Raw genomic sequence first — 72,089 nt, 5'->3', positions numbered from 1 at the left:
AGCAGAAATAACCAACAATGAAATGTACCAGGAAAAAAAGGACAACATTCATCACATGCAGAGGAGGGAAACCTTTAAAATACCTAGTATAATGTTTCTAAGAAAAAAATTTTAAATTTACTTGGAGGATATGAAAGAAAACTAACAGAGAGGTGCATCATGTTTATAGCTGTATAGTCTCAAAATCATAAATATGTCTATTCTTACAAAATCAGTACTAGTTTTTAAATTACCAAAGGTCAACAACAGACATGTGAAGGTAGAATTTTATAATGAGTGCATTTGAAGATAAAGTAGAAATTATCTAATCCAAAGGAAAGCGAGGGAAAAAAGATGAAAGAAACATGGAAAAAACACAGAAATCAGTGGACAAACCTCCAACAACCAATCAAGTTCCAGAAGAATAAAGCAGAGACAAAGAGGTAGACAAATATTTTGAAGAAATAATGGCTGAAACTTACCAAATGTGATGAAAACCATTAATTCACAGATCCAAGAATATCCAAAAATCTGAAATAGGGTAAACATAAAGAAAACCACACCTAGATTATAACGAAATTTCTAGAGCCAAAAAGAAAAAGAAAATCATCTAAGAAACCAGTTAAAAAAAAAAAAAGACCCAACATACACAGGGAACAATGATATAGTCAGCAGTTGACATCATATCAGAAACAATAGAGGCCAAAAAAAAAAAAAAAAGTTTGGAATAATTATTCAAAGTGATAAAAAAAAAGTGTTAACAATTTTACATGAAGTAAAACTATCCATCAAAAACGTTTTCAGATAAATAAAAACAGAGAATTTATTTTTGGGAAGGGAGGGAGGGAGGAAAGGAAAGAAAGAAGAAAGAAAAAAAGAAAGAAAAGAGAAGAAAAGAAAAGAAAGAAAGAAATGCTCCAGGCTGAATAGAAATGCCAGCAGAAGGTGACCTGGATATACAGAAGGATTCAAGAGCCCCAGAAATGGAAAATGTATAGGATAAATTTTAAAAACTATATTTTTTCTTTTCTTTTCTAAATGCTTAAAGTAAAATTTATAATGCTGCATTTTTGGATAGATATAATACGTGATGCCATTGCAAGATGCTTATATTTTATTTATTTTTTTAAGATTCTTATATTTTAACAGAAGTAATTCCATTTTAACTTTTAAAATATTTGAATAAGTTAAAGAAGCTCACTTAATCTCTAGAGAAATCTCCAAAAACAATGCAAAGAAACATAGCTAAAAAGCCAATAAATATAGTTTGCTCGACACAAAAAATGACAGTAAAGAAGGAAATGCAGAGAAAACAGATGAGACAAATAGGAAACAAATAGCAAAATGGCAGACCTAGGTTTGTACACATCATGCAGTTAGATGTATGATTAAGTTCATATACAATTATGTAAACATGTAATCAAATGTAAATGAACTAAGCATTCCAGTCAAAACCCAGAGAGCTTTGGACTAGATTAAAAAGCAAGACCTCTCAAGAGATGAGCTTTAAGTATAGAAACATGAAATATGGTTAAAAGTAAAGACATACAAAAGTGTATATCATGTAAACACATAACACAAAAAAACTGACAAGGTTCTATTCATATCAAACATAATAGACAAGGAAAAACAATAAGAAAAAATAGGAAAGCAAGAATTTCCACAAACACAGGGAGATACTGCATAATGATAAAAGAGCTAATACAACAGTACAACATCACCATTAGAAATATGTACAGATATTCTAATAACATAGCACCAGGACACATGGAATAAGAGCTAACAAACTGAAAAGAGAAGAAAACACCCAACAAGTTATAAATATATATGTGTATTTTAAATGATATATGTATATATTATATGGTATATATTATATATGTGTGTTTATATATTTAATTAAATATTATAAATTAAATATTTATAATATAGTTATACATTAATTTGTAAATAAAAATTTTATATTTCTACAAATATATATATTCTATAAATATAAATTTTAATTGGATATTTCAGTACTCTCTCAGTAACTGACAAAATAAGTAGAAAAAAACAACATCAGTAAGGATACAGAAGATCTGAACAACACTCTGAACCAACTTAACCTAATTGACATGTAGAGAACACTTCACCCAACAGCAAAATACATCTACTTTCCAGTTGGACATTCACCAAGATGGACCATACATGAAGCCATAAAACAAGAATGAATAAACTTAACAGAAATGAAGGCACATAGAGTGTGTTTTGTGATCACCACGTGATTAAATAAGAAACCAATAATTGAAATATATCTGAAAAAACCCCAAATAACTAATGGATCAAAGGGGAAGTCCCAACATAAATTAGAAAATAGCAATCATAACTAAATATAAATGGCACATGTCAAATGTGTGGGATGCAGATAAGACAGTACCTAGGGGACAATTTTAACCACCTCTATCAGAAAATAAGGAAGTTGTACAATTTATAGTTTAAGCTTCCATCTTAAAAAAAAAATGGAAAAAGAACAAATGAAAGAAAAAAATGTAAGGAAAGAAATAATTACATTAAGAACAGAAAGCAATAAAATGGTAAAGAATTTTTAAAGAAAGACCAAAAGCTGATGGACAGACATCATTCCAGATTTTACAGATATTAAAAGGATAATAAGTTTATAAATATTATGGACAAATGTTGGTCAATAAATTTCACGACTTAAATAAAATGGAAAAAAAATTTCATGAAAGACATATATTGCAAAAACAGACTAAAAATAAAATTTTTAAAAAATAGAACGGCCCTGTGACAATTAAGAAAATAGAATTCATATTTGGAAACTTTCCCACAAAGAAAACTCCAGGCCAGGCACATTCGCTGATGAATTCTGGCCAAAATTTCAAAATACCAATCCTTAACAAACCCTTTTAGAAAATAGAGGACGACGTACTTCTCAACTCATTTGATAAGGTCAGTATGACTCTGATTCTCAAATCATCAAGAACATAACAAGGAAAGGAAGTTAAAGAAAGATACCCCTCATGAACAAACACACGGAAATTCTTTTTTTTTCTTAAGATTTTATTTATTAGAGAGAGAGAGCGCAAACGGGGGTGGGGGAGAGGTCAGGAGCAGAAGAAGCAGTCTCCCCGCTGAGCAGGGAGCCCGATGTGGGGCTGGATCCCAGGATCCTGGGATCATGACCCAAGCCAAAGGCAGATGCCCAACCAACTGAGCCACTCAGGTGCCCCAATACACGTAAATTCTTAACAAAATATTTGCAAATAGAATCAACAGTATGCTAAAAGGAAAAAAACAAAATCCACCATGACGGAGTGGGTCCTCTTCCACACAGGCCGTTGGTGCTGGCCACACTCGGAGCTGGTGAAGGAGCCCCAGGATGCTAGGACAGGGTAGTAGTGCAGGGCATGAAACTGACTGATACACACACGGTGAGCCCAGCAGACGCAGGAGGGGCTCACAGAGAAAATGCAGGAAGTTCCTGAACTTTCTAGGGTTTTCTCCAGGGAAGATAAAACCTAACTGAAGCCAGTTTACTGGCTGTCGAGGAGAGTTGATGGCAAGCTTTTTGCTTCATTGTGTTTCTCATGGCACCTTGCATGTCGCAGTTACTGACCTAGGTCTGGGTGTCTAATAAGCCAGGCTGGTTGTTCCTGCCACCTTTGAAGTTCATTACTGATAACAGAGTGGTCGCTGGATGAACACCAACTGGGGGCCATGGTGCTATGAGAAGGGAGAGGCGATGAACATCCAGAGACCTGGGGGGAGTAAGGGCTGGAAAGCTGGCCAGAGAAACAAGCGTTAGAATGTTCCCACTGCAGGAGGAAGGAGAATACAATCACTGATTATGGGTGGGAAAGCCTGGGAGTCAGACACCAGAGGGAAAGGATTTCATTTCCAATGATTCCTCGGTGCTAAGTCGAGAATCAGTCGAGATAAGGAGGACTGGCCTCATTCAATCAGTGGTAAGCCCTACAAGAAGAGCAAGTATGCCCCGAAGCAGGGGGAAGTCAGTGGGTGACCAGCCATGGTGCCCAGACTCTCAGCTGCCCTTCCTCACCATCCACCGCGGCAGGTCACACCTGCAGAGCCCACCCCGCCACGGTGTGAGCTGATCCCTTCCAGTATGTCTCATGCTGTCTCCTAGGGCGCTGCTTCTCCACCTGAACCCTGCCTGCCTCCCCAGCACCTCTCCCTCAGCACCACACACAGACGTCTGTCCTGCGTGGCAGGGGACATCTGCAGAGATTCAGAGCACAGTTGGGACAGCAGACATGTGACTCCTTAAGTCCACAGGGTCCGAGGGAAAGTTACGCAGAACTCAACCTTTCTCAGGTCCCCAGCTTGTCCCTTCTCAATATACCTTTTTCAAGTGTCCACCATTTGCACCTCTACTGGCTTTTGAAATACACACGCACGCACGCACGCACACACTCCCGAAGACAAACATTAGTTCCCTGAGGCAGCACAGGTGAAACTCAGAGAAACATTATCCTAATTGCTTCATAAATTACAGGCTCATTTCAGCTGCCCTGGAATAGGCGTTAATTTGCATTGTAGGGTTTGTTTCTTTCCTTCATCCCCACTTCTGGTCACCATTCAGATTGTGTGCCCTCTTACCTGCTAGGAATAAAATGGCCATAAGCCTCATATGGGCTATTTCCCTAGCTGTCAGAAGACTGGCCAACATTGGAATCACCATGACGAATGCCTGATTGAGGGTGTAACCATGGGCCAGGCTCTCTCAGAGCCTGCCATGGCTGGGATCCTGTGAAGAAAGGGAATTCCATCTCTTTATTGGACACATGCTGTCCTAGAGACTCTGTTCACAGCCATGACACATAAATTCAATTTTCTTACTCCCGCACTAAGAAAAGTGGTTACTGTGGCCACAACTAACAGTCTCTCCTTTCTCTTGCTATTGGAGTCTGAGCTCCTTGTGATACCATAAGAGCATGCCCAGGTGGTTCTAGGAGCCCCATGAAGGGGGCTTCATGCCCCTGTGAATCAGTCCTTTGTGAGTCCCCTTGGCCTCCACGCATGTCCTCTCCCCTGTGAAGTCTGTCTGCAAAGCACTGGAGTGGCCTGCATTGCTTGGAGTCCTGGATGCCCACGTGGCCCACGGTTTCTGGGTGGATATGCAGTGAGGCCCCTTTGACCTGAGGAGTCTTCTTTGTCATGTCTGAACCACTGAAGTGCTACCTTGAGACCCAGTGTCAACAAACACAGAAGCCACAGAGCAGACTTCTCATTCCTTTCCGTTCGCTGGTTGGCTTGTGTTTATCCTCTCCCTAGGACTCAGATACAGTGCTGCCCTCCATCTTTTGATATAGCCAACCAGGCTTCTGCCAGGAAAGCCTGTCTGCAGGTAACTGCTATAAACCACTGGGTAAAATACAAAGAAGAAGAGGAGGAGGAAGGAAAGGAGAGGAAAACAAACAAACAAAAATAGCCCAGAGGCAATAGCAAAAGAATAAAAGCAGGTTGGCACCTGGAAGCATGGGAAGGCCATGAGTGCGCTCTGGTTTTAATGACTTCTAGTCTGATGTTAGAGCACGGGCAGGGCTGCTCAGGGGCCCCTGAGATACCTCACGTCAGTCTCTGGCCTGAAGAAACAGAGAACAGGGTTCAGAGCACTAGTGAGGGAAGTGAGGAAAATTGTCCTGGAAAGGAGAGAATCAGAAAATTGAATTCTCTGGCCACTCTGAACTAAGCATGGGCAGAGGTGGCAAGCAGCCCAGTTAAAAAGCAAAGAACTGGGGGCATCGAGGTGGCTCAGTCGGTTAAGTGTCTGCCTTCGGCTCGGGTCATGATCTCAGGGTCCTGGGATCGAGCCCTGTGTCCCTGTCCGGGCTCCTTGCTCTGTGGGGAGTCTGCTTCTCCCTCCCCCCACCCCGCTCATGCACTCTCACTCTCTCTCTCTCCCAAATAAATAAAAAAATATTAAAGAAATAATAAAAAAATAAAAAGCAAAGAACTAAACTGAGATAGAATTGCTGTTCAAGAGACAGAGTTTGATGTCTGCAACCAACCAAGTTAATTTTGATGAAACAAAATATCACGCATGCTCATCAGAGGAAGATGCCCGAACCTAAAGTCTCAACAGCAGAGCATTCACAATGATCAGGGCACAAACTACAATCATCTGGCATCTAGAGAAACTAGGAAGTGTGACACATTCTCAAGAGAAAAGACAAACAATGGAGACCACTCAGATATGACCCAGATGTCAAAATTAGCAGACAAGGATTTTCAAGCAGTTATGACAACTCTGTTCGATGAATGACAAGCTCTTAATGAATAAAGAGATAACAATTCTCCAAAGAGGAATAGAAAATAGAGAGATCCAAGTGGTAGTTCTGAAACTCAAAAGTATCATACCTAAAGTGAAAATATTTATCAGCTTAAATGGAAGTGACAGAGGAAGCAGCCAGTGAACTTGAAAGATTAGTAGAAACTATTTAATCTTCAGAAGAGAGAAAATGGAAATGGAAATACCTTGGCAATTAAGATAAAATGGACAAATTCCTTGAAAAATAAAACTTAGGAAAACTGGCACAGTATGAAAGAGAAAATTTGGAAAGCCAGCTGTATGTTAAAGAAATTGAGTTTTTTATTAACATTTTTCCACAGAAGAAGCTCCAGGCACAGAGGATTTTGACTGGGTAATTTATCAAACATTTAAGGAAGAAATAACACTAATCTTACACAAACTCTTTCAGAAAGTAGGAAAAGAAAGGAAACTTCCTAACTTATTTTATGAGGCAAGTATAACCCTAAGATCAAAATGTAACAAAGTAACTCTAGAAAAGAAAAATGCAGACCAATATCCCCATGAAGTAGACACAAAATTCCTCAAGAAAATATTACCAAATTGAATCAAGTAATATATTAAGAGGATAATACATTACAACCAAATAGGGCTTATCCCAGGATTGCAGGATTGAAATTACATTTAAAGATCAATTATTATAATCCAACAATTTAAAAAAATAAAGGAGAAAAACAATATTACTACTTCACTAGATGCAGTAAAGGTTTTTATCAGTGTGATAAAAACTCTTGGCAAAGCAGGAATAAAAGGGAATTTTCTGGGTGTGATGAAGAACATTTATGAAAAACTTATAGTACTGAATTGTGAACAACTTGAGTGCTTTCTGCCTACAGCCGGGAACAAGGTAAAGATGCCTATTCTCTGCATTTCTAATTCAATATCATACCAGAGGTATAAACAAAGCAATAAGAGAAGAAAAAGAAAGAAGAGTCAGAAAGATCAGAAAGGAAGAAGAAAACTGTCTCTAATAGCCCTAGTGATCATGAGTAGAAGGTCAGCTGAACAAGATGTGGGGTAATCATACAACAGATATGATTCAGCAATAAAACATGAACTACTGACATACATAGCAGCATGGATGACTCTTAAAAACACTGGGGCACTCAGTCAGTTAAGCAGCTGCCTTTGGCTCAGGTCATGAACCCAGGGTCCTGGGATCAAGTCCCACATCAGGCTCCATGCTCAGTGGGGAGCCTGCTTCTGCCTCTGCCTCTACTTTTCCCCCTGCTCGTGCTCTCTCACTCTCTCTGTCAAATAAATAAATAAAATCTTAAAAAAAAAAACCAACATTATGCTCTGTGGGGGGAAAAAAGCCTTATGTGAAAGAGTACATATTGTGTGTTTCCATTCATATGACATTCTAAAACAGGTAAAACTATGGCAGCGTCTGGATGAGTGGGAAAGGGGATTCAAGAAAAGGGGCCCTGAGAACTTTCTTGGGTGATGGTAATAGCGTACTGTATCTTGATAGGTTTTGTGAATTCAGATTTTACATTAAAAAAAAAAAGAACAAAACAAAACTGTAAACAAATACTGAGATTTAGTTACTCATGTGTGCAATTTACCTTGTAATGCATCCAAAAACTAAGATGGATTGATACATAAAGGGATGGATAGATATGTGACAAAGCATGTATATAGTATATGTATATTCTATACATATAGATGGTGAATATATGGTGTTCAATGTAAAATTCTTTCAACTTTGCTATTTTTTGAAATTTTTCATAATTAAATGTAAGAATTATTCCTCTTCTGACAAAGTATTATTATTAAGAATTATTATTAGCAGTAGTTATTGTTATTGTAATATTATTATTATTATTATTGAAAAGCATGCCCCTTTATCTCTCTCGTCCCCAGTATTCATTCATTCAAAAAATATTCGGCATCTAATGTGTGTCAAGTACTGTGGCAGATGTTCAAGATATAAAAATGAGCAGGACACCCACCATCTGTGCCCTTAGGAAGTGTAAATTCTAGTGGGGCTGGTGGTCAATCTCAAAAGGCTGGAAATAACCTTAATGTATCATTTCAAAAGATAATTTATGGTATATCCATATAAAGAAATACTCTGCAGGCATTAAATTTTCTGTTTCCTAAATTTTTTGATGAATATGTTTGCACCTGTAAGATTTTGAATTGTTTATAAAGCAAAATGTTAGCAAACACCCATTTACATAAGGGGGAAATGTATTACAAATCCACAAAAAATACATATTCCCAACCAACCATGGATATCATCACCTTAAGTATTCAGTGGTTAAAGATTTTTTTTAAGATACTATTTATTTATTTGACAGAGAGAGAGACAGCTACAGAGGGAACACAAGCAGGGGAGTGGGAGAGGGAGAAGCAGGCTTCCCGCCAAGCAGGGAGCCCGATGTGGGGCTCAATCCCAGGACCCCGGGATCATGACCCGAGCTGAAGGCAGACGCTTAACGACTGAGCCACCCAGGCGCCCAAGTATTCGGTGGTTAAACAATGACTGACAAGGTCAGGTTTTCTACTCCCCAGAGAACTTTTCACACACCTTTTTGAGGCAATTGGTACAAGAAAGTTGAAATACCTTATTCAAGGAAAGGCCAAAGCATGATTTAAACAGAAGGCCATAGCTAAGAGCCAGCCTAGGTGAAGAGATTGCAACATGAAATACAAGAAGGAAGGACCTGAGGATGTCTGGGTGGCTCAGTCAGTAAAACGTCTGCTTTCGGCTCAGGTCATCCCACATCGGGTTCCTTGCTCAGCGAGGAGTCTGCTTCTCCCTCTGCCTGCTGCTCCCCCTGCTTGCACTCTCTCTCACTATCTCTTTCTCTATATATGTGTCAAATGAATAAATAAAATCTTTTTAAAAAAAAAAAGAAGAAGGAAGGAAGGACCTGGGTCTCCGACAAGAGACAAAAGCAAAGGCCAGGGTCAAAGATATCATCTGAGCCCTTTTAGTGCAGGTTGTAATGAAGGAGGTGTCTTGTTTGCCTTTGCTGGCCAGGGAACAGGACAGTTGGCTTCTAAGACTCAGGCTGGGGGCACTGGGGTGGTTCAGTCAGTTAAGAGTCTGACTCTTGGTTTCGGCTCAGTTCATGATCTCAGGGTCCTGGGACCGAGCCCTGAGTCAGGCTCCACACTCAGCCAGGAGTCTGCTTGAGATTCTTTCTCTCCCTCTCCCTCTGCCCCAGCCCGCTTCCCTCTCTCTCTCTCATACTCAAATAAATTAATAAATCTTAAAAAAAAAAAGACTCAGGCTGAAGCCAACCCAAGAGAACTTTCCCTAAAATTCCAAAGGCAGGATTCCCTGCCCCTCTGAGCTCTCCAAATAGCCCTGGCTCCCACGGCGACATGTGTAATGTTCACAACCCTAGATATTTCCCTTCCAATGTTTTCCACTCCATTTATCAAGTGTGTCCTCTACCTTCCTCAAGATGTCTGGGTCCATCATCAATTGAGATTATGCTTTTCTGAGAACAAAGTTAGGTTAACTCACTGGAGATAAACTTATGGGGTGAATGTGCAAAATCTGTGAACTTCCATTGCCTTGTGTAAAAAATATATGGATAGTGAATATGTCCCTCTGATCTCTCTAGCCTGTTGTGAGCATTAAGTCAGATGATATGGGTGTCCATACTTTGTATGCTGTCGTGTCCCAGCAAACTTTTGGTATAATATCCTGTAGGAGGACAATGGTCCAGCATGAATACACTTATGATCCCCTCCCAATAGAAGGACGCTCACCCACTCATATATATGTAAGTACTGTGTGTGCAGAAAACAGGAATATTTTGTTTATTTTTAAATGAGAAAATATCCTAGGGAATATGAAACCTTTGTGGAGACCTTGTCCTCTCTGTACCCCCAAAGACATAGTTTTATATTCGGACCCACTGAAAGCCTTCAGTAAATGTCTGTTGCTGTATTTACTCTTTCCTGGATTCACCCTACAACTGTGTCTCCCCCTCTGCATTCGTTCATTTGGCACATATACATTGAACACCTGCTCTATGCCGGGTGCAGTGTTAGCTGAGCTCACAGTGTAATATGGTGGTGGCGAACAGACAGACAGACAGACAGGTCGTAACGTGGTGGTCCATGAGGGTTACAGATATGCGCACAAGGCTTCTAGGGGATATCGGGGGTTCAGCAGCTCAAGCCATTTCTCCCACTTGAATCCCTCTCCTCCTGCTGCCTTACTACCCATGAGGCTTTTCTGTTCACAGCTTCATTCTTTTTTTTCTTTAAGATTTTATTTATTTATTTTTGACAGAGAGAGAGAGAGAGAAAGAAAGCACAAGCAGTGGGGAGGGGGAAGAGGCAGAGGGAGAAGCAGGCTCCCCACTGAGCAGGGAGCCCGGCGTGGAGCTCAGTCCCAGGACCCTGGGATCATGACCCGAGCTGAAGGTCAGACGCTCGACTGAGCCACCCAGGCGCTCCACTTCTGCATTCGTAAGGCTTAGTCCAAATGATTCTTAAGGCACGAGGCCTTCTCTGATAATGCTGTTTTATCATCTTTTTGAACTCTAGGCTCTTTTTTCTAACTTATTTACAGTATGGATGAGGTATGGGTGAATGAAAACCTACCATCTCACAACTCAGTGTAAGCTTCAAAATAAAAACAGAGCCCTCTAGAGAAATCAAACTCTCCCTGTAACTCTTTTTTTAATATATCTTTATAATCCATTTCACTGACTGTGTGAGCTAACTCTGTAGGTTGTGCTGGTAACTCTGTAGGTTGTGTTGATAACTCTACAGGCTGTGATGGTAACTGGGTTGAAGTGGTAAGGCACATGAAGGAAAAACAAAATAATGACCAAACCTCTTAGCTCATTACTCCACACTTTCCCTTTGCAGAACATGCAGAGCTCCTGCACTTCTGAGTTCCCACAGTGCTCTGCTCACCCTTGCTCCAAGGACCTGAGCCAGTGAATACTTTTGTGCACAGCCTCTCAGCTGCCAAACCATGCACATGACTATCTCTTCATTTCCAGAAGGAATGCCAGTGGGCTGGTGTGTTGATTTAAACTTATCAAATATTCTTTATTCTCAGAGGTAGAGGTGCATTCCCAGCATTTTGGGACCACATGCCCCCCTCTGATGAAATGCAAATGTAATTAATGCTCGACCCCTTTAGTTTGAGGTTGTACAGTTATATGTATTTCTGTTTCTGTTGATCTGGTTTTGTTAGTTCACTAGACAGTTTTCCACCGATAAACCAGAGTATTAGTTGCCAACACAGAGAGGGAGAAAGAGAGAGAGGTAGGAGAGGAGGGGGAAAGGAAAGAAGAAGGAAGGAAGGAACGAAGGGAGGAATGAAAGGATGGATGGATACAGGGTGGATGGAGGGAGAGAGGAAAAAAGGAAGGACAAAGAGAGAGAGAAAAGAAATAAAGCTTGATCGATGGTTATGGCCCCTGGCCTCCAATCCCTGCCTGGCCCCGGATTCTCATTCATATCTCCGCCATGCAGCAAGGCATCTATAGACCGCAGTGACTTTGATTCCACTGGGGAATGAAAGTTCTGGAGAGTGATGGTATGCCATGCCTCCATCTAAAAGTAGAATCTAATTCCTCTCCCGTCCAGTCTGGGCTGGCCCTAGCGATTTGCTTGACTAACAGAGTGAGGAGGAAATGGCATGTGGAGACTTCTGAGCTTGGGCCATAATAAGCCTTTCAGGTCCCACTTGGGTTCCCTGGAATGTTTTTGCTTGGGATGCTCTCATGCTGCCATGATCTAGAAAGCCCAGCCACACAAGAAGGCCCTGTGGAGGGTCCAGCTGACAACTGCAGCTGAGCTCCAAGCCAACAGCCAGCATCGACCACCAGCCCCAGAGGGAGGGCGCCATGTTTGATAACCAGCCAGCTCAGTCTTTTTTTTTTTTTTTTTTTAATTTTATTTATTTATTCGACAGAGAGCGTGAGAGAGTACCAGATTGGGAGCAGTAGAGGGAGACGGAGAAGTAGCCTTCCCGCTGAGCAGGGAGCCCGACGCAGGGCTGGATCCCAGGACCCTGAGATTATGACCTGAGCAGAAGGCAGATGCTTAACCATCTGAGCCACCCAGCTTTATATGACTCCAACCTCCACCTCCTTCTAGCAGCAACCCAGGCCCCAAATAAGACTGCCTCGTTGAATCCAGTCAATCCACAGAACAGGAGAGATAACAATAAAGTGCTGGCTTAAGCCTCTAAGCTTGGAGATGGTTTGTTATGCAGCGATAGATGATCAAACCATGAATTTGCCACCAGCATTGTTGCCTCATTGAGTCTGGCTGGGTCAGCAGGAGCACATTCTGACTCACCAAAGATCTTTTCCTGCCACAGTGCCCCCTTTCTGTTGGCTCACAGGTCAGAGAATCTTACTTCTCTTCCAATTCTATTCTGAATTAGAAGTCACTCAGCTAGCTTACTCTGGCCTGCAGCCAGAGGACCCATGCAGGGGCTAAACCACACCAGGGGTGAATCCCCCAAAGGTCATCTAGGATGGCTGAAGCAGCCTTCTGCAGAGTTCACACATTCGCTCTCTCCTGTAAGCCCCTCTCTGGGCTCCATTTCTTTGGAAAAGGCCCCACCTGAAGAAGGAGGGGGTGAGGCCCCCAGGCCACGGGCAGGTCAGCCAGTCTGCTTCAATGACATTGCCTCCTCTTGCTGACATTTGCACATACGGTATTTTGTAAGATTTTCTCACCAAAGTTCAAGGACGATGAGTCAAATCCCTGAGACAGCTCTGGAAATACTGACAGCCAAGTAACACCAAGCCAATGGAATAAATCACCCGCAGTGTTCAAGGAGGTGGCTGGCAGCAGAACTCAGAGAACAGGTGTTGGGTGTTTGCACACCTCAGAGCACAGAAGAAACACCAGCTTCTCTGCTTCACATACCAAAGCCTTGTTCAGGAGCAAACAGTAGGTCTTGAAAGGTGATACCAGCCAACCCATGGAAGTTTTGAGTAATACTTAAAGATGAGTAATGATCAAAAAGGATCATGCATAGAGTCTATACCTAGATATTTTTTATTAAAGATTTTATTTATTAATTTGTCAGAGAAAGAGAGAGAAAGAACATGAGCATGGGGAGTGGGAGAGGGAGAAGCAGGCTCCCTGCTGAGCAAGGAGCCCAATGTGGGGATCATGACCTGAGCCGAAGGCAGACACTTAATGACTGAGCCACCCAGCGCCCCTATACCTAAATATATTTAAGTAGGAAATTAAAAGAAGTGAAAGGCAGAAGACAAATGTGTATCACAATAGGTGCTGCCTAATAAGGACTTAGTATTGTAATAGCATTGTATGGTGACCGCTGGTAGCGACACTTGGGGTGCCAAGATGGCATGGTTTAGAACTCCGTTGGAGACCAGGCAGGCGGGGCAGGGCCCTACAAAGACCGTTCTCAAGGTGGTCACTAGGAGGCGAGAGCCAGCCACCCCACAGGCCCGCGGGGAAGTCTGGCGGGCGGGATGGCAGCAATCAGAGAAGGGAGGTAAAGGCTGGAAACAGGGAAATGGGTCCAAATCTGGGCGCGGAGCAGTTAGCTCCTCATGTCCCCCGCCTGAGGTGCTCCCTGGGTGAGAGTCTCTCCACCCCTAGAGGGATCAGAGGTAGTGCAGCCAGGCCTGAAGGGCTGTCTTGGAAGTCCAAGTGAATGTCCACGGGCTGCTGAGAGACCCCGGCCTCCTCTTCTACCTGCTCACAGAACACTGGAGGTGTCTTCTCTGGAAAACCAGATAGATCCGGAGAAGAGACCTTAGGTTCCCGAAGATCTGAGGATGCTCGGAAGAGACTTGTGAACCCCGGTACACAGCACCCTGCAGCTCCGCGCAGCACCGCCCCTTCGTCCGTAAGGCCCGCCCACAAATGGCTCCTCCCACTGGCCCTTAGGGCCTTCAGCGCCCTCTGAGAGTCACAGAGAGACTGGGGAGGGCCTTCAGCGCGAAGGACAGCGGCCAAACACACCCAAAGATGGAACTCAGGGGCAGAATTTCAAAAGCACAATAACATGTTCCAAAAGGTAATATATGATATTGCATTCTAGAAATAAGAACAGTTCTGTTAGGAGGGAGAAAAAGACAATTAGAAAACAAGGTAAGAAGAGAGGGCTCAGTGGAAATTAAACATATGGGAGCTTAAATGAAACATGCATGAAAGATTTGAAAGATAAGATCCTCAATTATAAGAAGGAAAACGGGAGAGAAAAGATAATAAAATCAGAGAATTAAATCAGGGTGTGCAACGCCCCACTACTAGGAATCTAAAAAGAGAAAACAGAAGAGTGGAAATTATTTTTCAAAATAAAAGAAATGAAGATCGTGATTTTCCCAGTGTAATCAATGAAAAGAATCCCTCAAGGCACCTCATCATGACATTTCAGAACACCAGAGTTATACAGAACATCCTAATTAATTTCAGAGAGAGAAAAAGAGGAAAAGCTACCATAATGGACTTCTCAACAACAACATGGGAACTAGAAGATAATGGAGAAGTCTCTCCAAATTTCTAAGGGTTTCCAACCCAGAATGTTAGTTTCAGCCAAATCACAAATATTAGAGCGAAACAGTTCAAACATGCAGTAGCTCAAAACAGTACCGCTGCCCCCATTTTGGGGGGAGTTACTGGAAGACGTGCTCCACTCTAATGAGGGAGCAAACCAAGAAGAGGAATCAGGAGGCAGGGACCCAGAAGGGTACCCTGGGTGCAGAAGGGCGTCCTGGGCACACAGCCGTGGTGGTCTGGACACCAGGGGCTTGGGGGTTGGGGATAGAGAAACAGTATTTGGGGGTGTGTGTGGGGGTTACAATTTCTTTGGAAATTTTGGAAAGGATCAATTATAGTTATGTAAAAATATAAGCAAGTAAAATGTGAGGCAATGATTAATTCAAGGCAATTAATTTAGGGGAAAATCAAAAGATGCACAAAATAGAATATATAATCACAGCACTTAATTTTTTCAGCACTTATTTACTTAACAAAGATTTAATGAGTAACAATTACAAGGCAGGCTTTGTTCTAAGCCCTGGGGATAAAGCAGGAACAAAACAGATTAATCCTTGGGTTGCCTTCTTGAGGGGAAGAAGGACAGGAGAAGGTTCTGGGAAAAAACCTCAGGGTAAGGAAGATGAGAAAAGCCTCCAAGTGTTCAGGGAAAACCTCTGTGTTAGTTATGGCAACATCAGATAGGCAATAAACATTATTTATATACTGAAAATGATGAAATCATAGGGCATTCATCAATCAAACTATGTTAGCAGAGAAAGGGGAAAAGAGTAAGAGGAAAAATCTCAACTTTCACTAAAGGAAGTTATTAAATAACTTCTAAAATCTAAAAATCAAGAAAGAGTATTATAAGGGTGTTATTTAGAAATACAGAAGGACATATAAAAAGAAACAGAAAATTTGAATTCAGTCGGCTCTGGAAAATAGGATTGGGGCTTGGGGAAGTGTGGGACAGCATGTCTTTGACTCATAGGTTTTGTGCATATATTACTTGATGAAAATAATAAATTCATTTAGTAGAATTTAAATATCCCTGAGATAATGACATATTTAATTCTACAGCTTAAAAGAACACAACCTGTACTATAAATATTGTAGATAGATGGATACAAACAGATGATAGATAATTAGATAGATATAGATGATAGAGATAGATAGATAGATTATAGATAGGTAGTGATGGAAGGTAGAATTATCAACACCAAACTTAATCCAGACTACTTACTGAACGCCAAAGGTACAGAAAGATTCACATGCTCATTCAGGCAGAAAATCCACCTTACATACAAGGGAAAAGATTGGGTTGGGCTCAGATTCCAATATTCAATGCCAGAAGTCAGGGAAGCCATATTTATAAGGTTCTGAGTGGGAAAAGTGTCACCCAGGAGGTTGCCCCTTAGCTATGTTACACATAAAGTAAAAAGACAAAACGCAGATGCTGTCAAGTAGGCAATAATTCAAGAAATCTATGAGCCTTTCTTGGGGAAAGAAAAAGGATGACATTTAGCCAACCAAGGGATAAATCAGAACTATTTTTTTTAAATTTTTTAAAATATTTTATTTATTTGTTAGAGAGTGTGTGTGTGAGCAGGGGCAGAGGGAGAGGGAGAAGCAGACTCCCCGCCGAGCAGAGAGCACAATGTGGGGCTCGATCCCAGGACCCTGGGATCATGACCTGAGCCAAAGGCAGATGGCCACCCAGGTGCCCCAGAACTATTTCTGAAAAAAAAGGGCAAACAGTGGTTAAAAACGGGTGGTGAGCTCTGAACCTATTTAAATAAAAAACTAAGACTAAAAAACTGAGGAAATTGTCATTAAAGAACACAATGTAAATATTCTAAACCTTGAAAATGGAAAATACTATAACTTAAAAAAAATCAGGACAAGGGCACCTGGGTGGCTCAGTTGGTTAAGCGACTGCCTTCGGCTCAGGTCATGATCCTGGAGTCCCGGGATCGAGTCCCACATTGGGCTCCCTGCTCGGCGGGGAGTCTGCTTCTCCCTCTGACCTTCCCCCCTCTCGTGCTCTCTCTCTCTCATTCTCTCTCTCAAATAAGTAAATAAAATCTTTAAAAAAAAATCAGGACATATTTTTTTAAAAAATGGTGCAAGGCCCTCAGGTGTGCTAATGTCCCCATATTTCTGAGCAAGGAATCAACAGAAAATGTCTCAAGTTGAAATAGGCATAAAAGCATAAACAAACTAACCCTTTTTAAATTTGAGAGGAATTGGGGCACCTGGGTGGCTCAGTCGGTTAAGCGTCATGGCTTCAGCTCATGATCCCAGCGTCCTGGGATTGAGTCCCACGTCGGGCTCCTTGCTCAGCGGGGAGCCTTCTTCTCCCTCTCCCTCTGCCTGCTGCTCCCCCTGCTTGTGATCTCTCTCTCTCTCTCTCTCTGACAAATAAATAAATAAAATATTTAAAAAAAATTTGAGAGGAATCTTCTAGAAATGAATCTCTCTTGTGAAGAAACATTTATCTGAATTTCAAAATTCCTTTCCCTTTCTTCTCTTTCACTAATTTCATCACATGAAGATTGTTACAATTTTATTTTAACATAGTAAATAAGATCCCATCCTGTAAAATAATGTGTATATTTTTGTACTTTCACCAGTTTGTACAGAGAGGACTGGCCTGATCATCACAAAAGAAACATCTGTTTCTGAGTAAGATTAAGAATTTGGTTTTGTTTTTTCCTTGTACTTTTGGGTTGCTTGCTGTGCTTTGTTTTTTTCAATAAACAAAACGTTATGTCCATAAAACAAAACCCAAAAGGAAATATTTACTGACTAGTAGTTATTTTGTGTATGACCTTGGCCACACGTAAGCACCGTGGAAAATAGAGAAGGTACCTGGAGTCCTTCTGTGCAGTCTGGTTAGAGACAGAATTGGTGGTGGTGATGATGATGGGATCATATACAGAGACAAATAGATGAGAAATAATATAGATGCATGATGCACACACACATCAATAGTCAGCCCAATGGATATAGAAATACAGCACAGCACAGCAATGCATAGCCCAAACACCTTCCTTTTGCATAGATTTGCTTAGTAAGGAAAATAAAAGCAGAAAGGTTTTCTGGATGTTACCATATTGTCTAACTCAGGGAGAGAGAAATCCTCCTGCATGGGGGCTGTGGTTTGTGAAGATACCACTCTAGATCCTTCATTCATAAACCCCATGTCCTATTTGAATAAAATGTAAGATTCAAATTGGATATACTGGGTAGTTTTGATAAAGATTTTTTTTTTTAAAGATTTTATTTATTTATTTGAGAGAGAGAGAATGAGAGCACATGAGAGCGGGGAGGGTCAGAGGGAGAAGCCGACTCCCCGCCGAGCAGGGAGCCCGACGCGGGACTCGATCCAGGGACTCCAAGATCATGACCTGAGCTGAAGGCAGTTGCTTAACCAACTGAGCCACCCAGGAGCCTTGATAAAGATTCTTAAAAGATTGTTAGACCTGCAAATTGAAGGGGAAATGGCCATTGTTCTTTGTAGCTAAGTTAACGCATGTGTAAAGCCTACTTTTTCAGACTGAGGGGCCATTACAACTGATCGCCACCCTTCACCTATGAGAGACAGAGCCAGGACCTAAGGGCTGCGGGCAGGTGCTGAGGAGGCCACTGTGCTAAGGTCCCAGCCATACACCCAGGTGTTCTTGACCTTGGCTCAGAAGGCAGAGAGCATGGCTTTCACGGTCACCCAGTGGTCACCCAGGCCAGCCCAGCTTCACTGTGGGAGGGGACCATGCAAGGGCGTGAGTACCGAAGGGCAAGGGCCTTGGCGAGGCACCTGGGAGGCTGCATTCCCAGTGTTAAAAGCAGAACTTCTCTGGGAGCTCTGAGAGGGGCAGGGAGAAGTGATTGGAGAAAAGCCTAAGATTTTGCAGTTGTGCAGGCCCCTGTAAGAAGTCGTGGTGCTTGGCCACTGTTGCTAATATGAGGACATTTGCACCCCAAAGCCGGAGAGGACTGGGGATGGTCAGTCACCCTCAAGGTGAAGGCCACATGTCATTCATCTCTGTACTCCCTGCACGGAGCACGTTGCCCAGAACATGGGAAGTATTTCTAGGGTGTTTGTGAAATGAACCATTGAGTGAGTTGAAGGAAGCATTTCTGGACATTTGACAAGGACTCTTTATTACCAGGCTTGGAGAGAAATGGGGCTGGAGTGGGGCGGGGGAGGAAGGCACACCACTCCAAAGCTCACAGCCTGATGGGAGCAAGAATGGGGAGCCTCCGGGGGCTGCCTCACCATCGTCTGTGCTCTGCCAGCCACCAGGGAAGCCAAAGCCAAACGCTACTGCACACCCACTTCTGGGGCCCTTACACTTGCTCCTGACCTTGCCAACCCGGACAGTGAGGAGACAGGGATGAGGCTGATCCCTGGGTGAACACTGCGGTGAACCGTAGTACCCACGTGATATAGAGGCATGAGGCCTGACTCCTGTGTTTCAGCCGTGTCACTGCACAGTCAGCCTGTGAGTGGGGGGCAGCCTCTTGGAGATCACCTGTTGTCAGAGAGGGGGATCCTGGAACACTCCCAGCAGGAAGGGAGATCAGCATCAAAGTGAGTCTGTGTACCTCTGATTGAGGACAAGAAAGCTCAATATTATATTTAAAAAGTTACCTAATAGCAGAGTAAAGCATGAAGTGGCTTAAGTTGCATCAAGCTCTATGCTTGGCCATTGTTTATTTCCCAGCCCGCTGGGCGTCTGGAGCCACATCCTTGGCTTGAAATGTGCAGCCAGCAACACACATCCTGATCCGCCCCCATGCAAGGACCCTGAGCATCTGCACCTCCAATCCATCTGCCGCTCCAGCAGGGTCGATAGAAAATGGTGCTGCCCCTTCACGGAGCAGGGACTGATTTGTAGCAGGGACTAATTCTGACTCTAGCAGAGGCAGGTCAGTGGCTTGGGCAAGAGCGTGGCCAGTGGTGACTGAAGACAGAACTATGGCGCCTTCCTGAACCTGCAGAAATTTCCCTCCATCCTCAGTGCTGGCTTCCTAGGAAATCTGTGTGGAGGGCTGTGTGCTCCCAGGAGAGCTGGGGAGGCTCTCCTGCCCCCACTGGCACCCACATTCTCCTAGATGTAGACACACCCTGCGCCTTCCAGCTCCCCACAGCCAGTTTCAACAAAGTAATCAGTTTGGACCCAGTGAAGCTGAATTCTTTAGCTCAGAGGTAAAACGAACCCAGATTTTCCTGGTGACCGCATGAGCCTGGATACGCTGGGAACACACATTATTCTGGCCTCTGCCCAGCCTGGGGGTCACAGGTCCAGCTTTTCTTTCCCTGGTGAGGGGGTAGGAACAAAACGGCCCCCAAATGACCCAAAGTTGGATCAAGGTCAGGTTTTTCCTAAAACAATAACCAAGCAGTAAGTAATGAATTAGGTAATGGAAACGGTATGGTGACTCAGTTTCCCCATCTCCAAGTCAGAAGCAGTGATAGTATCTACTTCATAAAATTGTTCTGAAAGTTAAATGCAGCAATATTTGTAAACAACTTAAAACAGTGCCCAGCACAGAGGAAGGGCTGTATGAGCATTTGTAAATTAATTAATTAAAACTGCACTGGTTAAATTTTGTTACTGTTGCCTTTCAGATAAATGTGGATGGAAACAGATACAGATACGTACACATGTATACACATATGCACATATGCACATACCTACAGACACACGGACTTGATGAGAAAACTGTGTAAGGAATGTATATAAGAAGATTTAAGCAGGGGCGCCTGGGTGGCTCACTCGGTTAAGCGTCCGCCTTTGGCTCAGGTCATGATCTCAGGGTCCTGGGATCAAGCCCTGCATCGAGCTCCCTGCTCAACAGGAAGTCTCCTTTTCTGTCTGCCCCTCCACCCTGCTCATGTTCTCTCTCTGTCTCTCTCTCTCTTAAATAAATGGAGGATGCAAGAGCCCAGTGGACTCTGGAGTCTGGCCTTGCATGGCCTGTCCTGACCCCTGGAGTTTGCAGCTTTGCCACAGAGGAATGATCACCACAAGTGCCTGATAACAGCCTCCGGTGTCCTGGGAGCGTGAGAATGGGGCCTCGGAGTGGGGAAACCAGCTATCCTGAAGAAGGGCTCGCTATCAGGACCCAGAAGCCACACCTATGAGCCTGTCTCCAGGGACGAGATCCTGGAGGGTTCCCTGGATGCTACAGGACAAAAGGCAAACACCTGAGTCTGAGCCAGGATAACCGTGCACCTTGGGAGTATGGAAGCGAATCAGGACACACCCGAGGACCAGTGGGGACAAGTCAGATCTGGAGCAGCACGTATTGGGCTAAAGAAAACATTTTATTAGCGTTAATTTCACTTGTTTCTTTTTACTTTTTAATATGACTATTAGAGCACTGAAAATTACATGTATGACTTACGTTTTTTATCAGACAGCGCTGGTCTAGATTGTTTTCTTAATCAGGCTGAACAGGGCAGCAAAGTTAGGAAAATTCTATAACATAGAAAGTGTCAGCGCTGCACCCTGGGAGCGAGGCCTGTGGAATTCAAACTCACAACACATGCCTTATTCAGCTCATCTGACAAAGTCTCTCCAGAGGGACTTGACTCACCTGGGTCCACATGGACTTGACTTCTGAAAGCAGTTGGCACAAAACGAGGCCGGAGACATGGACACCCCCTGTAAAGCATATTAAGAAGACAAATTTTCTTCCAAGTGCAGGGAGAGGTTATCATAAGGCTTTAAGGAAGAACAAGGCACGTCACTTACATTTCCAGAAACCTGTTTTCGCTGGTGAGCTGGTACTGTGTAACCACAGCTCTTTGGAGAAAAGAAAAAGTCAAGAGTGAAGAAAAAGCCCTGATTGGTCACCTTGGCCAATTTCCCTGGTGGACCTCCTCCCACCATGGCTGGTCCCAAGCTACCAAGGTGAAGTTACTGATGACGAAGTTGGGGAGAAGTCAATGCTAACAATCAGCTCTCAGGAAGGAGAACTAGCTACTGCCGTGCACCACTGCCTGGACCAGGAGGGAGTGGGTGGATGGGGTCTGGAGACAGGGTCAATGGAACTTGCTGGTGGGCTGGGCATGGGAACGTGACATGTCGAGGATAAATCCTCCATCTCTGCCTCCACCGGGACTGGACGCTGTTTCCCAGACGGGGCGGTGGGGGAACGCGTGGAGGTGGGAACTCCAGGTTTCTCTGATGGACATGGTGAGTTTGAAATGTGGAAATGAGAGGCACCGAGTAGGCAACTGGGTATGAAAGACTGGAACTCAGAAGAAAGGCCGTTGGCCTGGGGCCTGAGATCCAGGAATGATCAGAAAAATCAGGTTTCTTCATCTGCAGGGAAGGATGTGCTCCCAGTAGAGAAAAGAGAGAAAGGAAAAGCCCTCCGGCATGGGGAGCAGGGGTGAGCAGAGGTGAGGGGGGCAGGGAGCACCCCAAGGGGCTGGCATCCTCCTGCATTCTGGTGTCCTTCGGAGGTGACAGTGGAGCCTCCTGCCCCCCTATGATGGGCCCCGGTGGGTTCCCTGTGCTCAGCCGTCCCCACCCGGCCCCTCAGGCAAGCACAGCTCCTTCCTCACTGTGGAAAAGCAATCACTTTGCACGACGCAGGGAGGTGATCCTAAGATGCAGATGCTTGGCCCAAGCATGCAAATGGGGACATTTCAGCTCTGGGGAAGGCCAAGCTCAGTCCAGAAGGAAAAATTAAGATTCCTGGGCACAGGATCAGCATGGATCAGACCTGAGATGTTCACTCTGCCACCCTCCTTTGGGGTTGACACCAGCTGTTTCTTCCTTGTCTGTCCCTTTGAGGGGCCAGCTGTATTCCTTTGGAAATTAGGAATTTGAAATGTGAAACTGAAAGAAGTCTTAGCCTCTCCATAAACTTTCTGCCTCCTGCAGTCCTCTACCTGCCAAGCTATACCCCCAGCTCCGCCTCGCCAGCCAATTTGGAAATGCCAAGGTTCTATTCATGTCTGTGTCCTTCCCCTAATTGGCCCCTCACCCTAGTGCTCCCACTCACTGAAATATGCTGGAATCATCCCAAGTGGTTTGCACATATTCCTGTTGCGGTCCTCATGGCTTCTCTGGCACTGGGGACTTGTTTGAATGCCACATATAGATGAGGAAATTGAGACCCGGAGAGATTGAGTTCCCTGACCAGTGGAGCTGGGATTTGACCCCAGCAGAGTGGCCCCAGGATCTCACCGGGAACCACCACGCTATTCTGCCTGCTGATGGGACATTAGTCTCACTCCCGTTTGGGCTTTTAAGCTCCTTGAAGTGTGACTATGTCATACCTTCTTCCATTTTACCACATCCTTACCACAACCATCCGAAGTAGGAATACCCATGAGAAAGTTGAGGCTCGGAGGGGTTTAGTAACTTTTCCAAGATCACACAGCTCTTAAATCCTTATCTCTTTAATTCTGAAGCCTGTCTTTTTAACCACAGCAATAGAAACAGACTTTACCCCATCAATCTAGAGAGCAGAACTAGAGTGTAGGAATAGAAGAAACATCAAAGCAAATGCCATTCCTGTAAACAATAGTTTGGAAAAGAGGAAAGTGGCCACGACTTGGAAGCAAAAGATTCGGGTTTGAATGTCTACTCCCCTGACTCTACTCCACTCTAGGGAAAACTGTTTAATGTTTTGGACCCCCTTTCCCCTCATTGTAAAATGTCCTTCCTGCCCCTCAGGACTGTTAGACATTAAAGAAACACCAAAGAAGCCCCTTGTGATTGTAACGTGTCCTGTCATTGCTGTTGCAGTCATGCTCGTCAGTGGCAGGAAGATGCCTGGCCTGTGAGGCTCTCCTTGGCTCTTCCTGTCTCCGGGGAAACTTGCTTCTGTGGGCAGCTCTCCGGCAGGCTGGCACTCAGCGCTGTCACCCGGAAAGGGGAAGCCTGAGCTCAGAAGTACATCACAGACTTGTGTTTGTGGGCTCAGGCTGGACCCGGCCACCTGCAGATAGCCTTGCACCTCACTCTCTCTAATAGTTCGTGGATCATCATCACTTGCTCGAGCAACTTAGAAGCCCACCTGCACAGGCAGTGTTTGGGGGGTGGGTTTTCTGAAGCCCACGCTCACGGCCCTCACTGGGGAAGGGTCCATGCTTCCTGCTCCCTCACCACCACCGCGGGGTGCTTCCTGTGTAACCGACCCCCCCCCGCTCTCTGCTGGGGAACAGGGCATTTCTGTCAGAAACCTTTAAATGTCTCTGGGTTGCTAACGTGGGAAACCTTCCTCTAATCCAGGAATCCAGCCTGAAAGGAAAAGAGAAAGAGCCAAGGACCTTGCATTTAGGCAACGTTGTGACTCTCAGGAGAAAGAATAAACCCAGCGAGGTCTGACAGAAAAAACTGGTTTCTTGGGGCCCCGGATACTATGTCTCCTGCATCAGGCAAGAGACTCAAGGGGTCCGACAGAAGGAGCCAAATGAAAGGCAGTCAGAAGGACCTGACTCTAGAGCTGCAGAATCTCTCTACCTGTACCTGTGCCTGTACCTGTGCCTGCGCCTGTGCCTGTACCTGTACCTTCACCTGCGCCTGTACCTGTACCTGTGCCTGTGCTTGTACCTGTGCCTGTGCATCTGCCCGCACCTATACCTATACCTGTGCCTGTACACGTACCTCTGCTTGCACCTGTGCCTGTACCTGTACCTGCACCTGTACTGTGTCTGTACCTCTGCCTGTACCTGTGCCTCTGCCTTCACCTATGCCTGTACCTGTGCCTGTACGTGCACATCTGCTTGCACCTGTGCCTGTATCTGTACCTGTGCCTGTGCCTGTACTGTGCCTGTACCTGCACCTGTGCTTGCACCTATGCCTGTACCAACACCTGTGCCTGTACCTGCACCTGTACCTGTGCCTGTACCTGCGCCTGCGCCTGTACCTACACCTGTGCCTGCACCTGTGCCTGTACCTGTGCCTGTGCCTGCGCCTGTACCTACACCTGCGCCTGCACCTGTGCCTGTACCTGTACCTGTGCCTGTGCCTGTACCTGCGCCTGTACTGTGCCTGTACCTGCACCTGTGCTTGCACCTATGCCTGTACCAACACCTGTGCCTGTACCTGCACCTGTACCTGTGCCTGTACCTGCGCCTGTACCTGTACCTGTGCCTGTGCTTGTACCTGTGCCTGTGCATCTGCCCGCACCTATACCTATACCTGTGCCTGTACATGTGCCTCTGCTTGCACCTGTGCCTGTACCTGTACCTGCACCTGTACTGTGTCTGTACCTCTGCCTGTACCTGTGCCTCTGCCTTCACCTATGCCTGTACCTGTGCCTGTACGTGCACCTCTGCTTGCACCTGTGCCTGTATCTGTACCTGTGCCTGCGCCTGTACCTGTGCCTGTACCTGTACCTGCGCCTGCGCCTGTACCTGTACCTGCGCCTGTACCTGCACCTGTACCTGCGCCTGTGCCTGTGCCTGTGCCTGCACCTGTGCCTGTACCTGTGCCTGTACCTGTGCCTGTGCCTGTACCTGCGCCTGTACTGTGCCTGTACCTGCACCTGTGCTTGCACCTATGCCTGTACCAACACCTGTGCCTGTACCTGCACCTGTACCTGTGCCTGTACCTGCGCCTGTACCTGTACCTGCGCCTGTACCTACACCTGTGCCTGCACCTGTGCCTGTACCTGCACCTGTACCTGCACCTGCGCCTGTACCTGTGCCTGTGCCTGCGCCTGTACCTACACCTGTGCCTGCACCTGCGCCTGTACCTGTGCCTGTGCCTGTACCTGCGCCTGTACTGTGCCTGTACCTGCACCTGTGCTTGCACCTATGCCTGTACCAACACCTGTGCCTGTACCTGCACCTGTACCTGTGCCTGTGCCTGTACCTGCGCCTGCACCTGTACCTGTACCTGTGCCTGTACCTACACCTGTGCCTGCACCTGTGCCTGTACCTGCCCCTGTACCTGCACCTGCGCCTGTACCTGCACCTGTGCCTGCGCCTGTACCTGTGCCTGCGCCTGTACCTGCACCTGCGCTTGCACCTGTGCCTGTACCTGCACCTGTACCTGTGCCTGCGCCTGTGCCTGTACCTGTAATTGTGCCTGTACCTGTACCTGTTCCTGTGCCTGTACCTGAACCTATACCTATACCTGTACCTGTACCAAAACAGTGCTCAGCTGCACTTTGAAAGAATGATCCATGGCAGCAGTGTCCAGCAGAACTTTCCAGGAGGACAGAAATGCTGTATTGTGTGTGCCCAGTCTGGTAACCACTAGACACATGGGGCTATCGAGCATTTGAGATGTGACTAGTGTGACCAAAGAAATGAATTTTACATTTACATCGTTTTAATTTACTTGAATTTTGACAGCTCCGTGTGGGTATTATATAGGGCAGCATGGTCTGGAGCCACATTGCTGATGGTCTGTTGTCAGTAAGTGTTTAGAAGGTAGGCCAGAGAGAGAGCATATTCTTTTTTTTTTTATTATTATTATGTTGTGTTAATCACCATACATTACATCATTAGTTTTTGATGTAGTGTTCCATGATTCATTGTTTGCGTATGACACCCAGTGTTCCATTCAGTATGTGCCCTCTTTAATACCCATCACCAGGCTAACCCATCCTCCCACCCCCCTCCCCTCTAGAACCCTCAGTTTGCTTTTCAGAGTCCATTGTCTCTCATGGTTCATCTCCCCCTCCGATTTCCCCCCTTCATTCTTCCCCTCCTGCTATCTTCTTCTTCTTTTTTTCTTTCTTAACATATATTGCATTATTTGTTTCAGAGGTACACATCTGAGATTCAACAGTCTTGCACAATTCACAGCGCTCACCATAGCACATACCCTCCCCAGTGTCTATCACCCAGTCACCCCATTCCTCCCAACCCCCACCACTCCAGCAACCCTCAGTTTGTTTCCTGAGATTAAGAATTCCTCATATTCTCAAAGCTCTCTTGGTTCCCAACAAAGGACATTAGCCCAACCCTGAGTGGGGCACCTGCAGACGTGTGAGGACATTGCTGGTTTGTCACAATGCTTGGGGGACACAACTAGCATTTAGAGGGCAAGAGCCAAGGAAGTTAAATGACCTCTGACAAGGGGGGCAGGTCCATTCAAAGAATGGCCCTGACCAAATGCTCTTAACACCCCCTTATTCCTCCCCTTTTCCCACTCTCCACTCCCCCCAGCCACCCACTCCTTTGCGGGAAGAAGTAGCCCAGGACAGAGCCTTCACGAAGGCCCAGGCTGGTTCACGTCCACTACATAATTTTATGCCATAATTTGGTGCTAAGAGAGTAATAACAGGTAAATAAATATAACCAAGGGTTTGCATAGGAGCGCACACAAGCTTATGTGCATGATTCAGAGAGACAGACACACAGCTGCATGTTTTTGTCTGATGGGTAACTTTGAGTCCTATTCACCCATGCTATCGTTTGTTTGCAGTCTGTCTGAATAGTAACTTTGGAGTCAGAGACCCAGGCACTGTGCACCTGCGGGCTTCGGCCCGGCGCTCTCCGCTTGCTCTGTGACGCCACCTGGTGGCTGGAAAATTCTAACACTGGAGCCGTGAAGAAACTGTCGTGATAAACCTAAATAATCAGGCCCCAAAAAGGGAGGAGAGAAATACGCAACAAATAAGGGTTCCATTCCAGAAATGTTTTGTGGTGGAAAAAATAGCATGAGGTGTGTGTCTTCAGGGCTCTGTCCCAAGGTGAGATCTGGAGAGGGTCTGAGAGGAGGGGCTCCATGCGAGCGCTAACCCTGCGGCAGGCCTTCCCCAGGTGGACACGCCTCACCTCCAGCTCACCCCTGGACCGGAGAAAAGCCGTGCCTTGGTCTGACTTAGTTCCACCGGCTTCCTGCCTCCCACGTGGGCAGGCGGCTTCCCTTGGCCTTGGTCTGAGGTCTCCTTCACTCTCTGCTTCTCCACGCATTCTCCAAGATCCCCCATGCCTTACCCTCGGGTCTCCTTGCAGATGGACAGGCCATGAGCTCTCCCTGCCCTGCTTCCCTCCTCGCATCTCTAAGGAGGGAGGCCTCTGTTTCCTGTGTGGGCCTGGGGACATGTGTTCCCTGCACTTGAGAACGCAAAGGAGAAACAAATCGAAACATCACAAAACCCATGGACACAGGCAGGCTAAAATCACAGCTGGGAAGGAAGCACCCGAGGATCGGTTGGTAAATACAGGAATCCCCTTTTCAGCAGCCTTTCCCTGGCATTTCCTTAAACCTCCTTGCCCCTCCCCTCACCCCCAGGGGTGTCTCTTAGCTTAATCATTCAAGGAAGCCGGATCATGAGAAGGGATCAATATTAGCGTGAGGAGTGCTATTTGTGTTTATTTTACTCCGCAGTAAAGAGCCTGGAAGGCCTTGGCCCGCTCCTGCTAATGACTGTGAGGACGTCCGGATTGGCTGGATCCATCTTCACCCACCTTCCAAAACTAAGATGCCCAGGATGGAGTAACAGCTGGAGTGGGGGTAAAAGGGACTCCCAGGTGCTCAGCTGCAGGCCAGGAGCGAGAAATGTGGACCTGACCTGAGCCCCTGCTTCCCAGCGGCCACATGCTGGGGTTGGGCTCAGGCCCCTTTGGCCTTTGGCAGGGGGCCAGTGCACTTGCACAGGGTCCATGTTCACAGGGGCCCACACCCGGGGTTGTCTTGAATTTCTCAATAATCTTGTCTTTGGGTCTGTGTTTTGTAAGCAACATGTGATGGGTCAGTGGAGGGTGTGCCAGGGCCTTGGAGCCTTGGCTCATGTGGGGTCCACCTCCCCATCTTCACAGGATGGGCTCTCAGCAGCCGGCTCCCTGCCCCTGCTCAGCAGCCTGCGGCCGCCTGGGCTGACACAGTGACCTGGGTGCGCGAGGGGTTGACGTGAAGTGTGAGCCCGGTGCCGGGTTGCGCACCAGGGCCCCCCAGCCCCCACAAGGGCCTGCTCCTGAAGGACCCACATTGAACAGCAAAGGCAAACACTGTGACAGGCAAAGAGAGATGCAGAGGAAATATACCTTTTTTTGAAGAAAAGGGCCTGTACTTCCATTTTGCACGGGGCCCAGAAAATCATCCCCCTGACCCTGGCTAGACAGGACCTCCAAAGCCTGGACTCACTGAAGACCAGGCTGGGGTCTCTGGCAGCTGCAGAGCACCTCTTGGCAGCCCTAGCTCTAGGTCATCTGGGAACCTTGCGTTTTCTCCCTTGTGCAGCTGTCCGCGGGCACATACCTGGTGCAAGGGGGTGCGGGAAGTGGGGAGCAGGGCCGTCGCTCACCATCCCGTGTAGCCACACGCTAACATGCCAGTCCATAGTCACCGGATGAATTCGCACCGGTGGGGTAAGAAGTCTCCAGGGTCTCAACAGCAGTCAGGTCCTGATAAATCCTAATACTTCCATCACATTCATCTTTTCTTCTCGTGCCTTCTACGCCTTGTACACCCTTCTCTGATAACACAGATATATAAACCCACCGTGTTTGCCAAGAGAATTGGTTAGGATTATTGCATTAGAATGTTTAAGCCAATGTTCAGCTCTGAACGTAAGCCTGGCTATCCCTCTCAAACATGTCTGCCAGGTGACGACAGTCTGGCTTCCGGGGGGCTGTTCAGCTGTCTGTATGCACACAAAAGCCATGGAGGTGGACCTTGAGCTATGAGGCCTCTGTAGAGGTGACGGGGGGACAAAGACATTCAGAGAACGAAGAAGCTGTTGAGGATGTTGGAAAGTGCAACTCAGCTACAAAACCACTTTCCAAATCTGGGAATGTATCAAAACACGTGTGGCCAATTCTACAATGCTCTAAACATTACAGTTCGATTGTTGAGTTCACTGAGCATGCTTGATTTTGGCCCTGAAGTTAAAATTATTTATCTGCATGGTTCTGGGAGGTATCCCTCTGCCCAGGGACATTTATACAGGCTCAGTTAAAATCCTATTCCATCAAACCCCAAGAAACGTTGGCTAACACCACAGTTAAAAGGAGCTACTGGCATCAGGATTGAACCTAAGCACACTGAAGGTGAAACACTAGTTCGTTTTGAACGGAAATCCTCTGCAAGCTGTCTATGCACTAAGCTATGGCAATGCTGACTGTTCTCACCGTCAAGGTCTTCAGGGCAGATGTAAGCTGGAGGATGTTCCCCCTCTTGAACTGGGAAGCCCAGTTTCTAGAAGGAGCTTATGAAGGGCTTCAAGAGGAAAGGCAAGGTTTCTGTGTATGAGTCCTAAGATTTGAACAGTGCAGCTCAAACCACTTTTGTTTCAGATTTGTTTCTTTCCCAATCACCATCCCTCCGATGGATCACCCCCGGGAAATCAAAGCCAAACTGTACCTCAGCTTCAAGCAATAAAACGTTATGGTTTGGCTCTGGTATCTGGAGTAGTTGTAGCCTGAAAATCACCCAAGATACCCTGGAAGGCAGGTAGCTGAACTGATCTCCATGTGCTCACATAGTTCTCAGAGCACATTATTATTTATTATTTTAAGATTTTTACTTGAGAGAGCGAACAAGCTAGAACAGACAAGCAGGGGGAGCAGCAGGCAGAGGGAGAAGTAGGCTCCCCGCTGAGCAGGGAGCCCGACATGGGACTTGATCCCAGCACCCTGGGATCATGACCTGAGCTGAAGGCTGACGCTTAAGTGATTGAGCCACCAGGCGCCCCCTCAGAGCACATCTGTAAGTCTTTCATGTGCTTTGGCCTAATAATATCTAGCAGGCTATGTTCCATCCCTCTAAATTAGGCATGGAGGGAGGGGGAAAACAAGCCCGTAATTAAAAGTTTTCATGAACTTAGTAGTATTTTTTTTTTAAATCAGAGAAGTTTCTTTTTTTTTTTTTTTTAAAGATTTTATTTATTTGAGAGAGAGAGCACATGAGAGGGGGGAGGGTCAGAGGGAGAAGCAGACTCCCTGCCGAGCAGGGAGCCTGATGCGGGACTCGATCCAGGGACTCCAGGATCACAACCTAAGCCGAAGGCAGTCGCTTAACCAACTGAGCCACCCAGGCGCCCATGAACTTTTAGTGATATTACGCTTGTTCGGTTTGAAAAGCACTGGGTAAGTACTGGCTAATACACATTAAGAGTGACAAAGAGCAGGACCGAAAACCAGCCAATTTCAGTAAAAGCAAACAGTAACATTTGTTGAGTGCTTTTGTTCATGCTATCTATTAATATTTATTTAATGCCTACTATGAGCCAAAAACTGTTCCAGAAGACTCACGGGTGACGAAGGAGAATGAAGGCCCTGCTCTCATGGAGGCCGTATTTTAATTTGAGTTCACATTTTATTCACCGTTTGTAGACAATAAACTCATAAATACATAGCATAATTTCAAGTACTGAGAAGTGCTAGGAAGTAAAGCAGGATGAAGAGAGAGCAATCGGGATAGTGAGAGCAAATCCCACCCTCTCTGGGAGGGAATGAACCCTCATTTGCTCAGCTTAAGTCAGAAGCCAACTTTGGGACTAAACCACTGTGGCCAGGTGTGGACACAGTGTTTCAACATGACCGCCAAGGGCCCACCACAGGGCTGAAAGGTAGCACAGCTTCCAAAGGGAGGAAGGAGATGTTGGGCTGTCACCCCACTACACCCCCAGGTTCAGAGTCCCCGGTCGTGGTCTGAAGGCAGGCAGAGGTCGGCCTCCCAGAGATCATGGAGCAATGAAGGATCCAAACAAAACTTGGGGAGAGGCAGGTCAGGCAGCACCCTGGATGTTCAGAGCCTGAGAGCTGTAGCCCATCAGTCAGTGTAACTGGGAGGTGCCAACAGGCACAGACGTGAGTCCCTAACAAAGGCTTAGGTCCTCAGTTATAATCGGGCCACGAGGAAAATAAAATGAGGTCTTAGATAAAATGAATTAAACTGTAATCTGAAATGTGTAAGTTCCCCACAAAGTTTGGCTGTCAAAATTGTAACTATTAACTGACTTTTTCTCTGCCAGAGTTCATGACCTCATTCATCACTGAGAACCTACTATTTGTCAATTACTCTCTTAAGTGCTTTGCATTTGTGAACTCATTTAATCCTCAAAGCCACCCTTTAAGTGGGCGCCGTGATGCTCCTGTGGTTAAGTGAGGAAACTAGCTTGCCCAAGATCCACAGCAGTCAGCTGGGACCACGCAGGCAGGCTGGACCAGGAGCCGGGCTTGCCCGTGCTGCACGATACGGCTTCCTTCAACTCTTAACAGTAAGGTTCTTCTTAAAGACCAACTAATTACACTTTATAGCAAAATGTGCCTTACTCCAGGTTTATATGCTTAAGTATAATGAATATAAATTATAAATAAATACAATAAAAATTTCTTGAATAATTAGTAATAGTCAACTTATGTCCAAATCCTGAGACATTCCTTACGTATTAAGATGCACTGGAAACCAATTTCATTCCTGCTCCAGGTGCATCGCAGGTGACCTGAGGGCTCTGCTCCATGGCTCCCGCTATCAGGGATGGACAAGGGACCATTATGGTTCCGAGTGGCAGGGGAAAGGGAACTCAAGAGTGTCCTCCACAATAAGTGGTCCATCCCGGAAGCGATGCACTTGACTTTCCATCATCTCCCTTAATGAAAGAATGATCCTCTTGAAAGATGTATAAAATCTTCCATCTCACCAAGTAGCAGGTAGTACAGTAATATAGCAACTGGGTGATCAGTATCTTAAAAAGCTCAGATAGTTTAAACTCCTAGAGGTACTTAACTGACTCCCAGAGAACAGAACATACAACTTAAGAGAACAAAATATCATTCTTGTGTAATATAGCTGGAATCACATAAATAATTAAGAATGTGTCCTTGGAAAAAAGGAAATAAGCAAAGCAAAATGAGCAATAGTAATAAATCATACTTATATAGTTTCAGGTTTTATTTTCATAATTATCTTCCCATAAAAGCAATAATCTACATTTCCATAACAACACATTTAATATTTACTCATCAAAGAACTGGAAAAAATAGGAAGCACAGATTCCATACACAAATACCATAATATTCTGCGTATGTACAAATAAATTCAATATATTAAATATATTTCTAGATTGACTTCACTTACAATATAATAGAACACTGAGTATTCGATTCTGAGCATATTCATGCAGGCTTCCACTTTGGTAAAAGTGATGACACAAGTTCTGGAAAAGTTTTTCCTGTTGTAAACACACGTTTCCCACTTCTGACCACATTCTCAGGATAAAGACTTCTGTATGTGGAAAAATAAAATGCATGAAGATGGAACGAGGGCTCTTTCCTGGACACCACACAGAATAACCCTGACATCAAAGAAATATCCCCAAGTCCTGGCTCGTTAGTTCCTAAGTGTGGGCGGGGGGGGGGGGGGGAAGAGGCTGCACTTGAAAGAAATAGAGCCTTTCATGTTGTTAAGGGTCAGCTGCCCTGCTGATACAGAATGCACTGAATTACTCATTTTTAATATGTAAAACTTAACTTTTCCAAGGCTGCAGTGGGTAATGTAATCTATAAACAAATGGTCCAAAATACCTTTTAAGAGCTGCCGAATCTGTTTAGACAGATGGTTGCTTAGCTCACATGAGCATGAACACGAGACTCCCGAAGTTTCCGACTGGATCTAAAGGGCCCAGCAGCAGTGGTGGGCTCTCGGAAGTATTACTATGCCATTCAGTACAAATGTCTAAATACAGCCTCGCTGAGATTGTTCAAAAGTTCGTCTCCACACAATTATTGAAAATGAGCTCCTGCCGCAGAACTATGCAAGTAACTTGAAGAATCAAAGCATTAAATTTGTTACTGTTTTAAATCAGATCTTCAGTAACAACTTCTACCCCCCCACCCCCAGCCAAGCGCACCGGCCACAGAAGATGCCATCCTGGCTCAGTCCTCTCGCTCAGAACCAGCTGTGGCTAAAACCAGACATCAGGATGGATCTTGGCGTCTTCAGGGAGCAGCAAACTGTGCACCTGCACTGGGAGAAGGCCGGCTCTGGGAAGAGGCAGATGGGCTGTGTGAACGGGGACCACTCTGGGTGGCATCTGCCTGCAGAACGCACGCTGCTGCTGACGGGTGCCTCTCTTCAGTGAATAGATTTGGAGATGGGGCCAAGTCGCATGGGTGAAAAAGGAATGCTTCACAAATAGCTTTCTAGGACTACCTACAAGAACTGACATATTGACGGCTCAGTCCTCTCAACAGAAGCACCTCCGAAACAGTTCTTCCCCTTCAGCTACACGCCTGCGGTATACAGTGTCCCCGTGCCACATTAACTGTCCTGCCACAGCTCTAGGTGAATCAGAAATTATTTCGGAGGGAACAAAGGTCTATATTCTAGACTGATGGGAACATTACCTATTTGTTAGAATGCACAATAGTCCTCATTAGTTCCCATTTAGCCAAGAACCAAATGCATTTGGAGACAGCTGCTGTGTGTTTTTTTGGTGGAAAAAATGTATTTCAGAAAGGAGTTGAATATAGCTTCAAAACTTTCAACTTACACATAAGACTTTAAACATACCTTTTATTGGGCTAAATAATATTGTAAGGCTCAAAAGAGCATCCTGTCCCTGTCTTACCTCTGAAAAGATTTAAAGATTTGATAACTTAAATGTATCTAATATCAATGGGGATAAACTTCCTTTTCAAAACAAAAGTTTAAAATACTACTTTGTTTAACTCAGTAAACTTCACTTTTAGCAGCAATTATTAAATAAAATGTAAAGGAAATCCTCTAACAATAAATCACAAAAGCCCAAGAGAAAAGAATTTCTATGCCTAGTGTCCCTTTTGTTTAAAACACAATTTGTGGCTTGCAAATTTAAAAATCAACTGTATTAAAATGTGACCGTATATTTTTCTGTTAATTCCTGCTGATGTCTTAGAAAGGCTCTTATGTAAAGAAAAAAAAGTGTTTTCACATAGTGCGTACTTAGGGAAATGATGACTAAACATGGGTCTTTATTACCATTTTCAAAACCACTACTGCAATGAAGTCTGGATCCCCTTAGACAAGGTCCAAGTCCATGAATGGCGTGTCAGGACTCTTCTCGTCCTTTCTGCGGCAAAGCAAGGCCCTAGCACAGGCCTCCTGCGTACTCGTCTTCGTCTTCCTCTGCGGTGGGGGCCGTGGCGCCTTCAGACTTAGCCTGTGGTGCTGCAGATTTCTTCTTGATTCCCCCTCCTGGAACCACCAAACTCAGGCCTAGCTTAGCATACTGTCAATGACAAAGCATGTTCTCAGAAGCCAGATAACCCGAATCTCAATATGCCACGTGTCAACAGTAGCTATCATAAGAGACGGATCTTCATTTTCTATCTCAGGAAAACCAATACTACCATTTAGATGGAAAAACAACCACAACAAAATTCAATACTTTCTGCCATCAGATGGCTTGTGACCGTGACGTGGCAGGTACACAACTGGTAAAAATATCAGTTATACGTCACACTCAGGAATTGGAGATAATCGGGACACACTCAGCTAAGTAATACTTGCAGTGCCTACAAAATAAACATCTGCTGAGTAAATGAAAAGAGTTAAGCTAGGGACAAATTCTTTAAAAATAATCAGACTTACAAAAGCCTATGTAAAACTTTACCTGGAAAAAAACAAAAAAACCCAAAAAACAACGGATTCCTTCTACATACATCGTTACAAAAAAACCCTGAAGGTCTCAAGCTGATCTGATACCAAATCACATGAACAGGGGCTCAGAAATCTAGTGAAAAGGGAAAGCCGTCACACTCAGGTCTGAATACAGCGGTGTGTGAGGCCGTTTCGCACATGGAGACCACTCTATTCTGCGGGACAGGCTGGCAAGACAGGGACCAGTGGCTTACAGGTGAGTTAACGGAGGCTTACAGAGTTAATTACTAACCTGCATCACACAACCAGCTGTCACAGAAGTGGGCCTCCAACAAGTCTATCCAATTACAAAGGCCACTACCTGATGAGCCCCTTTCAGACAGTGAAGCCTAAAACACACTTAAACTAAGCAACTACAGAGGTCAAGGGGTAGGAGAAGAGGCTAAGAAATGGAGCCCAATTAAAAAGTACACATACAGTCAATACCACTGGATGGCTGGATAAATGGCTGTAAACCCACATGGCTGACATGTCAGCCATCTAAGCCTACGGTGAAATTCAGTGCCAATGCCACATTCCTTTGTAAGCAGTGGCTGGAGGTAAAAAATAGAGGGGGAAATCTCACAAGTCCATAGGAGAAAAATCATCTCGCTAGAAGCCCACACCTGTCAAGAGGAAGGACAAAAGGCCACTTACATCATTGTCCATGTACTTGAAAAGCGGCGAGTTGCAGACCTCGGACACTTGGTCTTGGTCTTGCTGGTCGTAGCCTTCAAGGAGCTGCTCCAGCGCAGCACAGTCCTCGCTCCCGCTGAACCCTGGGATGCTACGGCAGGCACGAGTCACAGGTCTCCGCCTGCCCCGGGGCTTCTGCCTCCTGCCCCCACCCCCAACAGATGTTTGCCAATAGCTGCAGACATTTTTGTTAACAAGTGGCTAGCGGCCTGGGATGCTCTAGACATCCCACAATGCACAGGACAGGCCCAAGAGCAAGGAATTAGGCAGCCCGAAATGTCAACAGTGCCCCGATTGGACCACTCATTTTAACTACCTCCAACAAGAAATGATCTTCCTGTAATGCAATCTGAGAACATTTCTCTACTCTTTTTTTGGTTCTTTTTTTCTCAGAAGGCAAATGGAACAAAATCACTCTAGTCATTCACTCCCATGAAATCCCCAGGAGAAAAACCCAGGAAAGATCACAACTTGTAAAAATCCTGTTGAAATGGTAGGTAAGTCCTCCTACCACCGTGAAATTTATTAAAAACCAAAACTAGCTTCATAGCCAAGAAGAGCTGTGTAAGCAGTGATCTTACACTGACAGACAGAAATGCTAACACTGCAGGTCAGGACACAGCTGCCAGCGTCTTACCTGTAGCTCTCCCTGACACACCGCTCGGCAGCCACGTAGTCACTTCTGTGGAGATGAACTAAGACTTGAGCAATTGTTTTCTAAAACAAAAGAGGGGATTATGATCCAAACTGACATCTATTTATTAGTAAAGTCAATTTCCTGACATCTGGAATTTAATTTTTCGAGTCTTGGCTTGCCTACAGAGATTGATAAATTCTTAGTAACTTCCACGGGACATGCGAGGGAGAATACCCTGCGGCAAGCACTATATCCCAAACGCTACTGTGCACAGAAACCACTCCAGGTCCTGTTAAATGAAGACTGATTTAGCGGGGTCCAAGGCAAGCCTGAGACTCTGCTCCCAGGTGGTCCCGATACTGCCAGTCTGAGGACCACACTGAATAACACAACTTGGAACACAAGCACCACACGTTGTAAAAAAAAAAAAAGTCTCGTAACTAACTATATAGGTTTAATCTTGAAAAGGGAAATCTTGAAGCAGGACCCATGACTCCACAATACTTTGGAATTCTTAAATACTAGGAAAAAGGTGAATGAACAAAAACTTTAGATAATAGGAACAATACTATTTATATGCCAACAAAGGCATTAATAAGACCAAAGATGTGACTGATAAGATCTTATTGGCAAACAGCTCTTCAAAAAGTGTTTTTCCATCTTTTTTATTTTTCAGAGGACTTTTATTGATCTGTCCTTAAGTTCACTAATCTTTTATCATCTCCATCATCAGATTAAGTTCATCCAGTATTTTACTGCAGACTTTTGCTTTTTCAGTTCCAAAATTCTCATTTAGTTCATTTTTAGTTTATATTTAAAACATAATAAAACAAAAACACAGTTCTTTTGTCCATTCATCTGTTTACCTTTGCACCTCATGGAATAGTTAAGATAGCGGCTTCAAAGTCGTGACCTGGTAATTTCCACATCTGGGTCATCTCTGGATTGGCACCGGTTGTCTTCTCTTGGGAACTGGTCCTATCTTCCTGACTTCCTATGTTGAGTGCTTTGGGACTGGATCCTGGACGCTGTGGGTGTTCTGCTGCGTAGACGCTCCTATATTCTCAGGAGAGTGTGAAGGCTTTCAGCGGGCACTGCAGCAGTCAGGCTCAGACGCATGGTCTGTCCGCATGTGGTGGGCAGTGGCTCTAGTCTTCAGTGCCTCTGCCCCTGCTGCGGCTCGGCCCCAAGAGCCCTGCCAGGGCGCTGTGCATCCTGGGCGGCGATCAAACCTTACTGCAGCTCTCAAAGCCTACGCTCTGCTGCTCTGGGTCTGTCCACCACACGCAGAGCTGGAGGATAACCCCAGGCGCCCGCTCACACCCACACTCGGGATTCCTGGGTTTTTCTCCTTGCTCCTAGCTCATTGTCCTAGCTCCTCTGACCAAAGAGACTCAGGCTCTTGGGGTGTTTTATCTGCTGCACCACTCTCATAGCTGCTGCTCCATGACTAGGGCTCACCCTCAGAGCAAAGCCAGGGGAGAAACAAGAAGAAGACAATGGGGCTGCCTTTCCCAGTCCCTCCAGTTAGAAACTTCGGATAGATGGGTTCCTTGGGCGTTTTAGGTGCTGCAGCGTCTGCTGCCCAGCTCCATGACTGGGGGCTTCTCTCAAGCAAGGGCCACAAGAGAAACAGGGACACCCACTCCCACACCAGCTGCTTCTCCAAGTGCTCACTCCTCTTGCTCTTATTTTTCAGAGTTCAGCAGTTTTTGTATTTTGTCAAGAAGTTTTAGTTGTAATCAGCAGGAAAGATAGGCTATAGTGGGTTTACTCCATCTTGGTCAAAATTATTTTTTAAAATATCCATTGAATGCACTCTTATGTACATAGTTACACCAATATGAAAAATTAACAAATATAAAGCCAAAAATAAGCACTTTCAAAACATACCTTGTAACAAGTTGGATAATTCTCAATCTCCTTATAAATATTTTTTTCTTTCTGAATAGAAAGTGCTGCCTCATCAAACCTAAAGACAAAACAAAGAAATGTCAAATAAGGCAGCCCTAAATGATCTAAAGCAGAGATCACTTTTCTATTTGATATTATAGATTCTAGCAAAAGAAAGAAGGCATCAGGCATATTTAACAATTGCTCTACAACAAAGTTTCCATGAGCTCCGCACATCTGGCTTATCTTTCAAACTCTTTGATTTGCCCATTCATGCATCAAGCAGACAGACAAAAAGCAGAAGAACTTAAGGATAGGTTACTTCAAACGGAGTTTAAGTCTGGTAAAGATCATCCATTAATGAGTATCTAACCAATTCAACAAACTGCTCTGCAAGCTTTTGTGAAAAGCATTAGAAAAGCCCCGATTTAATCATCCCAGAGTTCTTTCCTTCCACTAAAGCCATCCAGACACCCCCAGAGCACCTCCTGCCTGCTGGAGAATTCCCTCCCCCACTCCGTCCTCACTACCATATTCCCCACTGCTGCCTCAGTGAGCCAAAGACAACGTCCTTCCTGCCAACTCTCACCCATTTTCCTTTTCTTCCATCCCACTCAGGTGGCAGGATGAAGAGGAAAGGCATTGCTAACACTGTTCCCCCAATCCTCCAAAGCCCTAACCCTTCCCCTCCCCCAGCCTCAAGCCCAGCACGCCCTAAGCAGCTCCTCACCTCTTCAGATAGGTGCATCGTGCCCCTGTCCTGGGACTCTCTTCCTGGCATCTAACCTGTGTCTAAAGGAAGTGTGCAGGCCTCACCCATCTCTCTCACCTCAAAAGCCAAAATGGCAAGCAGTCTGCATGTTAGGATGCAGTGGGGGAAAAAGCTGTTTCATAACCCAAATTAAAATATAAAAATGTTATACTATACTTTTCTGTATGTTAACAATTATCTTTTAAAAAGATCTGTGCACGTGCATACACACACAGTATGGCTTGTTTTAACTCATATGAATTAAATTGAATTTTTGTGGGCCATGCCCTGGCTTACTACCTTATACAATAAGGCTCATTGGAGAAATGCATTCTGAATTTCCAAAGATCAACTTGCTAAATTCTGGGAACAAAGCCAGTTTATAAATTGGGCACAGAAGCAGACTTCTAAGATTGTTCCCCAAGATTCTTGCTCCTCATATACACTCCTTGTATAGTCTCCTCTTGAATGTGGGCACAACCTCTGAATATGATGGAACTCACTCCTGTGAGGATACTAATCAACTGACTGAAGTGAAACAGAATGTGTGGATGGGTCTTACCTAATCAATGAGCACTTGAAAGATCAGAGATTGAAAGTCAAGAGAGACGTGCTCTCACTAACCTTGAAAAAGCAGCGAACTACCATCTTATAAACTGTCCAGTGGGCACAAGCCAAGGAACTACAGGCCACAGCACCTCTAGAGCTGAGAACTGCCCCTAGCCAATAGCTAACAAGAAAACATGGGTGTGCATCCTAGAGCTGCAAGGAAAGAATCCTGCCAACAACCAGTGAGCCTAGAATGAGATCGCAGTCATACCAGACACCTGAGTCTAGCCTGGTGAGACCCTGAGCACAGGATTCAGCTACACTGCGCCTGGACTTCTAACCTACAGACCTGTGAGACAGTAAGTGATGTTGTTTTAAGCTGTTGGGTTTGTTTGTGGTTGTCATATAGAAAAGGAAATTAATATGGGAGATTTTATCTATCTGTATCATTTGTAATTATGACCATGAGCTTAGCCCAGACTCTATTTATCAAAAACATTACACCAGAACATTCGGTGACCATAACATCCACATTATATCATTCTAGTAGGAATTTTAATGTTTTAAGGTTTTCACATATTTAACTATAAAGGCTGCATTCTTCCCACATGACGTATTTCCTTGGCATAAAAATAGCATTTCCATGTGCTAAAAGCTAGCTAGCAAAACAGCCATCTAAGAGAAATACTGTGTATTTATATGTAATCAAAAAAATCGATCAACTTGGCTAATAGTCCATGAAATTGACACATAAAGCCAATTGTTTTCAACTGCATCCAGGAAATTACTCATAAGTTATTATAATGAAACCCAGAGGTAATTCTTGATAGTCCTAACAAAATAAAATGCATTTGGTTTTGCTAAAAAGAGAATAAATAGTTTTTATCTTCCTGTAATTCAAAAATAAAATAAAATGTATGCCCCACGAAAATTATGTGCATACAACAGTAAATTGTCATAGGACTTCACTCAACCCAGCTTTCAATGGTCATCTTCCTCACCATGATTCAAAACTCCTCCTCTGGCCCCAACTGCCTCCTGAAGTCCAGAACATATTTTTAACTACCTACAAAATTTTTCAACCAATTCATCATATTGCCAACTAAGCTTATCACCCCAATAAACCTTGGCACCAAAATGGACAGGACAAAATTATGCGAGACAGAGACCTAGTGATTATGCTTAACTACTAGTACCTACTCCACAAACACATACCCAGGCCTCCCTGAGTTTAGAATGTAATGACTGTCTCACTCAACTGGTAAGAGTCTGAGAGCCTTAGAAGTGGGGAGTCAGGTGGGAGTGGGGGGGTGGTTAAATGACAGAGAAGTCAGATTCTCCTCCTTGTTGGGAATCATGACAAAGCTCTGGAAAGCTCTGGATTTGGTTCACTGAGTGCCAACCACACAGTGTTGCCAACCAGCTCAGCTGCCACAGAACTTCTCTGGAAGGCAGAGGAATGTATGTCTCCCTGCTAAGTCAGATCAACTGGAAAGGCCTTTTCCAGGAGGGAACAAAGGCACTGGTGTGGGACTGATTTAAGGCCTCACAGATGCAACCTAATTAACTCTGACTCACTTTTGAATTACGTGTCTCCAGAAATGGGGGAAGAGCAGGAGACTAATACAAACATATTACATAGATTATTTAATTTTGCTATACTAAGATATAAACTATTGTTAAGTTAGGATTAAGTGTTACTGTAAAAATATCGGCATATTATTTTAATGTAACAAACATAAAACTTAAAATTGCATGTTATACCCTATTAGATGTTATTTTTATAAACATACAAAATTATTATTTTCTTTTAGACAAATGGCAGCCCCAATTCAGATTATAATGAAAATATATATTCAAAATATTCAAATATCACATAAATTTTCCCAGCTATCTTTCTATTAATAAAAATCCTCCAGGTTTTTCTCACCCTGCACTACGAAAATTCACCGATGGCACTACTGTGACAGCTGACTTTTAATTTTTTCATGCTATCCATACGCAGTGGTAGTTTTCAAATACCAAATTCCTTAACACTCCTGAATAAATTTAAATCAATTTTTGTATCATTATAGAACTTAAATTATTTCCATAAAATTTTTGTTTAAAACACTGCATGAAATACTATCAATTTTCCAATGCCTTTTTACTAAAAAGAAAGAAAAAAGCAATAAAACAAAGTAAATAAAAGATGTACCGGTTGCCCTAGATGTATAAATGTCCACCTTTCTAGCATCTCCATACCACTCTCCATGACTGTGAAGAAAACTTGGTATTTGTTCTAGAATAACGGTTCTCATTACACATGTCACAACCAACCAGTAACTTCTGCGAATGATAGTGGCTACCACTCCACGGTGGAGCTTTCCAGAGGAACATGCCTATGTAGCTGGAAAACGCTGCATAGCTGCCCTCCTGGGGAGGTCCTGGCCCACTCCTCCCCTTTGCTACTCCAGCTACAAGCCAGCTTTAGATAATCTCAGTCTGGAAAACAGAAGGGGAGCAGATGCGAAAGCAGAAAGACCCTAGGGAAGCTGAAGCAGAGCCCATGCCTACATAGAGAGGGGTGCTTACTCTCTGCCCCTACCTCCAACTTCCGCTTCTTAGGCCTTCAGTGGTTAAGAAGCCTCGGGCCCTAAGAAAGCACTGGGGGCCCTGGGGGAGGACTGTTAGGGGAGTGGATGAGAAAAGGAGGTGAAAGTATGCCAGAACATGCCTGTCTGCCCTAGAATGATAGAGCCCAGAGTGCCATTCCCTGTTTCTACAAGTGCGAGGCCCTGCTCAAAGGGTCAGACTCTAGGTACTGTCTTATAGTTCAGCTCTTTGGAAACACCTGGGACTATCACCACAAACAGCTCTGGTTCTGTAAGAAGCCCTTCCAGGGGGCACCTGGGTGGCTCAGTTAGTTAAGCATCTGCCTTCAGCTCAGGTCATGATCTGCGGGGTCCTGGGATTGAGCCCCACGTCGGGCTCTCTGCTCAGCAGGGAGCCTGCTTCCCCCTCTCCTCCTCGCTCATTCTCTCTCTCTCTCAAATAAATAAATAAAATCTTAAAAAAAAAATTAATAAAAGAAACACTTTCATGAACTAACCTGAACTTACTATACCACCATTTATAAGTTGAGAATTGCCAGAGTTAGCACTCCAGGTGTTTGCATTTCTAGGAAGCCAAGAGAATTAAGAAAAATAAAGGTAATGACCCAAGGCTGATATGTATAAATTAAATTCTGCCTCATGGCTTAATACAAAAGTCCTAATTTAAAAACAAAATAAAAATACTATTCCATTTAGACCAACAAAAAAACCGAATCAGTGAAAGAAGGTCTTATGCAGTAGTCCATCTAAATACCAACATGCAAGTGTTATTAATTCTTTTATTTATTCTGATGCTACTTTAAGCCTGTTTGAATTATATTTTAGAATCCGTAGTCTCCATGAAGACATTAAATTCAATCTCAGAAAGGGGTCAAAAGATTCTTTAGTCATTTGTTTTTTGGTTCCTTCACAAAATTATCTTGCGTCTTTTCTATCACTGGGGAACTAGGGGCAAATTTTAATGAAAAGATCTATCTTCAGACTTGTAGTTTTCTAAATGTGTTTACCTTAAATACTACTAAACAACATCTTGGCAAACAGAATCTCATTAATGACAGAAAATGTTTACTAAGCTTAAATTAAGGTAAAGTAAAAAACAAAGGAAAAGCCAATAGGATTCTAGGTTTCTGGGGTCCATCTATTTATGCCATAAGTCAAATGTTCAAAGGATGAAAAACAAATACCAAATACCCTATTTAATGACACTATTTGGCAAGAACCTATCAATTTTCATGGGTGAGCACTTAGGGTATCTTGTTATTTACACAGATATTTCTCCTCAAGAAAAACACATTATAACCTAACCAAATAATGTATCAAGAAAACTGCTCTCTCATGCTGCTGAGCCAGGTTTTAACCAATAAAAGCACAAGGCATGATACATTTCGGCATCGGTTTAGAAAAACAGCAAATCTTTTGATATTTAATTCAGTATTCCATCTTGTAGACATCACTCTTTCTACTAGGCATCCTGGTATGCCTATGTCTTACACCAAAAAGATTAATAAGCCATTCCCCAAATTACTTCACAGTTCCAAATGTGGACTGGAGGTTTACCTGGATCCACAGGAACACAGTTCTGGAAATCTTACCTGCGTCCTCGTACCAACAGTCTGGAGGCTTTTCCTAGTAATTCAACTGCCTGTCGTAACCGTTCCTCATTCTGAAGGAATCAAAGAAAAGAGACTATTGGCTGCTTTAATCTAGGAGTCTTTTTTTCCTCCCAATAGTTATTTGATAAACAAGTAACAGCACTTGATCAAGGTGGCAGGGGGGAAATACCAAAGCTGTTAATCCATTTTATTAACTAGTAAGAAAATACAGTTCAACTGTGAGCACAGAAAAATTTTAAAAAGCAGTCACTGCATTTCTCTATTTTCCTAAGGCTATGGATCTAAACATTCTAAGTATACTTAAAGGGAAAAAATCAAATTCAAACTTACTTCAAACACATTTGCTGTCTGTTGATATAACTGTACAGCCTTTTCTGGATCTACGTTTTCTATAAGCCTATATTAGACAAGAAGATGGGACGTATATGAGCAATAGAAAACCTGTTTTTCAAAGGACTTCATTAAGACAGCCCGCCAGCGGCCCCCCGCAGCGAGCCGTGCGCACTCACTTGCCGGCGCGCTCCAGCGCCATGGCTGCTGTGTCGGGCGTGCCGTTCTCTAGGTACATCGTGCTGGCTTTCTCAATCAGCTGAACGGCCTCAGGGAGTTTCTGCATCTCCTTCAGGCAAAGCATCCAGCACAGATCAGTAAGTGCATCAACTTACATGCAGAATTAACAATCTGAAAATCATTTTATTCCTAATTCATGAAGGTAGATGATTCAAAATGTTATACAACAACAAATACATTTAAGACAAAATGCCTTCATATGGTTATTCTTCCCCATCAAGCTTCTTTTAGCTAAACTAAAAAGGTATCAGTTAAGTTCTACACAGAGTTCATCACCACTTTAGAGTTTCAGAAAAACTTTACAAATGGTTGAACCCAAAATGCTTGCTCTTAACTGTTTTCTAAGATTTATAAATTCTTTGAGCATTTACTGAGTCCCTACTACAAATGAAGCCTATGCCAAAGGCTGCGAACCGGCAGCTCAAGGGCTACACCTCATTTCCAACTGCATCTTGCTTCAGTAGTTTTAAATCAGATCCTTTTACAAAGGTTCTGTTCTATGGCTTTTCTATGGATCACAAGCTGTGGCATCAGCGGGCTCAGGTTCCCACATGGCAAAAATGGGTTGGGGCTGTCAGCAGCTGTCCCTGGAGGCACGGTGCCTCCTGGCAGTGGCCGCATTTCTCCCCACTCCTGGCTGCCCTCCACACCTGGGCACGCCAGTCACTCCCCACGCCCTGAGCTCATCTGAGTCTGCAGCCCTCTTCCAAGACGAGTGCCACCAACACATGAACTCTGTGTCTTACTATGAAATCATAGGTCTCAGCATCCTGTGGTCCTTGTATCTATTATCACCAAATCAAAACTCTTCTTAAAAAAGGAACAAAAGTCATTTAAAAGCTAGACATAAAGTTTACAGACATTTTCTACTTAGGGTTGCCATAGTAGATCTTGAAGTAGGCTCCATGCTGACAGCTCCAGGGTTGTTTTCAAGTCTGACTATTCAGTCCCTCACTGAATTGACAAATTCTTTAGGATACCAAACTTGCTGGTCTCATTCTTACTAACTTCCACATAAAACTTTTTTATTATTTAGCTATGGAGTAAAAACGGATGGGCTGCCTTCTTAAAAGTTACACTATTTTATATTCTTCCCCATGGTCTTGTAGCATGCCAAAATCATCAAGAAGAAAATAAAAATATGCCTATTTTAGTGGTTTGTGTGCCTTAGTCACCTTCCCGTTTCTGTGGAGCAAACAGGATACGAAATCTTTTTTTTTTTTTTCAAGATTTTATTTATTTGCGAGCAAGCGAGAGAGAGAGAGAGAGAGTGAGAGAGAGAGAGTGCGCGCATGAGCAGGGGGGAGGGGCAGAGGAGAGGGAGAAGCAGACTCCCTGCCGAGCAGGGAGCCAGATGCTGGACTAGACCCCAGGACACTGGGATCATGACCTGAGCTGAAGGTAGACGCCTAACAGACTGAGCCACCCAGGCGCCCCCAGATTATGAAATCTAACAGCTGTAAAATGACAGAGCCAGAGGTTGCTCCAACAAGCGGTGTCTTCCACTCTGCTTCCTTCTACATACTATAACTTCCTAAAGCCTTGTTGGGGGATGAATATGAAGGTCTGTATGACAATCTGATGGAAATCTGAACCCACAGAATTAACACTGGGCCTCGTAGCTCAGGACCCCTAATGCCGTTGAGGACTGTCTAAAGGCATTTAATTTAAATACAAGAGCATGCCAGAAAGCATTTTCTCTTGTCTTTTCCCCTATCCACTAGGTTTATTTTTCCTTCATTCAAAGTAGTACCTTCAAATCCTCAAATTAAACAGATACTAAAGCAACGGAAATTATGTCTAAATAATATCTTTTGATGAAGACTCAAGTCTTAGCACAGCTGTTAGAATATAAACTGAAGCTGTGAGGATTATATATTATAGTGTTCTAGCATTTTTGTACTTTAAAGGAATGTATCCTAATAATAGGCACAAAGTACACCAAAATGACAAGAGCCATCTGGGAGCTTCCTAGTTCTCAGGGGAACTGGGACAACAGAAGGTCAGGGCAGATAACCTGGCTCCTTCAGCTATAAAAAAAATTCTATTTGCTAAGAAATGGCTGCTGATAACCTGACCTGCATCACCTAATATCAATCTCGTTGCACATTTGTTTTATCTAGAAAAGCTTTATTCCAGTGGCTATGTAACAGCTTCTTATAAGGAAACATCATAATTTAAATATTTTATTATTAAAAATTTAGGTAATTGCTATCTTTGTTAAGCAATATGCAATAAACATTTTTACACATAAATCTTTGCTATCTATTTCTTTAAGAGAGTCACAAAATTGGAATTCCTGGCTATGAAAATTCTTAAAGCTGTTGATATGCATTATGAAAGTAATTTTTTAAATGACAGTAGAAAATCTGCATTAAAAAGCTAAATGTAAAGTGTAGGATAACTGTGTATAGAGCATTTTCTCAATTTGTGTGTGTATATAAGTGAAAATGTATGTGCATAGAAAAATAACTAGGAAAAAAAAACCTAAATACATTACTAACATTTTTTGGTCTTTCCAGTTTCTACGTGTTCTATAATGAGCATGTACTCACTTAAAAAAATCAGCAAGATTATAAAAGTCACAGAAATTTTAAAAAAACACAAGTTTTACTAAAGTGTGAGTTCTTAGGGGCGCCTGGGTGGCTCAGTCGTTAAGCGTCTGCTTTCGGCTCAGGTCGTGATCCCGGGGTCCTGGGATTGAGCCCCGCATCGGGCTCCCTGCTCGGTGGGAGGCCTGCTTCTCCCTCTCCCACTCCCCCTGCTTGTGTTCCCTCTCTCGCTGTCTCTCTCTGTCAAATAAATAAATAAAATCTTTAAAAAAAAAAAAAAAAAATAGTGAGTTTTTGTTTTTGTTTTTTTAAAGATTTTATTTATTTATTTGACAGAGAGAGACACAACAAGAAAGGGAACACAAAAAAAAAAAAAAAAAAAGAAAGGGAACACAAGCAGGGGGAGTGGGAGAGGGAGAAGCAGGCCTCCCACTGAGCAGGGAGCCCGATGCGGGGCTTGATCCCAGGACCCCAGGATCATGACCTGAGCCGAAGGCAGACGCTTAACGACTGAGCCACCCAGGCGCCCCTAAAGTGTGAGTTCTTAAAACAAAGCTTTATAATAAATAATTCAAACAGCTTTTACTACATTAGGGAACATAAAAATGAAAGGAAATGTTCAATTTCAATTGCTACTTGGCATACTTTGAGAGTGAATGTCAAAGTGTCATAAAGTACATGTTTTTTTCTTACCACAACAGGATATTAATTTCCAGCCTGCTTTTAAGAGGCAGAAATATGAAAAGTGGCTCAGACACATGAGCCAATCTATTCTATTCAATAAGAATCAGAATTAAATAGCAATAGCCTAGGTCTAAGGTTCTCTTCAATGCCAACTTTTAAAAAACAAGCAAAAATCTCTTCTTTCTATAACCCAAAGGTAGTAAAAAATACATATACTTGTAAATTTTTACTACATTAAAATGTCCTGAAGTTCTCAGAAGTAGGGAAATCTCTCACACAGCTTTTTGTCTAGCAACACTCTCCTGGTTACAGAGCTTAGAAACATGTTGTTCAATACAGTCTTAAATTTCACCTTTAAAACTCCCTATCTTAAGACACATACAATGTACCCTTGGGTCCAATTAGCATTACTTTGGATAAGAAATCTTAGCACCTCTTGCCTTACAGCTAGGAGACTTTTCAACCTCCACACAAATTTACTTTAACACCTTGTAGTTATTAATTCATTTTACCTACAGAACAGTTATGGCACATTACTGACCTTCAGCATCATGCCAGCTTGCTCATAAGCTCTGCAAAGAGAATATAATTTCTCAGATGAGATGTTAATGAAATAAGGGGGAGGAGAAACTTTCTACCACAGATATGAGAAATTATGTCAATTAAAACTGGCTCAGGCACTACATATTGCTTTAGCTTTTAATAACACATTTTTTTTTCCTTTTTATTTTTGTGGGCAATAATGCCTTGGAAACAACAGACATCTGAGCTAAAGGGATTTTATTTTGCACATGCAAAATTAAGTAAAACTCAGGTTAAAGGACTTTCTATGTGACAAATCTAACAAGTTTTGAAACAAGTAAATACTCTCCACAAAAGCAGGAGAAAGACCATTTCTCTCCTCAAGTACTATTAACTATCAAAGAAAGAGGGAAAAAAAAAAAGATTCTAACTTACTTGTTTTTTCATAGGTTATTGAAGAAAATTGTCCTAAAAATATTTGGTAAATTGAATGTAAACACTGTATAACTTAGTTAGGAGTGACTTAGTTTCTAAGGGTCAGGTAAAGACCGAAACAAATGGAAATGATGATTTTATTTAAATCAATACAAAATAATTCACTATTTATGGATTTGTAACTTAGGAAAAATTTACTGACCTATGGAAAAACAACATTTAAAACATAATCTCCAAATACATGAAAACATGGAAAATATTTACTTACTTGGCAGCATGAAAAAGACTGAATGGATGTAACAAAGTCAAAATTAAGGAAAAAAACCGAATCTGCTATTTAAAAAACAATGTCAACTGCCCTAGTTCGTTCCAAAAGACAAATTTTACAAACAGATGAAGCAATCATTTTATGCCTGTTGCTGTCTCTCACAACTACATAATTCACAAAAACACTGACAAAACACTACATAGATTTTTAAGCTATTTCCACTGCCCGTTAATCTGAAAAGTGTCACTGCAATGCAAAGTTATTTACAACCATAATTTGAAAATGAGATAAAACAGACATCTTTTACTTAGTAAGTTTTAAAATACCTCAGGAAAATTTATTGTTTTAAACTACTTAAAACTAAAGGGTAAACTAAACTACTTAAAAATCTTTTTCCAAATACCTAAGAAAGACTATATTTTAAAAATATTTACTGAGCAGTTTATACATTTCTAATACCCGCGCGACTGCTTCATTCTTCAGCACCTGTGCATTTCCCTCACTTCATCCCAAGGAAAATCAGCATCAAGCAAATGCAGAAACAACAGAAATAAACTCTCAAATACAGCTCTGCAAAACAGTGTGAACCTTATGATTAAAAGTCTCTGTAAATGCTCCTTTGGAGTCTAAAAATACAGATTTTTTCTAATCATTTTCTAATTTAATAGCATCGTAGTCCACATGTAGCAAATTTATAAAAGAAAATAATGAGTTGCTGTCCAAATCATCAAATTGTGGAATTTCTTTGTAAAGGTTGAAAAAGATACGCCCTGTTATTCTCATGGGCAACAGCTTCTCTCAGGCAGGCATCTTTTGCTTGCTCAAATTGTTTGGCATTTTTAAAAGCAACAGCTGAAATAGAACAACAACAACAAAAAACAGACTTTCTAATCCATTGTTAAAAAAACTTCAAATGAATCATTACCAAAATCTGCATCATGGGGGAAGCATTAGAAAATATCCTTATTTTAATCAAATACGTAAGAAATTTTATACAATGCTACTTTTTTCTAAGGAATTTTCTTACAACCTTTTTGATTACCAATAACTTAGAAGTATTTTCAAAAGTTTAGTGTTCTGTTTTGTTAAATCGTAGACTACTGGCAATAAATCAGTGCCAGTTCCACTCAAAACCAAGTCTTTTTAACAGCAGCACCTAAGCTTTGAAAAACTAAGATCGCATCAGTCAAACCAATACTCCCAAATAACAGGTCCCGTCACAAAAGACACTACCTTACTTCACCAGTTTTACATTTAATAATAAAGACAGTACTTTAGTTACAGTTTATTCCATCTTTTAAATTATTGAGAAACGGAAGACCAATAAACACATTCAACATTTGTACAACGAACCCTCCTTTTGGCACAATCTTGAAATAAATGTCTAAAACATTAATAATGCATTTCTTTTAAATAAAGCTTTTAAATTGTTTGGTAGGTTTCTATGAAAATGACATCTCCACTGTCCAAAGAGCTAAAATATATTGCTCACTGTTGTAAAAGTGTGATCATCAGAGCAAAACAATAAGAAGTGGCCCTAAAATAGGATCTTCCAGATTTTGGGAAACTTGCCAAGGGTTCTTTACAAATAAGTAAAAAAGGACACTTAAAAAAAAAAATTTTTGGTTAAAACCAAACTCTTAAAATTCTCTTTAATAAAATATTGAAAATAAATTATTGACCTATTTTCATCCCTGGACTTCCACATTTTGCTTTTTAAAAAATTTACTCTAATGATTAAATATATTTTGCATAACTCCTTAAAGAAAATAAACAAAGGATGATTTAATGGGAAAATATGACCTGAAATATGTATTTGTGACAGCAGCTCCTGGTCTCAGATGCTTATAAAACAAACCTGGGATAAATTTCCCTCACGAGAGTTGCAAAATGTTGTGCCCTCCAGTTACAAAAGCGTTCTTATATAAGGTGTCCACAGAATCCATATGAAGTTTGAACTTTTAATAATTTTCCTTTTAAACAGGACGTATTTGCATAATTCGACAGAGAATTTAGTCAGGATTTAAATAAAAGTGTTGAAGACTCATTAGCTTTCTATTTACCTGATTTCTCTATTCTTTGGTGATATACTGAAACTAAAGTCTATCAAAAGCACATTATGTAGGTGGTCTCTATGTTAGGCTAACAAACGTGATCTGAACTATGACTGAAACACGACTGCAAATGTGTTCAGAGTACTTCAAAAACCGCATTATGCTTTGCATCCAAAATAATTGTGCATATGCTGAAAGTTATCATTCTATAAATAAATGCTAAATTTTTAGTAAGGTCCCTCTCTGTTGCATGTTGCAGATTTTAATCTTACATACAGATAAATTTATTCAAATACTTATATAGCTTAACACGTCACGAACATTTATCAGCATATCTCAAAAGTGCGGTTCTTAAAAAAACACGTGCCAAACAAACACAGGATTTGCAGATCTGCTCAGAATAAGGCTAAATTAAAAAATAAAAAGTTAACAAAGAAAAGTCTTTATTCAATTATAGGAAGTATAATAGAGGCATATGGCAAAAACTCCTGGAAACAGTGTGCACCTGACTAAAGTTCAAGACTATCCAAACAATGCGAAAAACCTGCAGCTATGTACTGCCAACCCTACTCGCCCCTGCTGTCAGGAGAGAGCTGCAGGTCACTGGATCTCTAACTCAGCCCTCAACACATCTGAAAATAACAAGTGGGAAAAAAACAAGGGCTTGGGCAGGTTTGTTTAATTATTAAAATCTCACAGAAAGCATTAAGTGTAAGTATTTTGCAGAGATGAAGTTATCAGCCTATGTTAAGACCACATATTGGAGTCACACATCACACATACCTGCTTTTCCATATTCAGAAGCAGCACTGTCATAATCTGGTTTCCATTTTAAAAAACCAGTTTTCAGGCTAAAATGAAAAGAAGACACATTTAACAGAAGTTCCCAACCACATTTATAAGTCAGAATCCTGCTTTAATGGCTTTGTAGGTGATTAAAAAAAGACACTGGGTACAAAGTCCCCATCTCACCCACCTCCACCCAAATTTATTTACAATGAAATACAACCTCACCATTTTCCCTCTATCACAGACGTGGTTTTCTCGTTTTGATATGTCTGTATAATAGCCAAGTACAGCAGAGATTCTCAGTGCATGGTCCCCAGACCACATTACCAAGAAATGTGCTAGAAATATAAACTCATCTCACCCAGACCTACAGAACCACCAACTCCGGGGTGGCAGCAGCAATCAGGGTATAACAAGCCCTGAGGTGCATTAAAGCTTGAGACCCTCTGAAGCACGGCATCAAGTAAGCAGCTGGATTCGTGAGACTGAAGCTCAGGAGAGGCTAGAGATATTAATTAAGGAGCCACTGGCATACGCCACACCAAGGGCCTAGTTAAGATCTGCCAGGGAGATCTCAGAGAGTGAGCCGAAAGACAACAGAATACAAACATTCAGAGCAATAACCAGGTTGAGAATTAGCCACCAGTGAACAGGAAGGATAGCCAGAAAATGAGGATGTTGTAAGAACAACAGAAGCTGCTTTCTAGGATCACTACTGGTTTCTCAGATGTCAAAGCAAAGGTCCATCAATTTTCAGTCCTTACCTTACTTGCCCTTTCTTCAATATCTTATTTTATTTCTTTTTTAAGTAATTTCAGACTTTCAGGTTAAAATAACTCAGTGACTGATTGGCGAAAAAAAGATGGCGGAGGAGTAGGGGACCCTATTCCAACTGGTCCCCAGAATTGAGCTGGATATCTACCAGACCATTCTGAGCACCCATGAAATCAGCCTGAGATGTAAGAAGATCTGGATCTCTACAAACAGAATATCGCGGGGGATTGGTTTCAAGGTACGAAGCGGGGAGCTGTGATTCTGCGGGCAGATATCGGAGGATGAACGACAGCGGAAGGGAGCCTGGCCGTGGAGATCCTACACCGCCGGTGAGCGACAGCCTCCCGCACTGGGGACGGGGCACAGAATCGCAGACCGGTAGCAACGGGAAAAGGACTTTAGGGCAGCCCCCGGGGTGGAAACCCGGAGCAGTGGGGTCGTACGTGCAAACTGGGAGCAGCTGGCGGTTTTAGAAGCACAAAGGGCAGAGACGTGACCCGACCTGGAGGCAGGACTGGGGGTGCTGAAGAGGGGCACACAACCCAGGACCCTGCAGTTTATAGCAGCACAGACGGAAACGGAGAGACTATGGCTGGAGAACTCAGTGAAGAACAGACTGCGATCTCTCTGATCTGAGGCAGAGGGTTGGAAACAGTCTCTTCTGCTCTGACTCTCGGGGGAGATGTGGAAAGCTGCCAGAGAACAAAAGCCCCCAAAAAACTGGTTCCCACTGATCTCATCCCCAGCCACAGGGGGGCAGGGCAACTCTGCCCAAACGGGGTTGCCTCAGTAATAGCGCAGCAGGTGCCTCCCCCAGAAGACAGGCTGGGAAAACAAGAGGCCAGCAACCCTGAGGTCCCTAGAAAACAGGTGCATCTTGCTTGGGTTCTGGTCAATAATTTGGACTCTATACATTCCCTCAGCCACCCCTCAACAGAATGACTAGGAGGAGGAACCCCCAAAATAGAAAAGACTCAGAGATTATGACTTATGCACCAGATTTACAAACGGATGCAGATATAACCAAGATGTCGGAGATAGAATTCAGGCTAGCAATTGTGAAGACAATAGCTAGAATGGAGAAATCAATTAATGGCAACATAGAGTCTCTAAGTGAAGAAATGAAAGCTGAATTGGCAAAACTTAAAAATGCTATCAGTGAGATCCAATTTAATCCAGATAATCTAACAGCTAGGGTAAAAGAGGCAGAAGAATGAATTAGTGACCTGGAAGACAATTTAATAGATAAAAAGGGAAAAGAAGAGGCTAGGGAAAAACAACTCAGAATCCATGAAAATAGAATCAGAGAAATAAGTGACACCATGAAGCGTTCCAATGTCAGAATTATTGGAATCCCGGAGGGGGTGGAGAGACAGCGAGGACTGGAAGATACATTTGAGCAAATCATAGCTGAGAACTTCCCGAATCTGGGGAATGAAACAAACATTCATGTCCTAGAAGCAGAGAGGACCCCTCCCAAGATCAAGGAAAACACCCTAGCATGTAATAGTAAAACTCGCAAATCTTAGAACCAAGGAAACCATCTTAAGGGCAGTTAGGGGAAAAGATTCCTTACGTACAGAGGGAGGAACATCAGAATAATGTCAGACCTATCCACAGAGACCTGGCAAGCCAGAAAGGCCTGGCAAGACATATTCAGGGTACTAAATGAGAGGAACATGCAGCCAAGAATACTTTATCTGGCAAGGCTGTCATTTAGAATAGATGGAGAGATGCAGAACTTCCAAGACCAGCAGAAACTGAAAGAATATCTGACCACTAAGCTGGCCCTGCAAGAAATATTGAGGGGGGTTCTATAAAAGGAGAAAGACCCCAAGAGTGATCTACAACAGAAATTTACAGGGACAATCTATAAAAACAACATCTTCACAGGCAACATGATGACAATTAATTCATATCTTTCAATAATCACTCTCAACGTGAATGGCCTAAATGCTCCCATAAAATGGCACAGGGTTGAAGACTGGATAAAAAGACAGGACCCATCCATATGCTGTCTACAAGAGACTCATTTTGAACCTAAAGATACATCCAGACTGAAAGTGAAGGGATGGAGATCCATCTTCCATGCCAGCAGACCTCAAAAGAAAGCTGGGGTAGCAATTCTTATATCAGACAAATTAGATTTTAAACTAAAGTCTGTAGATAGAGACGTAGAAGAACACTATATCATTCTTAAAGGGTCTATCCAACAAGAAGATCTAACAATTGTAAATATCTATGCCCCCAACATGGGAGCAGCCATATACATAAGCCAACTGTTAACCAAAATAAAAAGTCATACTGATAACAATACATTAATTGTAGGAGGCCTCAATACTCCACTCTCAGCAATGGACAGATCATCTAAGCAGAAAATCAACAAGGAAACAAGAGCTTTGAATGATACATTGGACCAGATGGACCTCATAGATATTTACAGAACATTCCACCCTAAAACAACAGAATACTCATTCTTCTCGAGCGCACATGGAACTTTCTCCAGAATAGACCATATACTGGGTCACAAATCAGGTCTCAACCGATACCAAAAGATTGAGATTATTCCCTGCATATTCTCAGACCACAATGCTCTAAAACTGGAACTCAATCACAAGAAAAAATTTGGCAGAAATTCAAACACTTGGAAGCTAAAGACAACTCTGCTCAAGAATGATTGGGTCAACCAGGAAATCAAAGAAGAACTTAAACAATTCACGGAAATCAATGAGAATGTAAACACATCGGTCCAAAACCTACGGGATACTGCAAAGGCGGTCCTAAGGGGAAAATACATAGCCATCCAAGCCTCACTCAAAAAAAATAGAGAAAAATCCCAAATTCACCAACTAACTCTACACCTTAAAGAACTAGAGAAAAAGCAACAAACGATGCCTAAGCCATGCATTAGAAAAGAAATAATTAAGATTAGAGCAGAGATCAATGAATTAGAAACCAGAAACACAGTAGATCAGATCAACGAAAGTAAAGTTGGTTCTTTGAAAGACTTAATAAGATCGATAAACCACTGGCCAGACTTATCCGAAAGAAAAGAGAAATGACCCCAATTAATAAAATTATGAATGAAAGGGGAGAGATCACGACTAACACCAAGGAAATAGAAACAAGTATTAGAAATTACTATCAACAACTATATGCCAGTAAACTGAGCAATCTGGATGAAATGGAGGCCTTCCTGGAAACCTATAAGCTGCCAAGACTGAAACAGGAAGAAACTGGCAACCTGAATAGGCCAATAACCACTAATGAGATTGAAGCAGTGATCAAAAACCTCCCAAAAAACAAGAGTCCAGGGCCTCATGGATTCTCTGGGGGAATTCTACCAAACATTCAAAGAAGAAATAATACCTATTCTACTGAAGCTGTTTCAAAAAACAGAAACAGAAGGAAAGCTTCCAGACTCATTCTATGAGGCCAGCATTACCTTAATCCCCAAACCAGGCAAAGACCCCATCAAAAAGGAGAATTTCAGACCGATATCCCTGATGAATATGGATTCCAAAATCCTCAACAAAATCCTAGCTAACAGGATCCAACAATACATTAAAAGGATCATCCACCACGACCAAGTGGGATTTATCCCCGGAATGCAAGGGTGGTTCAACATTCGCACATCAATCAATTTGAGAGAACACATTAATAAGAGGAGAGAGAAGAACCATATGGTCCTCTCAATTGATGCAGAAAAAGCATTTGACAACATACAACATCCTTTCCTGATTAAAACTCTTCAGAGTCGAGGGATAGAGGGAACATTCCTCAAGTTCATAAAATCCACCTATGAGAAACCCACAGTGAATATCATCCTCAATGGGGAAAAGCTGAAAGCCTTTCCCTTAAGATCAGGAACACGTCAAGGATGCCTACTCTCGCCACTATTGTTCAACATAGTACTAGAAGTCCTAGCAACAGTCATCAGACAACAAAAAGAAATAAAAGGTATTCAAACTGGCAAAGAAGTCAAACTCTCTCTTTTCACAGATGACATGATCCTTATGTGGAAAACCCAAAAGACTCCATCCCCAAATTCCTAGAACTCATCCAGCAATTCAGTAATGTGGCAGGATACAAAATCAATGCACAGAAATCAGTTGCTTTCTATACACTAACAACGCAACTGTAGAAAGAGAAATTAGAGAAACGATTCCATTTACAATAGCACCAAAAACCGTAAGATACCTCGGAATAAACCTAACCAAAGAGGTAAAGGATCTATACTCTAGCAACTACAAAACACTCATGAAAGAAATTGAAGAAGACACAAAAAGATAGAAAAATATTCCATGCTCATGGATCGGAAAAATAAACATTGTTAAAATGTCTATGCTACCCAGAGCAATCTATACCTTCAATGCCATCCTGATCAAAATTCCAATGACATTTTTCAAAGTGCTGGAACAAACAATCTTAAAATTTGTGTGGAATCAGAAAAGACCCCGAATCGCCAAGGAAATGTTGAAAAACAAAGCTGGGGGCATCACGTTGCCCGATTTCAAGCTATATTACAAAGCTGTGATCACCAAGACAGCATGGTACTGGCACAAAAACAGACATATGGACCAATGGAACAGAATAAAGAACCCAGATATGGACCCTCAACTCCATGATCAAATAATCTTGGACAAAGCAGGAAAAAATATGTAATGGAAAAAATACAGTCTCTTCAATAAATGGTGCTGGGAAAATTGGACAGCCACATGCAGAAGAATGAAACTCGACCATTCTCTAACACCATACACAAAGATAAACTCAAAATGGATAAAAGACCTCAATGTGAGACAGGAATCCATCAAAATCCTAGAGGAGAACATAGGCAGTAACCTCTTTGACATCGGCCACAGCAACTTCTTTCAAGATACATCTCCAAAAGCTAGTGAAACAAAAGCAGAAATGACCTTTGGGGACTTCATCAAGATAAAAATCATCTGCACAGCAAAGGAAACAGTCAACAAAACAAAGAGGCAACCCACAGAATGGGAGAAGATATTTGCAAATGACACTACAGATAAAGGGCTGGTATCCAAGATCTATAAAGAACTTCTCAAATCAACACCCAAAAAACAAATAATCAAGTCAAAAAATGGGCAGAGGATATGCAAAGACACTTCCCTGAAGAAGACATACAAATGGCTAACAGACACATGAAAAAATGTTCATCATCATTAGCCATCAGGGAAATTCAAATCAAAACCACACTGAGATACCACCTTACACCAGTTAGAATGGCAAAAATGGACAGGGAAAGAAAAAACAAATGTTGGAGAGGTTGTGGAGGAAGGGGAAACCTCTTACACTGTTGGTGGGAATGCAAGTTGGTACAGCCATTTTGGAAAACAGTGTGGAGGTTCCTCAGAAAATGAAAAATAGAGCTACCCTATGACCCAGCCATTGCACTCCTGGGTATTTACCCCAAAGACACAGATGTAGTGAAAAGAAGGGCCATATGCACCCCAATGTTCATAGTAGCAATGTCCACAATAGCCAAACTGTGGAAAGAGCCAAAATGCCCTTCAACAGATGAATGGATAAAGAAGATGTGGTCCATATATACAATGGAATATTACTCAGCCATCAGAAAGGATGAATACCCAACTTTTACATCAACATGGATGGGACTGGAGGAGATTATGCTAAGTGAAATAAGTCAAGCAGAGAAAGTCAATTATCATATGGTTTCACTTATTTGTGGACCATAAGGAATAGCATGGAGGACATTAGGAGAAGGAAGGGAAAAATGAAGGGGGGGGGAATCGGAGGAAGAGATGAACCATGAGAGACTATGGACTCTGAGAAACAAACAGGGTTTTAGAGGGGAGGGGGGAAGGGAGATGGGTTAGCCCAGTGATGGGTATTAAGGAGGGCACGTACTGCATGGAGCACTGGGTGTTATACGAAAACAATGGATCGTGGATCACCACATCAAAAACTAATGATGTATTGTATGGTGACTAACATAGTAAAATTAAAAAATAAATAAATAAACTAACTCAGTGACTGTCAAACGTATTGTGTGCGTAAGAATTGCTAAACAAATGCCATCTTAAATTCTAAATTTCAATTATGAAAAGCCTGCTTACATGTAACAGTGTAAGGTACTTCAAAGGAGCACCTTAACTGAAAGACAGGGGAATCCCCAAGAGCCCTGAGAAGTATGCCTTCATTGTGTGACACTTGTGTAAACTGCCCCGAAGCCCTAACTTCTAAGCAAAATTTTTTGCCAATTAAATGCATTTAACAGGGTGCCTGGGTGGTTCATTCAGTTAAGCATCTGCCTTCGGCTCAGGTCATGAGTCCACGGTCCTGGGATGGAGCCCTGCATAGATCTCCCTGCTCAGTGGGGAGCATGCTTCCCCCTCTCCCACTCCACCTCTCTCTCTGTAAAATAAATAAATAAAATCTTTAAAAAAAACTGTATTTAACATTTGTGTTTGCATATATACTAAGATCCAAACGTGTGAGCAATTTTTTAAACTTACCAAGAATATTATTGCTCAGAAAAATAAAATCCTTAAATTGCAGTCTATCTAATCCACAAAACTGGGGAAGTACTGCAATAAGACGAAATTCTAATCCCTCACCCCTACCCCTTATAAGGGGTTCATTATATTCTATATATTAACATAATTTGTTAAATCCCACCCAAAACACAGTACAATCATTCAGTTGTCTAATGTGCTACACATGGAAAGAACTAGAGATTTTAAAATATAGCAAATCATCCCCAGTCAACTAAACACCTCTAATAAGAGAGAAGGCACGCTGGTTAATTTAATGGCTCTACCTGTTAGTGTTTTTGGTATTTTGGTCAAGAGTCAATAAGGAAATTCTGTTGAGGCCAACAGATCAATTTCCACAGGACCAAAACCCACAAAACCACCATTTGCTTGAGGGAAATGATTAAAATTACAAAACTATCTGGCAGTATTGAACCATATTATCATTAGAAAACAGAGGAAAAACGCAATCTTCTCTCCTAAGCTCCTGGCCCATTTTTCCTGTCATCTACTGACAACTCTGCCTAGAGGCACTTCAAACATAACACACTCAAGCTGAATCCAGCAACTGCCTGCCCCAGCCCTACCCCACCCATCATGTTCATGCCTCAATATCCCCTATCTTAGCTGAAGGTTTCTCCTCTACTTCATCTCCCAAATTAGAAACCTAAGAGTCAAGCTTTTCCCTCCATATCCAGTCATTAAAACTTACCAATTCTGACAGACGTCGTCCAATCCTGCCTCTTGTATTGTTACTTTATTTTTTTTTAAGATTTTATCTATTTATTTAAGAGAGAGTGAGCATGAGCAGGGGAAGGGGCAGAGGGAGAAGCGGACACCCTGTTCAGCAGGGAGCCAGATGCGGGGCCCAATCCCAGGACCCCAGGATCATGATCTAATTCAAAGGCAGACTTGAGCACTGCAAAAGATCTAACTCTCTCCCACAGGCACCCCTTGTATTGTTACTTTAATTCAGACCCTCATCATGAGTCTACTAACCCTTCATGTGAAGTCCCCTTTCCTGCCTGCCCTCCCCTTCCATTCCCCCCACCTTGAGAATATTAATTCTTCCTTACTTTGTATACCCACTGAAACAACTGCATACCTCTATTCTAACATTTAATATCTTATTTTTACTCATCTGTGGCCTTGTATGCCTGCCTGTGAATTCTAAGCCCCTGAGTAAAGGACCACTTCTGGTTACCTCAATAACCCCAATGGCTGGGTCAGATATATGCTTGCTGAATATGCCAAAGTTCTCACTTTTCTCTCCCACTGTACATTCTCCACTTTGTCACATTTCCTTCGCCAAAAATAAACCTAACTAGGTCCCACTGGTTATATGATCCCTAGAAAAGCTAAGGTTCAGGACCATCTGAAGGGCAGCCCCTACATGGTGGCACCCCAACTTCTCTGCTCTAGCTCATCCCCTGGCACTGCAACTACTCTACATTAACTATTCTCCCCGCATATTTTCAGGCCCATGCACATACAACACGCTGTGCATAGATTCTGTCTCACAGGCTTTGCCTTCTGTCTAAAAAATTCCTTATTTTCCAGGCCCTGCTCAGAAATCACCTCTGGGAAATCTTCCTAAATTTCTCCAGACAGAATAAACTTCTCCCCCCGTGCTACCAAAGCAAAGTTAACACAGCTTTATTATGGTCCTTATTAAACACACTATTCTAATACTTTTATGTTTGCTCCCAGTAAAAAAACGTAAGATTGTTGTCAGCATCTCCCGCACCAAAAGAGCTCCAGTACTTTACAAACTGCCTGGAAGGAGTAATACAGTACAACAGAAAGAACTTGAATTTTTTCCACTATTGAAAACCTGGCGCTGCCGTCTTTCAACTGGGCAGCCTTGGGCAAGTCATCATAAGGCTTGTCCAGGCCTCACCTCCTCTTCTGTTTATCGAAAGTTGTAAAGATCTCGGATCAGGTATGTAAAGCATCTAACACACGGCACCATGTAGACTTTTCATTTTCTGTAATTGCCAGATAAAAATTCGTTGCAGTAATGACACTGAGGAGGAGGGGAGTGTTCAAAGGACTGACTGAGCAGGATCAGTTCAATTCCGCAAATATTTGTTGGGTGCCTACACTTACGTATCAGAAGCTGGGAGACACATAAAATGACTAAGGGAGAGCAAACCCCAGGAACCAGATATTGGGACACGACAAAAGACCCCCGCAGAATTTTCAGAATACATCTGTAGCCCCCTTCCCAACACGAGAATCTTTTAGAGCGCTGGTTCTCAACAAGGCGACCCCCCCCCCCCCCGCCGCCGCAGGGGTCAGTTTTGGTTGTCACGAAGAGGGAAGAGAGGTGCTGCGGGCATCTAGGTAGAGCCCAGGGATGCTACTAAACTACAATGTACAGGGGAGTTTCCTCAACGAATCATCCATTCCGGAGTGCCCAGACCAAAAGCAACAGAGCCTCCAGCCCACAGACCCCAGAAGAGAGCAGGGACGACTTCCGGCAGGGGACCAAGTCTGCTTCCGGAGGTGCAGCAGGCCCCGCCCCGGCACCCAGGCCGCGGAAGCCACCGCCTTCCCGGCTCGCTCTCCCGCGCCCTCCCTCCAACGCCCGGACCAGGCCGGCATGGGGCACGGACCCAGCGCCGGAACAGCGGCCCACGTCTGAGGCTCTCACTCACTATTTCTCTGCTTTGGCGAGGTGCTCCAGCCCCTCATTTATCTTCTGAGCCGCCATCTCGAAGGTCCGGGCCGTGACGTGGAGAAGGAGAGCCCGGCTGAGGCGGCGTGGGAACGCCGAGTGAAAACCGGGACGGCGCCGCAGCCCAGCTGCTACAGGGGCCTGTAGGGCTCAAACCTAATGGTGCAAAGCAGCCTCGGGAGCCGGGAGGGGCGCAGCGCAGACATACACCGCGCAGGCGCAGAGCGCCAGGGTTCGCCTGAGCCGCAGGCGTCTAGCGCAAGTGCAGTGGGCACTGAAGGCCGTGCATTCCTGCATTCATTCAGTAAATATTTATTGAGCACCTAATATGTGCCGGGAACTGTTCCAAGCATCAGGAAATCAGTAGGGAGTACAACAGACAAAAAACTCGCCCTCGTGGAGCCTTGCTTTTCCATTCATGTGAAACACATTGGTGCTATAATTACGGATTATGGAACAAATTACATTCGTTCCATAGCTGGAATAGTGTTCATTCATTCATCCTGCCTCTGAGCGCCAACTATATGTCAGTCAGTAAGCAAAACAGACTATCAGTCCCGTTTATTGTCAAATAGTCACCCGACCGACACAAACTCTGGTAAGTGCTCTGAATGAAAAGTTCAGGGAGTTAGATCTTTTGCCGTGCTCAAGCAGAAATAACAGGCAGTAATACTCTTGGCTCAATTGATAACTCACGGTCATTTCAATATCCACATAGAGAGATGATTCCTGCAATGCCTGTGCAGCCTCTCATTTTCTCACTTCCACCAACTCAGCCACCCATTGCCAGGATCACACCCTTGACCATACTAATTACTAGTAACTGTGTGCCTTCCACTATGTCCATTTTCTTCACCTTCAACAGAACTCTCTCCTTTTTCCTATTCTTCTGCTCTTATTCACACTTCCCTCTTTACCCAGCATAGATTCCATGTTCCATCATTTTAGCTACTCTGTGGTAGCTAAGCCTCAACTTCCTTGGTCCTCTCCCCCTTCCTCCCTCCCTCCCTCCTCTCTCCTTGTCTGGAAAAGCCCCAGCTCTCCACCTACTCTGGAACTGCTCTTGAGCAAGTAAACGTGGCTGGAGAAAAAACAAACTAGCATGCTAACATTATTCAATTTAACGATCATAAACATCAAGGAGATCTTTGGTGCTGCTGAGCAACTGTGCTTCATTTTCCTGTCACATTACTCACCCACTCACTTGGATGGCTGTTCACACCCTCTTTCTCCTCAAAATTCCCACACAATCTCCCCGCCTGCCTGCCAACTCTTACTTCTTGTTTCATAGGAAATAGCAACTGAAGAGAGATCTTGCTTTTGGCCTCCTCAGCCCATCTACCAACTACCTGTATCTTTTCCTAAATAATCTGCCTTTTCTCTGGTGAATGTCTCTCTCATCCGTCCTCACGTCCTTATTTAGTCTCATGGGGACAAGGCTTGCCATCATCATCCTGTTGTCTAGCCTGGGCCTCCTTTAATGGAGGCACAGCATTCCAAGAGGGAGGAAGTGGAAGCTATAGGCCTCCTGGAACCAATTCAAAATCACTTGTGCCATTTTTATTGGTCAAAGCAAGTCACGAGGCAAGTCCAGACCCAAGAAGTGGGGAAATAAAGGAGTTGCAAATATTGTGACTGTGACTTCCAGTTCATCATAGCTCTGGAATGACTGGTTCAGTAGAAGAGAACCTGGGCTTTTATCAGGAAATAGTGGAGTTTTACATTTTTAGGTGAAATTAGACTTAACATTCCCCCAGTGCCATCAACCTCAAAAACCACTGTAAGTACCAGAAGTGTTTCTAAGGGATCTGCCCCCAAAGTCTGTAGCCTCTTCCTCACTCTCCCTTTTTCACATATTCACTTATTAAATGTTTTCTGAGCACCTACTCTGCACAAGGCGCTGTTCCTCCACACTCGGGACACAATTGTAAGCAAGAGAACATTAGGGAGGAAGAATGCTCTTCCTCTCCCCATCTTAGAATCTCCAACTGGGGCCCTGTAAATTAGACTGGCAAAGACAGATCAACAGGAGGAAAGCATGCAGATTTATTTAATATAAGTTTCACAGGACACAGAGCCTTCCTAAGGAAATGAAGACCTGCAAAAGTGGTTAAACCTGAATGTTGTTATACTAGATTTGACAAAGGGTGGAAAGTTGTGGGAAATACGACAGGACAAAGGGTATGAGTTAAGGGTAGTAAACTGAAGGAAACTTGGCAAGGACTATTCATTCAGGGTCCCCTCAGCGTCCCTCCGTCTTCTGAGATAAGGATACCTCTTTTCCAGGTATGAGAGAGCACTTCTCATAGGAGGGCTGATGGGTGCAGGACATGATCCCCCAAAATATGTCACCTTGGCTTGTTGACTATTTTAAGCTGAGGAAGTTTGAGCAAACAGCAGAAGCAGGAAGATCACTCTGACCTCCTCTGTCTGGGGCTTTTCCAGACAAGGAGAGAGGAGGGAGGGAGGGAGGAAGGGGGAGAGGACCAAGGAAGTTGAGGCTTAGCTACCACAGAGTAGCTAAAATGATGGAACATGGAATCTATGCTGGGTAAAGAGGGAAGTGTGAATAAGAGCAGAAACAGGTCATAAAATCCTCACGTGGGAGCTGCCTTCCTACACCTGGAGGAACCAACATCCTTATCTCCAAAGATTGAGGGACACAGAAGAATCTGAACACAGGCCTTGCTATAAGCTTCCCCCACTTTACCACCCTTACCTCCTACTCCTTAACCTGTCATATTCCTCCGTGCCTGCCCACTCCTCACTGAACCCAGCATAAAAGCACACAGGTGTGGTTCTTCGGGTCCTCATTTCCTTAGGAAGGCTTCCATGCCATGTAAAACTTACATGAAATATACTTGTATACTTTTCTCCTGTTAATCTTTGTCTGTTTAATTTTCAGACCCAGCCAGAGATTCTAAGAGAGTTGAGGAAAACTGTTTCCTGTCCTACAGGGTCTTACGACCTGCTTCAGGGGAGAAGGGAGTGGTCAGTGAGATCTTCCTGCACCTGTTGTTTTTCAAATTCCTTCATCTTAAATTTTTCAATATGCCAAGGTGCTATAATCTGGGGTAGCCCGCTCAAAACCCTCTCAGGACATAATGTCTGCTCACATGGAGTTTGTGATCAATGAGGGGACACAAATATTAAAACTTTTCTTTTTTTTTTTTTAAAGATTTTAATTTATTTGACAGAGAGAGACACAGCAAGAGAGGGAACACAACCAGGGGGAGTGAGAGAGGGAGAAGCAGGCTTCCCGCGGAGCAGGGAGCCCGATGCGGGGCTCGAACCCAGGACCCTGGGATCATGACCTGAGCTGAAGGCAGATGCTTAACAACTGAGCCACCCAGGCGCCCCAACCTTATTTTCTTAAGCATTGACAAAGAAAGAATGGAAAAGAGAAAGGAGGTTCTGACTGCCCCGTGGCATTTGAGGACTTTCTGTTCCCAAAGACCTTTGACTAGGGAAGCGGTGTAAGTCCACCTTCCCAGGAAAGGGAGCGAGAGGAGGGAGAACAGGGACAGTAAAGGCGGGGACAGACAGTAAAAGGGGGGCTCTACTTTCTTCTTTCCGCCCATCCCTTCCTATATTAGGGTTGAAGTAGGGCTGGAGGGAGGGATATTTACACTGGGAAGTCAGCTTGGATGAGCTGAGAGTGGAAAGCTTGCACCAAAGAGGAAAGACCAAAGAGTGTAGTTTTTCAAGCTAGACCTGGTGGTGTACCCCATGAAAAGAATTCTTGCTATCACAGCAGCTGCCACCAGTCCTCAAGCAAAGGTTGTCTTTGTCGTCTTTGCCTTAACCCATCTCCTTCTTCCTCCCCTCTTTCCAGGGCATCTCTCACCTCCTCTCCTGGGCCCCTTCGGACACTCAATGTCCCATTCATTCGCCAGGCTGGCTGCTGGCTCAAGCAACCCCACCGAACTCATCTGCTCCTCTTATTCTAAAAGTTCCTTTTCTAAAAAAAGTCCTGCCTCAATAAAAATGGACATTCCCAAGTGCTCTATTGGTTTTAGATAAGACTACAGGGATTTCCGTCGAAGGGGGTTCTTCATGTCCGGCTCCCTGGATTCCTCGTGTGCATAAACCTCCTCCGCTCTTGTCTGCTGTGCTGCCAGGAAGGAAAATTCTTGGACCCACTGCCCTCAGCTGAGTGTTCAGGGAAGGGAAGGATCTTTGTCATTGCTCGGGAGAGAGTCTGGTCCATGAACTCTATTTTGACTCAGAAACCATGAATGAGGAAGCACAAAAGCTCCTATATCACTCAGTTTTGTGAGCTTGTTAAATTACCAGGACCTCAGCAGTGTTGCTTTTTTAAAAAAAAATTTGTTTCATTTTTGGTTTTATTTTTGCAAATATATTGCTACATTATAGATTACATACACCTCTGAGACTTGGCCCAAGAGTTTAACTGTGAGTCATAAAGTCATCTCTCTGGGAAAATAGATCCTGAGTCACAAAAGCAAACGAACAAACAAAAACTAACAAACTTTTAGGATAAATCCTATTATAATTTGACAGGATCCTCTCCTCGCAATAGGATTTTAGAAAATTATTCTTAGCTTTTGTCGGGACAAAACAGATAGATGTTACAGTCTATATTTTTGTTAATATTAATGAATCCATTGCTTAAAAAGTCACTTCCAAATATCTGTGAAATTAATGAGATTAATATGGAGATCAAGATTGAGAATTATTTCTCCAGACTCTTATGTCCAATGTATGCTCAAAAGTCCCACTCAGAAGTCGAAAATCTCAAACCTAACCTGTGCAAATCCGAAATCTTGAGGCTCTGCAAACCTACTTTTCCTTCCCTTACTCACATTGGTTGCTGGCAACTTTGTTCTGCTCATTGCTCCAGCATGTGGAGTGACCCAGGCCTCCTTTCTCTCTCACACACACAACATGTGATCTGTCAGGAAATTCATTTGACTCTACCTCCGAAAGATATCCAGAACCCAGTGACTTCTCACTCTGTCCGCAGTTGTGATTGTGGTCTGAGCCCCCATCCTCTCTTACTGCAGTGTCCCCACCTTATCCACACAGGTCATTCTCAGCCCAGCAGCAAGAGGATTCTTTTAGATCATGTCAGACCAGGTCACTAGGGGCTCCAAGCCCTCCAAAGACTCCCATTTTCTCAGAGTAAAAGCCAACGGCCTGAGCACAGCCTACAAGACCAACCAGGACCTGAGCGCCTCCCACAAGGCCCCTCAGCCACACCAGCCCTGCCAGTTCCCAAATACACAGGCACACGTGCCTCAGGGCCTGTGTTCTAGTATTCCCTCGCCTGGAGCATGCTCCCCAGAGCTTCAGCGGATCTCCCACCTTCTTTAAATCTATTCAAGCCTTACCAGCTCTCCAATGCCTGCCCCACTGAGCCTGTGGCCCACTCTCTACCCTCCACACTTTCAGTCCTCAGAATTGCCCTACTTTGCCCCCATAGTACCTGTCATCTTCCATGATGTCATTTTCTTGTTTTACTAAGGTTTTTGTTTATTGTTCATCTCTCCCCATGGAAGTTAAGCCCCATGAGGCTGGATGTCTATGTGTGGTTTTTTGCTGGTGTTTAGAACAATGCCTGACACTTAAGAGGTGCACACCGCACAGATATGGGGTAACTGGTGACTTGTCCCCTTACTCCTGTGGCGGCACTGCTCCTTTCTGACCACGTCTGATGGTTTGCTGTATCTGCCCCACCACTAACCTGTGAGCGTTGGGGAACAGGGCCCCTGACTTCTGGGGGACAGGGTACAGTGTGGTGCATAGAACAGAGCTCACTCAGCGCGGCCTTGAAATTCTCGCATTTTTACAGAAGAGAAAGAGGAGTTAGAACGTTCAGAAACTGCTTCGTCCAGAGCCATGGCATGGCTCTTCCTCAGGGTGATTCCTCTGGCTTGCAACCTGCTTCTATTTGCTGGGCTTTCCTTGGTCTCTCCTCTCTGAACCTTTCACAGAATCGTCATTGTTCATTTCTTTACATTTTTTTTTTTTTTACTATGTTATGTTAGTCACCATACAATACATCATTGGTTTTTGATGTGGTGATCCACGATCCCTTGTTTTCGTATAATACCCAGTGCTCCATGCAGTACGTGCCTTCCTTAATACCCATCACCGGGCTAACCCATCCCCCCTCCCCCCTCCCCTCTAAAACCCTGTTTGTTTCTCAGAGTCCATAGTCTCTCATGGTTCATCTCTCCCTCCGATTCCCCCCCCTTCATTTTTCCCTTCCTTCTCCTAATGTCCTCCATGCTATTCCTTATGGTCCACAAATAAGTGAAACCATATGATAATTGACTTTCTCTGCTTGACTTATTTCACTTAGCATAATCTCCTCCAGTCCCATCCATGTTGATGTAAAAGTTGGGTATTCATCCTTTCTGATGGCTGTGTAATATTCCATTGTATATATGGACCACATCTTCTTTATCCATTCATCTGTTGAAGGGCATTTTGGCTCTTTCCACAGTTTGGCTATTGCGGACATTGCTGCTATGAACATCGGGGTGTTGTTTTTTCTCTAGTTCTTTAAGGTGTAGAGTTAGTTGGTGAATTCGGGATTTTTTGAGTGAGGACTTTTTGAGTGAGGCTTGGATGGCTATGTATTTTCCCCCTTAGGACCACCTTTGCAGTATCCCATCGGTTTTGGACTCATGTGTTTTCATTCTCATTGGTTTCCATGAATTGTTTAAGTTCTTCTTTGATTTCCTGGTTGACCCAAACATTCTTGAGCAGAGTGGTCTTTAGCTTCCAAGTGTTTGAATTTCTGCCAAATTTTTTCTTATGATTGAGTTCCAGTTTTAAAGCATTATGGTCTGAGAATATGCAGGGAATAATCTCAATCTTTTGGTATCGGTTGAGACCTGATTTGTGACCCAGTATGTGGTCTATTCTGGAGAAAGTTCCATGTGCACTCAAGAAGAATGAGTATTCTGTTGTTTTAGGGTGGAATGTTCTGTATATATCTATGAGGTCCATCTGGTCCAGTGTGTCATTCAAAGCTCTTGTTTCTTTGTTGATTTTCTGCTTAGATGATCTGTCTATTGCTGAGAGTGGAGTATTGAGGTCTCCTACAATTAATGTATTGTTATCAATATGACTCTTTATTTTGGTTAACAGTTGGCTTATGTAGATGGCTGCTCCCATGTTGGGGGCATAGATATTTACAATTGTTAGATCTTCTTGTTGGATAGACCCTTTAAGAATGATATAGTGTCCTTCTGTGTCTCTAACTATAGACTTTAGTTTAAAATCTAATTTGTCTGATATAAGAATTGCTACCCCAGCTTTCTTTTGAGGCCCGCTGGCATGGAAGATGGATCTCCATCCCTTCACTTTCAGTCTGGATGTATCTTTAGGTCCAAAATGAGTCTCTTGTAGACAGCATATGGATGGGTCCTGTCTTTTTATCCAATCTTCAATCCTGTGCCATTTTATGGGAGCATTTAGGCCATTCACGTTGAGAGTGATTATTGAAAGATATGAATTAATTGTCATCATGTTGCCTGTGAAGATGTTGTTTTTATAGATTGTCCCTGTAAATTTCTGTTGTAGATCACTCTTGGAGTCTTTCTCCTTTTATAGAACCCCCCTCAATATTTCTTGCAGGGCCAGCTTAGTGGTCAGATATTCTTTCGGTTTCTGCCGGTCTTGGAAGCTCTGCATCTCTCCATCTATTCTAAATGACAGCCTTGCCAGATAAAGTATTCTTGGCTGCATGTTCTTCTCATTTAGTACCCTGAATATGTCTTGCCAGGCCTTCTGGCTTGCCAGGTCTCTGTGGATAGGTCTGACATTATTCTGATGTTCCTCCCTCTGTACGTAAGGAATCTCTTCCCCTAACTGCCCTTAAGATGGTTTCCTTGGTTCTAAGATTTGCAAGTTTTACTATTACATGCTGGGGTGTTGGCCTGTTTTCCTTGATCTTGGGAGAGGTCCTCTCTGCCTCTAGGACATGAATGTTTGTTTCATTCCCCAGATTCGGGAAGTTCTCAGCTATGATTTGCTCAAATATATCTTCTAGTCCTTGCTGTCTCTCCACTCCTTCCGGGATTCCAATAATTCTGACATTGGAACACTTCATGGTGTCACTTATTTCTCTGATTCTATTTTCATGGATTCTGAGTTGTTTTTCCCTGGCCTCCTCTTTTCCCTTCTTGTCTATTAATTGGTCTTCCAAATCACTAATTCATTCTTCTGCCTCTTTTACCCTAGCTGTTAGATTATCTAGATTAGATTGGATCTCATTGATAGCATTTTTAGGTTCTGCCAATTCAGCTTTCATTTCTTCCCTTAGAGACTCTATGTTGCCATTAATTGATTTCTCCATCCTAGCTATCGTCTTCACAATTGCTAGCCTGAATTCCATCTCCAACATCTTGGTTGTATCTGAATCCATTTGTAAATCTGGTGCATAAGTCATAATCTCTGAGTCTTTCCTAATTTGGGGGTTCCTCTTCCTAGTCATTCTGTTGATGGGTGGTTGAGGGAATGTATAGAGTCCAAATTATCGACCACAACCCAAGCAAGATACACCTTAGGGTTGCTGGCCTCTTGTTCTGCCAGCCTATCTTCTGGGAGAGGGGCCTGCTGTGCTCTTACTCAGGCAACCTTGTTTAGGCAGAGTTGCCCTGCCCCCCTGTGGCTGGGGATGGGCTCAGTGGGAACCGATTTTTTGGGGCTTTTGTTCTCTTCCACGTCTCCTCCGAGAGTCAGAGCAGAAGAGACCGTTTCCAACCCTCTGCCTCACAGCAGAGAGATCGCAGTCTGTTTTTCAGTGAGCCCTCCAGGCCACACTGTCTCTGTTTCTGTCTGTGCTGCTATAAACTGCAGGGTCCTGGGTTGTGCGCCCCTCCCCAGCGCTACCAGTCCTGCCTCCAGGTCGGGGCACGTCTCTGCCCTTTGTGCTTCTAAAACCACCAGCCACCCCCAGTTCGCATGTGCACCCCCGAATTTCCAGGTTGCAGTCCAGGCAGCTGCCCTAAAGTCCTTTCCCTGCCGCTACCTGTCTGCGAGTCTGTGCGGGTTCCCCACCTCGGGAGGCTGTCGTCACTGGCGGTGCAGGATCCCCACATCCAGGATCCCTCCTGCTGCCGTTTATCCTCAGATATCTGCCCGCGGAATCACGGCTCCTGGCTTCGTACCTCAAAACCAACCACCTGCGATCTTCTGTTTGTAGAGATCCAGATCTATCTTCTTACATCTCAGGATGATTTCGTGGGTGCTCAAAGTGGTCTTGTAGATATCCAGCTCAATTCTGGGGACCAGTTGGAATAGGGTCCCCTACTCCTCTGCCATCTTTTCCTCTCCCCTCATTTTTTTTTTTTTTTTTACATTTTCAAAAGAATTCCCAAAACAGAGCAAGAGAGCAAGTCTGTGGGATGGAGAAAGACCCATCCATGGGTGCCAGTCCTCTTACCTGGGCACGGGATGGTGCAGACCAAGGTAGTTCAAGCCAGAGCAGAGCTCCCAATGTAGCCACCGTCCCACAGTTGCCTCTGCATCAGTGGGGAGGAGGTGGGTGGCCGTGGTATGGATAGTGGACCCCACCCTGTCCAGCTTGCCTGACCCTGCAGGCTCCCCAGGGAGGCCAGCAACTAAGCTCCCCATCCTGGGGGTCCCTGGCAGCCATGAGACAAATGGCTCAATAGAGTTGCTACAATCTGCCAGATATTCTACTAAGTGTTTTATGCTTAGCACCTTAGAAGCACTATAATGATCCCATTTCACATAGGAGGAGACTGAGGCTCAGAAAAGCTAAGGAACTGGCTTAAGATCACACAGTCAGTAAATGGGAAGGCAGAACTTGAACCCAGGACCACTTGACTCCAAAATCTATAGTCAAGCCACTGTAATGGACTGAAAAATGGTCCCTGTTTTGTAGTAGTTTAATAACAACTCACACTATACCCCCACTCAGTTGCATGGATCCATTACAGAAGTTCAAATGTTTTTGAAAAAAAAAAAAAACAAATTCAGAGTGCACTTTACTATGTATCTGTTAGTGTTTGGAAATTTCACTAACAGTTGAAAAATGGAGTTGGGAATTTATTAGGTATGACTGAAGTAAGTTGCCAAATGGCTGAGAAGGAAACATCCCTGCCAGATGCCATTAAGTATATTTTACTGAGACTTTCCTGGGTTCATTCGGGTTTTGCTCATGGTCATGTAGTTCTCCCGAGGAAACACACG

At 43.5% G+C, this 72,089-nt stretch overlaps 1 protein-coding gene across 2 annotated transcripts; it reads right to left on the bottom strand.

Moving 5' to 3' along the window:
- Positions 1–32,574: 32,574 nt before the first annotated feature.
- On the bottom strand, positions 32,575–62,080 carry NAPG (NSF attachment protein gamma). 2 transcript variants are annotated; one of them, XR_013443386.1, is made up of 13 exons: positions 61,876–62,080; positions 51,921–51,988; positions 49,851–49,935; positions 49,084–49,101; positions 48,400–48,430; positions 44,562–44,671; positions 44,383–44,449; positions 44,032–44,102; positions 38,546–38,624; positions 36,653–36,732; positions 35,977–36,106; positions 33,551–34,909; positions 32,575–32,925 (listed from the first exon to the last, which is right to left on the bottom strand). XR_013443386.1 is itself a non-coding variant. In XM_036092469.2 (12 exons), the coding sequence occupies exons 1-12, from the start codon at positions 61,929–61,931 to the stop codon at positions 34,769–34,771; spliced, it is 936 nt and encodes a 311-aa protein (XP_035948362.1). In that variant the 5' UTR covers positions 61,932–62,080; the 3' UTR covers positions 32,575–34,768. The 2 variants fall into 2 exon arrangements, 1 of the variants encoding a protein (XP_035948362.1); XM_036092469.2 differs by having other exon boundaries at positions 32,575–34,909.
- Between the last annotated feature and the right edge of the window lie 10,009 nt (positions 62,081–72,089).

The sequence above is a fragment of the Halichoerus grypus genome, chromosome 13, assembly GCF_964656455.1.
Source record: "Halichoerus grypus chromosome 13, mHalGry1.hap1.1, whole genome shotgun sequence".
In the NCBI taxonomy this organism is placed as follows: domain Eukaryota; kingdom Metazoa; phylum Chordata; class Mammalia; order Carnivora; family Phocidae; genus Halichoerus; species Halichoerus grypus.
This window is presented reverse-complemented; position numbering and strand designations above follow the sequence as displayed.

Bases quoted from the DNA above. Each gene is read 5' to 3' on its own strand.
- NAPG (XM_036092469.2), bottom strand. From the start codon at position 61,931: ATGGCGGCTCAGAAGATAAATGAGGGGCTGGAGCACCTCGCCAAAGCA. The intron at 44,450-44,561 runs GTGAGTGCGCAC...TGTCTAATATAG, and splicing joins GCGCTGGAGCGCGCCGGCAA to GCTTATAGAAAACGTAGATC. The intron at 44,103-44,382 runs GTAAGTTTGAAT...TGATTCCTTCAG, and splicing joins AGACAGCAAATGTGTTTGAA to AATGAGGAACGGTTACGACA.